Raw genomic sequence first — 72,089 nt, forward strand, 5'->3', positions numbered from 1 at the left:
AGAAAAAGTCTTATTTAGGATATAATATTAATTGTATAAACTAGCACATTTATTATTTAATTATTTAAGAATTAATTTATCTTTATCTGTAATCGAGATTGCGCGAACACGGGGCACCGCGATAAAAGGTTGGGGACCGGGTCCGGTAATGAACGATAAAACTCGCGAATAAAACGACTAAGTCGCTGGTTGACACTTCACCACTATCTGTCAAAGTGACAGTAGGTATGGAGGTAGGTATCTGCCAGTAGGTATCGTGACCTGGGCGAGTACCTCCTCACAAGTCCTGGCGACTTGTATATGAAAAGTGTGAACAAAATTCCGCCGCTGACCTTCGCAGGTTCAGGGTCGTGAATGCGAGCGAAGACTGATATAGAAATTAAAAATAGTGGGTTTATATGCAAATCTGGCCGATTTCATCCCTTAGCTCAACGTTTTTCGGGTGACAAAATTAATTAACGGTTTCCTTACGAGAGTGGCGGAAATTGTACAATGACTAATTACCCGCGACATCTACGTAAGGGCCGACTAAGTAAAATTATGGGCGCGAGTCGACGCTCGCCGGTGGGCGGCGTCGCTCACTCGTCACATACATCCTTCGAGTACCTAGGAGTACCGAGAGTGTGTAATTGGTGTAGCAGTACCGCAGTGTTTCTGGGCCAGCCCCACGAAAAACGCACCTACGAAGGCGTGCGAGGCATCGACGGATTCGTGGTTGAATTACCTATCGATACAGCACACCCCCCGCGTGGTGGCGCTCTTCATGGCTGAGGGAGGGGCGTTCCCGCGGCGGCCGGCTTTACGGGCCCTAGCGGCGCGAAGGTACCTCTCACCCAGAAACAAGAGTACTACAAAGTTAGCCTGGATGGTAAGGCGTCATATGCCAGTGGTTAACTGGGCATATTTGTGGCACCAGGCCTTCGACAGCGCATACCAATCCTTCGGCCAACTACCGTTGGGGGGCTCAACTTTGAGGCGCCCCGACGGCCTGAATACCTACTTGACGTTGGTCTAAGGATATGAACTCGGTAGATTGGTAATTTAACTACAAAATAAAAACTTAATATAAAACAATATTACGCGGGGAAGTTACTTGATTCTAATATATAAATGTATCGGTCGTGCAATCTTTCTCACATTAACAACTAATATAGCTCGGTGTCGCCACAGGCACATACTTACGACTAGTTGACGGATGTCATTCCGTCAACCAAACATATAGGCAGTAATAATTGCTTAGTACATACTCATACCTAGCCGATCAAAGATTTCCCGCACTTTATTCCAGTACGTGGTCTCCTTGATCGACCAAAATCATTGATCCGATTCTCCCGTCGTGCGTGAGCGTGATGCCGTCATACACGCGAGCGAGAGGGGCTCTGTCACTGCAAAGCGAGCAAATTTGTATCGCGAAATCGGTTTCTACACATACGACAGAGACGCCGTCGTATGTGCGAGCAGGAAAGCTGCCAGAATACCGATTCGGAAACGCCGCGCGCGGAATGACCGCGGATATTACTGATCGGAATTGATATGTAAATTAATTACGCGGGATCGTGATTATAATCGGATCGATGATTGCCTAAGTGTTGCTACGCTTTGTGATTGCACATACGTGCAAAAGGGAGCCTTCGCAACAGGCCTATGAGCATATATTAACAATTACTGTGCCGTGTACGTGCGACGCGTAGCGACATCGATCTATATGCCCTTATCACTACGTACATCTTAACTATCTAATTACATACCATCAACGCCCATCCATAAGTCCCCCTTTATTACTATTTAATCCTTTGCCTTACATATGAATATTATATTACAATTTACACTATACATTATCATTACAAACAAATCATATTTAATTTAATTACCCTTTACCATATTATATTCGACAAACAAAACAAAAATTCAATCTTATACTATATTACCTATTACCTATTATTTACATGGTCGGTGGTGACCGACTTAACCATCCACAGTTCACTCTGAGAAGCCGTGGGGCCTGTCAGAGCAAACTGCGGGACTTAACATGTGAAATATTTTGTTCAGCTTTGCCAAGGGTCATCATCATTTCATCGGTGGCGCATTGACTACCAGGGTCAGACCGAGCGGCTGGGTGGCACTACTCCTTATGGGAGCGCCCCCCACAGGGGCGGAAAAACCTGTCGGTGACAGAAGCCATATATGAGTGGCACAACCAAAGACATATTCGTTCACATACAAAGGCAAACGGTTAAAAAAATCGGTAGCCATACGTATATTTTTATAACAATGATTTATTTAAATGAAATAATTACATTTTATAATAATTATTCTTTAAGTAAGTATTTATTAAGTCAAGAAGATTTCCCGAATAAAACTAACGAAAATACCTGTATGTTTTTATTGTTATAATTATATAAGTACAATTTTTACAGAATAAGAATTACATACAATTTTCACGCATTCCTTAAAACTAATAACGTAATGACCTTCCATGCATTTCTTTGGAAAGTTTCTGTATGTTTGGTACCTATGTAACTAGTAGTTTTTGTAGTTATTGTAGCGTGACTCCTAATTCTCATCGGTTATTAATTTGGCTTCTTTAAATGTTATTTATATTGTTCATGTTTGGAAATGATTGTTCACATAGGTACCTACTTACATGTTATGTAAACTCGAATATGAGTTCGGAAAGCTATTCCATGTATTAAAAATCATAGTAAGTACATATAGATCTTTTAGAGCGCTCCACTTGTGTTGTGAAATTAAATTGCATTTTTCTCTCTCTAAATCCTCAATTTTGGTGTCAAGACCTACAAGTTTGGAGCTACACAACTTTACTCTTTTCTTGTTAAAACCACCAATAAAATTGTATTTCAAAAGTGATCGTATCAATTTCAAATGGAGAAAAAGTTAATTTGTCGACTTTTGCAATGGGCGGATTTAAAACAACAACAATCATACTTGTTTTTTTGCATCAACCATCACCGAGGATAAATTATTAGGCTTGCGATAATCTCATTATACAATACTTATAATAAGTACTAATTAATGACAAAAAATAAAAATTGTGTTTTTGTAAAAATTGTGAATTAGGAATTTGGCAAAGAGCCGCACGCCAATATCCAAAGAGCCTTGGTTTGGCGACCCCTGCACTAGGTGAACAGATTTATAAATTTTTATTATGTAGGTAGGTACCTACATAAATCAATCAACAAGCAAAAAACTTGTTTAAAATGTCCAAATCCGAATGAATTTCACTGACTGATGCTCAACTCTCGGTCAATGATCAAATTTAGCATACCTACTTGAGAATATGATCCGCGCGCAAAAAAGCCAACATTACCAAATGTTTTGGTTTGCACATCAGTGGACCAGGAAGATTATAACTGGAAGGTGGCATGTGGAGATGCACCTACCAAAGAAAGTTGTGTTTTGTATTTAATTTTCATTGTGATTGCAAAAGTCGCAACACGGTTAACTATCATTGTCTATGGCGAAATGCTTACGTCACGTCGCACCGGTTGCGTTCTGTGTGCCAATATAAACTCGAGGACCAATAATTGTATGCATAACATGGATATTAAAGGCGAAAGAGAAGACTCCGAACCTGTTGCAGAAGCGGAGAAATGGTTTGAGGTACCTGTGAATCATGATCCAAGCAGCCAGCTGCTTACCTACATAAAGCAAGAGGACACCGACGAGGCAGGATACACTTTTGAGGTTAGTTTTTCATAACGGATTGTTGTACGTCGTAATATTGTTTGTTTTATGATGTGTGTCGTCTGGCGTAATTAACGGTGTAATTATGTATTTTGTTCACTAAAAACTGCGTTCAAATGCGACACAGTTCCGAACGGCCTTCTAACCTAACCTAACATTGTCATTGTTATTGATATCATTGCCCACAAACAAGGCATTTATTTCCATAAAATAAAGTCAGCTGCTGTAAACTCCGGATAAACGAAACTAAACAAAATACATTCCTGTTCTCGACAGTGCAAGAAATGGTAATACAAGCTTTATTATTGGCTACGACGATTTTGAAACTGGATTCATTTGTTTTTCTAGGGTCCGTTGTCACAAACAGTAATAACACAAACGACAAAATAAATCGCGGGATCATTTATTTTACAACGTTTTTCTTAGCTCGTATTCTTATTTGTCCGGTACAAATCTTGCAATCGATTTTTAACTAACTTCCCGACTAGCTTGACATTTGAAACTTTTAGAATATATCGGAACACGATGCCAATGCATTTTTCAATACTTTAAGCCATCTTTAAGTAGAATTGAATTCATTTTCAGTTAATTCTGTTTTGTATGAAAAGTTATTTCGGAAGAAATCCGTAATCCAATCCACTATTATTGGTTGCTAGGGGTCTGGGGCCTAGCAACTAAATTATTATTATATACGTGCGTTACTTTAGAAATCAATATGACATGTCAAAATGACATTTCAGTATTATTTCTATGAAGTACACATTTTTTTGATCGTTTAAACTAGTCAAGTCAAGTTTATATGATTCAAGAGAAAATTTAAAAACTTTGTATAAGTATAAAAGTTCTTTTTATCTTGTATTTTAATTAACATTGAGTATTTTTATTTTAGAGGTTGATAGCGATTTAATTGGCCGACATAATTGAATATCGACAAGTTTTCTCAATTTATATTTATATTATATTTTGTTTTATTTCAAATTAATTTATAGGTGCTAGTTATGAATATGTACGTATTATTGTTTGCAATATGCTTGTTGACATTATATTTTAAAATACTCGTTCTTATTGAAGTTTGTCGTTAGATAACAACAGACACCATATCATACCACATTGCAGAGTGTAAGAGCTGAGACCCCTGAAGTGTGTGGTCGAGCGTCACACGTGTTGTCGGTATTCTTGAAAATATTCTTGATTTTATAACAAAATATATTGTTTTTCAGACTATTGTTTCAGACCCGCTAATTGACACCAAGACTGAGTTTATTGAAGACATACAATACCCAATCAATTATGAAGATCCGCAACAGGATTGTTCTCATTCAGAGCGAGTGAATCGGGTAGGTAGTTTTATTTTAAATAGTGACAGAAATACTGATTTATTGTTTTTTTGGGAGCATTGCGCTGCGGCACACCTAGCATCTCACGGCACACCGGTTGGGGACTGCGTTATAAAACAATCTCCTACCGTCAAACCCCCTAACTTCGCTCGGTTTTTTAACAGAAAGTCGTTTTGCCACCAATATATCCACCAATATGAAGTCTTACAGATCTTATGTAATGCACAATGATAGTGTTTATTTTTATTTATATTGAAGTAATACCCTTTTCACACTAAATAATACAATAAATCACTATTTTTTATATAGACGAAGTTACGGCATGATTCCCTGACATCGCCTAATGTGTTTTAGTACGTCCACTAAAAAATTATTGTCTATGGATACTCACGAAATCTATTAAAAAATGACCTTAAGCAAATTCAGGTCTTATGCTAGAGAAAATTTGACATATTTTAAAGAAATATCTACGTTGGCGAAGATAGGAATCACTTCAATGACTGTTTCATACAACCTACCAATTTACGCTAGGGCTGCCAAAACCCAAAGCATTATAGTATCATTTTTATGTGTTGATTTACATAGTAAATTTTTAATAAAGGAAATATGAGAAAAATTGTTAACTGGTGATTCAAAGTGATGAATAGTTTTTAGTCTAAAAACCATAAAAATAAAAAAAAACACATTTATTTCAAGAAAATCGTTTTTTGTGACAACCCTAAAGCCAGGGGAAGTGTAGGAACAAGTAGTTCACAAAACATAGCCTGACATTGCATACTCAAATAATTGATGTTTTATTATAAATATCGGAAATCGCACGTTACATTTGGCAAGCAGACTATATCACTATATTATATTAAAAATATGAAGAACCTACCTCTACAAGATTCGTAGAAATCAGCAAAAGTTCAGAGGTATTCCGAAAAAATCTCTTCAAACCGGACTCGAAAAAACGGTACTAACATAAACACGGCGAAAATAATGGCGGTTTGAAAATTGTGTGGTGACAGGACGAATATTATCTTTAAAATCGCCTTAGTGGCTTAAAGTGGTGCGATAGTAAAAACATGAGTTTTTAGTGTTTAATTGATTTAGGTGAAGTTAGGGACACTTGGCGATGTTAGGGGGTTTTACGGTACCAGATTTGCCAATACAAATAGTAGACTGCACCCTTGTCAAATAACCGATTTGTTTTATTTAAAAATGTTTTTATAAAATATTGTTTTTTCAGAAGGACACTAAACAATCTGATATTAATTTTCTGGGAGTCGATTTCAAAGTGGAGTATATTGAAGACACAATGAGCCAAAGCATTCATAGGGATCCACAACCCGGTTGCTCTTATACGGAATGCAATCCAGCAAATCAGGTATATAATCTAATCTAAGCTGGGTACACTGGATGTTAATATACTTCAGAGATCTTTATTTCCATGCAACATTCAACATTTCCCCTCAAGCACCTGGTAATATGGAATTTGGTGACTATAGGCATGGGAACAGTCTGTACATGAGTCTGTACACTGCTCGTTTGCTATATCATACATAAACCGATAGTAGGGTATGCCTCAAAAAATATATTATATTGTTTTTTTTTTATTCTAAGCCTATATAAATATAACTCTTTGTTATTCTCACAACCCTTCCACTACTAAATCGCATACTAATTTCCAGGAAGTTGATTTTAACTAAGAGTATCTTCCTGTCACAAAACCCGGAAGCAAATATTAAAGTCCGCAACCCCGATACTCTTATTTATAATGCATACTAGTAAATCAATTACTTATACAATTTTCTATGATTTTTTAACAATATAGTTACTATGACTTGCACTCAGGAAGAAGTACTAGCCTGCTGCTAAAAAAATATGTAGGTCGTCAGCGAATATAAATAGAATTAGGATTATTTGATCAAAATAGATGGGAGAGTTGTGTTTAATTATGAATCCCCATAACGTAAAGTAAACACATTTAGCCAGACTCCGTATAATTTCTATCTTAAGGTCTCACGCATACCCTACGTAGTGTTAAGCGCGACCCAAATTGAGGTGCATTTCGCCTAATGTCACGGGCTGCCGCTACGGGTAAAAAGTGTGTAATGTAGTTCTTGGTGTTGAAAATGTTATCAGACTGATGCTCCTATACCGTAGCACATTTTGAACCTTTAAACGAACATTGTCAGTCGGCAAAATCTTCCTTAATCACTAAAACAACAATGAGGTCTCTTCACACTGAACGGCACTGTATCGTCACCTGCTTGACGTTTTGAACGTTTTTATCATATTCCACAATATGCCTGCACTTTTCGAATGTCAAGTCAAAATCATGTTTTTTTTTGTTTTTAGCGGTTGGCATTATGTAATTGCGATAAAAACGTCGTATATTATCTATGGTCTGCAGGTTGGGTTCTATTATCAATGGATGTCATGCCGCATGTATTTTAACGTACGCGCACATAGAAACTGTTAATATTAATTGAAATTAGCATGAATAATAAATAATAATTCAAATTACTAATGTATTATAGTAGGCACTCTTCATCAGTGTTAACCTTCAGTGAATTTACGAGAGGGTGCACGTTCTAAAAATTATGCAAAATGACGAAACCGTTGACTAAATTTTCGCCGCGACAGCGTGGCAGTAGGCGACATGCACCTCAATGTGGGTTGCGCTTAACATACATTATAATGTAGTGTTGGGAATATAAACAATCGTCTGAAATGATATATTTATGATCCATCCGCATTTACTTGAAATAAAGAGACCGATATAACTTATCAACACACCATTTCTTTCTGTAAATTCTATTCTCCCTGTATGTTAAGATTTTTGCATTAATCTTTATGGTGTGTGATATTTTAATATTTTCTGATAAAACTATCTCATATGCCTATATGTTAATGCGATACTTCACGTTCTTATAGTTAATTCCTGCATCCACTGCCATGGCATATTTCGCTAGTCTCAGATTGCCAGAGAGAATCATAGAAGAACAGAAGCCATACGATGAAATACAGATTGCTTCTCAAGACATTAAAAAAGAATTGAGGCCATATGAAATGATTACTAATATAAACAGTCCCACTGCTAAACGTCAGCATACACAATCGTACGCCATAGACCCCAAATTATTAGTAGCCGTAATAAAGCTAGAAAAAAAAATCGTTTAATAAAGCAAATTTTGCGTGCAGTTTTTGTTTTGATTTTTTTGCATCATTATCTCTATTGAAGCTTCACAACGCGTTTCATAAAAAATCAATAGCGGATAAAATGGAAAATTTTAAAAGCATTCGATCTGATTTCAAGAACCTAAACATAATGAATCATTCTAAGGAAAAGCAATATAAATGTGACCAATGTAATTACTCATGTATAAGGTTTTGTGACATGAATAGGCACAAAATGATTCATTCTGGTAAAAAGCAATATACATGTGACCTATGTAATTACTCATGTATAAGATCTAGTGACATGAAAAGGCACAAAATAACTCATTCTGGTAAAAAGCCATTTAAATGTGACCAATGTGATTACTCTTGTATAGAATTTAGTAATCTGAAACTACACAAAATGACGCATTCTGGGGAAAAGCCATATAAATGTAATCAATGTGATTACGCTTGTATTCAGTTAACTAACATGAAAACACACAAAATGACTCATTCTGGTGAAAAGCCATTTAAATGTGACCAATGTAATTACTCATGCATTTCATCCAGTACTTTGAAAATACACAAAATTACCCATGCTGTTGAAAAGCCATTCAAATGTCTTCATTGTGATTACTCATGTAGGAGATATTATAGTATGAAATTGCATAAAAAGACACGTCATTCAGTTGTAAACCTCTTAAACAGTCAATGCTTTTAGTTTTAGTTTGTTATACCTCCCTTTCGAAACATTGACTATTATGATTTGATTATGCCTTTAACATTTTCGAATTCTTTGTCCTATGTATCACTGGTCTTATGTATTTATTAATCATCTATATCAGTGGTTCTCACGTGAAATTTAACTGTGGCCGCACAATTAAAATTGACAGTTCTGTGGAAACGTCAGATGGGCGCACCAAATTTCACTTTTGTTATGATTGAAAAATTTAAAACTAAATTTTATTAAGATATTGAAAAAATGTATCAATTTATTTAAAGAAAAACCATTTGAAAAAATAAATTCTTTTGAACATTGAATACGTGTATTAATCAAGGTGCTAAGTACCAAAATAATAAAAACTGACATTTTTATAGAAAAATATTCTACATACTAACGCCAATAACTTCAACTATAGTCTAAGTGCCTCAAGCAAGTCAAAAAAATACAGCAAAATAATTAAACCTGTCGACGCTGTAAATCCGTTGGCGTGTTTTATTTATAATGATGTAAGTAGCACTGCAGTAGTCAACAGCATTCAATATAAAATAGCTGACGATGGTGTGTTGACACTTGCGAGTTCTTAATACCTAAAATTATAAAAGCTGCCGTGATTGCTTCACACTGTAAAACTACATTTTTCAAAAGGTCTGCTTCATGAAATTTTACTGCAATGACTCGGTATTTTGTAACTACATGCAATACTACTTTTTGGTACTTAGAGCCTTATTTAATACACGGATTCAATATCTATTTATGTGTTTAAAAATAATGCAAATGGAAATTACTCAATACTCCTTTTTTTCCAATGCGAGCCGCATGGCTGCTTCTAAGTATACATCTGTCAACTGGCTTCGATATTTGTTCATTATGAAGTGCCTTACACTGAATGATCTTTCTCAGAACACAGTAGTAGGAAAAATTGATAATATTATTATAACAATTGTATCTAATTCTCTGAATTGTCTTGATTCTTTGTCAACGTATAACTTCGACCAAAATGTTTCAACTGTGGTATTATTAAAATGATTTTTAAGTACTTGGTCATGACTCATTTCGATGAACGCATATTTAACGTTGTCCCAGTTAATTACATTAATTTCAAAATTAATAAAAATGATAGTCCGTAGTTTCATTTTTGACCGTTCTTTAGATAAGTTTATAGTACTGTACGCGTTTTTATAATGTTGAAAATGTATAGGTTTTGCTTCTCACCAAAAAAACAACAGAGTATTTCAGAAATTCCGAGATCCCTTTTTATCCAGGTACCTTTTCCAACCAAAAACGCTTCCCGAAGAATAAAAAACAAATATTTAAACCGAAATCAAGGGTTTTATTTAGGTAGGTACGTTTTTTGAGCATTTTTTTCCAGGATATCCAAATGTTCTTTAATTGCAAAACTATAGTCGGTAGGTATTTTCCACTAATTTCTTGTACAAAAATATAGAAATTTTAGTACCTACCTACTTTTTGCGTATTTTTTAAAATATAAAGCTTACGTTCGTCCTCCGATTAAAAAATGATGTATGATATTGTGGAGTTTTTGTATAATTATAATATTAGGGCCCAGATTTAAATGATAGTACATGTTTTGTTAGGGTGTATGCACAGCTATGGGAGTTGCACAGAAATCCGTTTCGAAAGACGCAGAATCCAAAAATGAAATTTTATTGTGAAAATAAATTCATATTTGAGACATTAGTGCATATTTCATTAATAAATGCATATTTTTGGGCTTTTGCATTTAAAATTTTATCGAAAAAGCTAAATCAGGTAGATGCACTTGCATTTTTAATGGCATCCTCGAGCATTTCATTAATTTATCGGAAAAAGTGAAGTCAACTCAGGAACGTTATTCAAATTTTACGCTATCATATCTGTGAACGTTGAGAGATCATTCTCCGCATATAAAGAAAATACTTACAGATATGCGGAAAAATTTAATGCCAGAGAATATTAAAAAAAAATATTGTAACTTATTATTTCGGACAGAAAAACAGCAAATAGTATTTGGGAATAATTAAGTGTGTCGTTTTCGTTATTTTAAGTTGTGTTTAGTTTACATTTACATTTTGAATTTCATGTTCAATTATTTGTACCTACATGTAAACAAACTATTTTGAAAATTGTAATTGTAATGAAAATCTTGATATTGATTATTTGTGTTTTTTTGTTATTGTATTATATTGCTTAAGATTATTAATTTGTTATTCGATTTTTTATCGGTAATATTAGGGGAAGTGGGTATTTACAATATTTTTCCATAAAAAGTTCCATTTTTAACTGCATATTGCTTTGGTTTTAGTGCATATTTCAATGATTTTAGTGCATATGTGCATGCATATAATCATGTTTTTTGTTGAATGTATATCCGCTCTCTAATTATAATAAATAAATGTAAATAAATCTGTACCCGAGAAGCATACGGATGCAAGTCCAAAACATCAAATGTTCAGTAGAGCCAAAAAACTATTTTATTATATGTTAAGCTCTTATAACTTTTAGAAATATTTATACAGATTGATGAAAAAAATAAGTTATGAAAATCAATTAATTTTGAATAATAATTGTGTTTTTTTTAAATTTTTTTATACGTAGAAGACATAGATTTTTTTTTCAAATATAGGTATTGACATCAGTGGACTTGAGTCCTTATGTCTGAAAATGAAATTGAAAATTTGACTGAATTGACTGGCAGTCCAGGACTGTTAGTAGTAGTTGTTTAAACTTTTTACGATTTAGTGCGAAGAATTCTTGGGTGCCGATCCAGATACCATAAAGATGAATACATTTAGAGATAGAAAATAAAGGTGCTTTAAAATAAATATGTTTTCGATTACATATTCTACAAAAAAAAAATCTGCTTCTCTGCATCTGCGTTTTCACAAGTATTTTATATTATAGAGAATATTTGATTTTTTCTTCTAACGGAAAAATGCGCCGGGCCAGCAACGTCTCGCGGCACACTAGTGTGCCGCGGTACTACGGTTGCGGAGTACTAATCTACAGGATCAATGTGTGTATAATAAATTTATGTTAAAGAAAAGTTAGAAAGCAATCATTACAGGTTATTAAGAACTCCGATGCAAGTATAAAGCTTTTTTTAATAAAATTTAAAAATCAAAAAAATTACAGTCCTACATAAACAATTATTTCCGACATATTATTTTTGTGACCTAAGATTTTGTAAAAAAAAAGTGGAGTGGTTCTGCGATCCACTGCAATTTTTTTTAGATCTGCAAACTAAGCGGTACTTAAAAGTAATGAATTGTTATTCACTCGGGGTATTACACTTGGAGTAGTCAAAACACCTCTCTTTTTTCTTCTTACGGCAAGTTGTTCGAAACAATTTTGCTGAAGAGTGTTTTTGTATAATAATAATACCCCCGACATATTCGCGTCAGCTCGCAGTTAGACCACTGTGGATAATAGTAAATCCTCATCACCAACATTCTTTTTTCGTAGCACAAAATGTAATTAGGAACCAGCATAAAGTGATGCCATATTCAGTTATCAGACCAGATAGTTATTTCTTTCACATCATCTCCCATGTCATCATATATCCATTTAAGGTTACAAGACGCCACTTCATTGGCCCCCCTGGCACCAACTGTCTAATTCCACATACAGCAATATGCCTTTTCATTTGTGCTGTCAAGAATGGTTTCGTTTAAAAACCATATTTTTTTTTTAAATAAAATGATTGGGCATTTGTCAAAAACGGATAGGGAAGACATTTCTACATATCTACTTGTACACCCTTCTGCTTCTAAAGAGTTATGGTGGTTGCATCCGTATACATCATTGAAAATCCTTTATTCTTTAAGATAGGACATCTCTTTGCCACTGATAAACATGATCATTAACTCATTTCTTCAAATTTTGGACTTGCATCAGTATGCTTCTCGGGTACAGAAATATTCTTCTTCTTCTTCTTCTTTCACCCTGTCACGTCCCAACATTGGGGCATAGGGCAAGCACAAGTTGGCGCCACTTCCCTCGGTCCATCGCCAACTCCTGTGCCTCCCGCCATGTCAGACCTGCAGCACGTAGGTCGCTTTTGTAGCATCGCTGCAGGGTGAGGGAGGGCCGGCCACGGCGACGGAACCCTTGAGGCTGTGCCACAAGGGTACGAAGTGCCGCACTCTTTGGCGGCATCCGGAATACATGTCCCAGCCACGTGAATCGTCTCTTCGTGATAACTTCAATCACCGAAGGCTGTTGTGTCTGCTCACGAACTCGGATATTTGTAACGCGGTCGTACCAATGTACCCCTAAGATTCTGCGGAGACATCGATTCTCAAAGCTCAAAAGCCGTGACTCTTGAAGCTTAGTAAGATGCCATGTCTCACAGCCATACAGGAGCACAGGTAGCACGCACGCGTTAAACAAACGACATTTGGTCCTCACAGAATACAGCCTTGACCTCCATGCGACTCCAAGTTGGTTGAACGCAGAGCCCGCCACACCCATGCGGATTCCAAGCTCACTAGAAATACCACCATCATCGGCAACCGTGGCACCCAAGTACTTGAATCTGGACACCAGCTCGACGGGCAGACCAGAAACCCGCAGAGGAGTGTCGGCGTCGATGCAAGCAGCACTGCACATGGATTTGGTCTTAGCGGCATTCAGATGAAGACCCACACGCATCGAGTTCGTGGCTAGCCTGTTCACGGTCACCTCCAACCTCTCGATCGTCGAGTCAAACACGACTGCGTCGTCTGCATACTCCAAGTCGCACAGTCTTTCTTCGCATAGATCGCTTGTGTCATCATGATGTAGGCGTATCCCACTGTCGGGGCAAACCGTCTTACGCATTATGAAATCCATCATGATGATAAAAAGAAAGGGCGCAAGTACACATCCTTGCTTGACTCCTGACGTGATTTCAAAGAGGTCAGAGGATGTTCCGGCTGCTCTCACGCGACACTCTGTATTGGTGTAGAGAGCACTTATCACGGCGACCAGTTTCCGTGGGACACCATATCCTAGCAGAATTTGCCACAGAGATTCACGATGAGGACTGTCAAATGCCTTTTCATAGTCCACGAAGCAGCAGGCGACAGGTATATTCATCTCTTGGTACTGTTGCAGAAGGCTTCGGAGAGTTGAAATATGCTCTGAGCAGGACTTCCCCGGGACAAATCCACTCTGCTGCGCACGCAAAACGTCCAGCATGGGACTTCTAATCCTGTACAGGAGAATCTGCGCCAACACCTTCCCGGGAACGCTGAGGAGAGTGATTCCTCTGTAATTATTACAGTCTTGTGGGTTACCCTTTTTGTGCAGAGTAACAACGGTACGATCCCTCCAGGCTTTGGGGCACTGCTCCCTTTCCCACACCTCGTGCAGAAGGTCACACAAGGACGGCAATACAGCGCTCAGTCCGCAGAGCAGAAATTCTGCTTGGATGCCGTCATCTCCAGGAGCTTTCCTGCGCTTCAGTCTTTTGACAGCCTCTTTAACTTCAGCAGTTGTCGGAGGATCTTCGCAGAATCCCGATGCAGTAGTGATTCCGAGGGCAGTGATCTCCGACGGAATATCGAAGGGATGCAATGGAGGTGGGCGATTCAGGACATCACTGAAATGTTGGCGCCATAGCTCCTGGACCTTTGCAGGTTCGGTGACTGTCACTCCGTCAGAGTTGCGTAATGCAGTGACCACTGGACGTTTCTTACCGCAAATTGCTCTGGTGATGCGGAAGAGAGCACTTGGATTATTCTTGCAGGCAGCAGATTCCGCATCCCGAATGAGGTCATCCAGGCGTCGGCGCTTATCGCGGCGGGCAGAACGCTTTACCACGCGGTCCATTGTCTGGTATTCCGCGCTGCGCTGTGGGTCGTATGTACCATTGTCTCGCAATTCTTTCAGGAGCTTCCTCTTCTCAATCATCTCCCATGTATGAGGTGACATCCAGTCCGGTCTGTGTGTATGCCGCTCTCCTAATGCAGTAGTTGCGGAGCTCATTATAGCATCCCGGAATAATATCCATTTTCCTTCTAAGGGATCCGAGTCGATGGAAGACGTGAGAGTTCTAGCATCATATAAGCGCTTCTGCAGCTCCAGCTCATAGGTTGCACGCACACGGGTACTTTTCAGTTTTTCCACATCGAGTCTGACCGTCCTTTTGGGTTTTGGGACTCGTTTGAGGTCTATACGGGATTTCCCGACCAAGAGTTCGTGGTCACTGTGGATGTCTGCACCTCTATATGTCCGCACGTCTAGCAGTTCATGCCGGTATTTCGCTTTGACCAAAATGTGGTCGATCTGGTTTCTTGTATTACCGTCTGGCGATGTCCATGTATATTTGTGGATGGTCTTATGAGGGAAAAGACTACCACCAATCACAAGACCATTCATTGAGGCAAAATCTACCAGATGGGAACCATTATCGTTCATTTGGCCAAGGCCATGTTTTCCCAGCACAAAGGGTCCACGCGAGGGGTCAGATCCTACTTTGGCATTAAGATCACCAAGGATAACTGCATGATCACAGCTGGGGATATTTCCAGCGGCTTCCGCCAAACTTTCGTAGAATGTATCCTTATCTGCATCGCTAGCAGCCTCTGTGGGAGCATAGCACTGCAGAAAAGTGATGGAGCCCGACTTGGTCTTGAAAGTAGCGCGGAGTAGACGTTCGGAGATAGGTTCCCAGCTGGTGAGGCACTTGCAAGCTTCCTTGGACATCAGCAATCCGACTCCACTACGTCGCAATGTGGCGTGTCCGGAGTACAATAGACGAAACCCACGAATAAACTTCTCGCCAATGCCAGTGAGTCGACACTCACTGATCCCGAGAACATCTAACTTGTATTGAGAAAGTATTTCTGTTAGATGCTCGGCCTTTCCAGGGACATTTAGAGTACGGATATTGTAGGTTCCAAAACAAAATCGTTTACCGAATTCAGGCGAGGTCGTCAAGATGGAAACGGGGGTCCGAGGCTTCCCTGTGCTTGGATTAATCTGTTGTTTTAGGGTGTGCAGGTGATCATCCCACAGCACCCGAGTTCACTGGTGGGGCTGCCACCTTAGGGCCCGTGAACATGCCCTGGTTTTCTGTAGGGGTTTTCCTTCCCGTAGCCAGAGTGTACCAGTTTTTAGGCGCTGGTGATTCGCCTTGCACCCTCCTCTATCTGCTACAGCATGCTGCATTGCCTAGGGACCCCCACGGAGAGGTTAGAGGTAGGATTTGTTGGCAGAGCTATCATGGATAGTCGACATACTCAGCATTTCAAATGGAAGCACACCTGATCTGGCATCAAGGCATACCCCACTGAATTCATACCAACCTTTGGTCCCAGAAATATAATAAATGTAATTTTGTATTTTCATTATAAAAAGTTCCCGCAATATAAACTTTATAGTGATGAGGGTCACAAAGAATAATGCAAATGGAAGTAACTATTTTATTTTTAATAACAACACAAAAAACAATATTTTGTAAAATTAAACACAAATCATTTAATAGCAAATGGGTTAATCTTGGAATAAAAAATATGGTCTTGTTTTTACATATCGTTCTATATAAAATAACATACGAGTAGTATTATTGCTTTGATAAAACTGTTAAATAAAAAACACAAATAATTACACAGTTAATTACAAACCAAAAAAAAAGTTTACTATATTACCTACATATTTATACATGTGTATTTTGAAAATATTTTATGAAACAAAAATATCACATGGGTTCGTTTTTGGCATATTGTTTATATAAACCTATTATATACAAAATACAGGTATGTATGTTGAAAATTTGATTATATAGTTAATTACAATATTTTGTTTATTTAACATAATATTATCAGAGAAGTCCTGCATATATAATATGAATATATTCATACAAAAAAATCGAATATTGATGGTATTGAGGACTCTTTCAGCCGGATAATGTGTCCACCTCTATGAAATCACTTTCCAAGAAATAATGCTTCCCACGCAGTAAAGAATATTGAGAGTGCACCATCTCTACCACCTAACTGCATCAATCGACAATTTCCGAAGAACTTAATTTTTCGGAAATCTGAAATAATTTAATTTATATAATATTACAAAAATTGCTACATAATATCGTCACCAAAATGCTCGGAACTTGTAACTCCATATTGACCAACTTTACAGGAGGAAGAAAAAACTGTTTTAAAATTTAACGGACAGGTTTAGAAAAATTTTGAAAAAAAACATTATCAGTAGTTTAATCTGGTAATTTTTACCAAATATTTATTAATAAAGAAGATACTATAAAAGTTTTGATAGTAGTGTGTTCCTTTTTCTTTCCCAAGATTTTCTCCTCCTCTGGCGTACGTCCTGTCTCGCCGAAGCACCATAAAACCTGGGAAGCTAATAACTATGTGAGAAATAGTGTCGTTTAACCATGTTTCCACGCCTATAAAAATATCAATTTCATCTAGCATCACTCTAAGCTCCTCTAGTCTATTAAGAATGCTTCTTGTATTCCAGAAAACAATACGTATATCAGATTGAATAAATTGGTTAACTTTGTTGCTGGAATTATGCATTATGTTATTGTTCCTCTTGTCCTTCCAACGAACTAATATCTTCACTGGAAACTTTTAATTGTGGATTACTGAGTCTTTTCTTGATCCTTGTTATGCGAATTTTAATGCTACGTTCTTTTAAATGACTATAGATTTCTGTTAGCATGTTATTAAGAGCTTCTATATCAGTAGTAAATTTATTAGCAATCATTTCGGTATTGGGATTTCCATGTGTTTTCACAAGGAAACTGAGTAATGTTTCATAATCGATGGGAAATCTATGACGATTACTTTCAACATGTTCCTTGGCAGGTAACAAAAGTTCATTTGTATCCTCAGTGGATACTTTTTTCGATTTTTTTGGTGTCTGTTGGAGTGCAGGAATGCGTGTGATTGCATTCCTTTTCACTGTATCTTCAAATTCAAATTCTACACTGCTGATATCAGTTGGACTGGTCAACGGCCTTTTTGAACCGATTGGCGTATCCTTGTTGATAATAGAGTTGTCCGACTCTATATCTGCGGCTAGTTCATCCTCCTGGAGTGTATTTTCTCTCTCTAACGAAAGAGAGGTGAACACCTTTGGTACATTGAGAGATTCAGGCAATTGTACAGTGTGAGGTTCATTATTTCCAGTTGTTTTACAATATTTGGCCAGATGGCCCTCTTCTTTGCAAATAAAGCATGTCAATTTTTCGGTGGAGAAGTAAATCCAGTACAGGGTATTATCAAAATTTATTTGCATTGACTCTGGCAGTTTTATGGTGTCTTCTGGGTTTACATAAACCTGTCTCCGGAAACTTAAAATATGTGCATAACCCGGTTCGTTAATACCAGCTCTGATGCTTGTGATACGTGAGGTAGTTTTTATCTTTAAGTCATTGAGTTTTGATTCCAAAACGCTGTGTGGGATTATAGGACATACGTTTGATATTATTATCCTCTTTGATTTGGTGATCAGCGGCCTGATTTCTAGTATGTGGTTTCCAATTTTAACTGTTTCTCTATTTTCTGTTAATTTGTCTGCTTGTTCTTCACTACTCAAGTATATACATATTCTTCCCTGGGAAATCCTAGATACATATCTTATATTACATGGACCTACCTTATTCCCGATCGATAGCGTGTATTCTCGTATAGAGATGCCATCGATAGCATCTAGAACGATGGCTTGCTCCTTCTTCGGAAACTGCATTTTTTGAGCAACTGATGCATATGACATTGTTTGTTGGGTTTCTTTTTGGTGATCCATTGCTGGCAACGTTGTATTTTTTTGATTTTTAATAAACGCCCCTGTAGTCAGAGACACTTAAATGTAAACAACTTTGTAACAATAATTTATTGTTACGCCGCACGCACAACTGGTTATTATTAATTTGTAAACACTCGCTATCTCGTTATTGGAGACGTCCTACTGTCGTCGATCACACGGAACAACTGGTGTGCATGTGACGTTGATGGCCTCATTGATGTGGACGGCATTACTGGTGTTAATGTCGCAGCCAAACCTGCCATCAGCGTTGTCACAGACGTTGACGGCATAATTGGTGACGTTGCAGCCAAACCTGCAGTCAGCGTTGTCGGTGAGTATGTCGCCGACGTAATCACCTGGAAAGGATACAGATTAGGATCAGAAGACAGCATTATATTTTAATTTCTTATTATTTTGTCCACATTAAAAATGACAAAAAGTCTTTCCTTTTATTCACCAATACCAGGATCTAGTATTCTATTAATATACAGCATGGTCGGATTACCCGCAGCATAATTATTATCCATTATAAAAATAAGATTGAAAATAGATACTTTTCTATAAATTTTAAAATAAATAACGGTATACTATTACCCTTTTCATGAATTATGAAGAGTTTAATTAGCTGTGGTATACCTAATATATATACCTTCATGAAGTAGTATTACCTGAAATAATCACTTAGGTAAGAAAGTAGATTTACCTGAGTTCATTTAAATCATATCAGCAGATTATAATCCATTCCCAACTGTACCAAATTATTTATCCTTGACTTATGTTATGGTACCATTATATATGTATTGCATTTGAATATGCGTAAACTGATTAAAATCAAACAAAAACTAATAAAGAATGAAGTAGCAGTTAGTAGGTTTGAACTCACATTGGTTAATATCGCAGAATTAAAATAATGTGAACTTACAATACTCTCTCTTATTACTTCGTTACTAGGGAGACCTGACGATTCGGTCTCCGTCAACATCTCCGCCACCCTCTGTTGCACTGCGGTTAACTCCACATTACACGGTGGACCGCCCCCAGTTTGCTTTCGCCACAGCAGTATTTTCGACTGCTTATTTTTTACAGCTTGCCGTAAATCATGCCACGTCTGTAAAACAATAATGACATATTAGGAAACTGCCTCATATGATGGTATGGCAGTGGCGAAGGGTGGAGGTAAGCTGCTAAGATCCGACATAAATAGTGTACACTAAACTTTGTCAGTCCAATGTATTTTTGTTTTCATTGACCAAAGACTACAATGTGTGGATGTGTTTGTTACATTTTAAAATTCAATTAAACTCTCCAAGCAATAAATAGTAAATAAGTCAACAAAATATTCGTTGATCTATAAAATATCCAAAAATTATATCATCAAACCATACAACATTTTTGATATTTTATAGATAGAATAAAATCTTGTATCAATTTTGGTTTGATTTGGGCGGAGTTAAATTGAATTTTAAAAACTAACCTGCACCGCCTGTAAATTGTGTTCTTAGTTCAATGAAAATAAATAAGTATGACTGAAAAAGTTGAGTATCCACCCCTTGCGATTGTGGTATGGCTATTAAATATATCTTACAATTGTATTTGAAGGAATTCCCTCATCTCTGAGGGTGTATTCATATATTTGGTGTAACCATATGATTATAATAAAATTAATTAATGTGTATATAAATACCTTCCGCCAGCCGGATCCATCTTTTTTAGCACCCACCCGGGAATTCAATTTATGGCTAATGGCCGTCCATAGCCGCATCGCGTCCGTTGTGGTAAAATATGGCGTGAAACGGCTACTCACAAGCCGTGGATTTTCTGTAAAATATATAATAGAACAGGTTATGTATGCAGATTGAGAAATTCTCAAAAAGAATTCGTATCCATAATGGAAATGTGGTAAATAGTATTTAAGATAATGGACAAAGCCATGATAGTTGAATGTGATGTTTATGATAACAATATGATTCAGACCATTACAAGATAATTGTCAGTATTCAATGAACTTTTGTTGATATCAAATATTTGGCACTATCCACTTACCGATTAATAAATCAATCAGGAGATGCTGTTGTTCCTCGCTGACTTTCATTATTCTAGAAAAATAAAAACTACGATTAGGGTGTATTTCTAAGACAATCACTAGGTACTAATATATGAAAGAAATGAATTGTTAAAGTTATAAATCACTTTAATTTTGTGGTATAAGGTCACTGAATCAGGCCACGAGGGGAATAATTAATAATATAATGAAATGGTATACGATTATTTAGCACGTATACATTACAACGAAGAAGCTAAAGAAATATAAATACATATAACATGCATATTAAATGAAACAAATTTTGAGTTCAAATAAAATAGATATGACTTATTCATACAGTACAGATAAATATTAAATCACTTACTGTTTGTATTCCGGTTGGACTGAGGGTATTAAAAGTTCTTCTGTCTTCACTGGAAGTCAAGAAACGATTGAATATTCGGTTGCATGTACACTTCATAATACTTAATATGTTTATAGCCGCGTTTGACAGTACACAGTCCCATAGACATCAAACTTATCAAAAACTGACCATAAAGAAAAATATTTTTCTGATTTTGGTAGAAAGAATACTTGATCCAAATAAGCGTGCATACCCGAACACTATGATTTGAGTGAAGCATAACGGAACACGAAGCCAAGTCTATATACAGTTCCTCAAGCACTTCCATGAACACTCGACTAGTTAGTAAATGGTTGTAAATGGAAACAGCGTAAGTGTGGAGGGTAATAAACCATTCGGTTTGGCTTATTCCATGGATAGCCTAGTAGTGTCCGTGACACGCTCGATTATGACCGAGTGTGGTTCGGGGCGGGTTTGGTTAGGAGGGTGTGTTTGTGTTGTCACGTGACTATTTAAAAAATAAATTATTTTATTAAAACACATTAGCTGGTAACAATTATATTTAGTACCTACCTATTTATTATTGGAACTAGCGATGCAGCCGCGTTATTTTCCGTCACTTTGTCATTCAGGTTTCTTGTGTACAAACTCTTATTTAATAATACCGATGCTGTTTGTTTAGTGCGCGGGTGCAGGGGAAGGGATACTTTCTCAGAAGGGACGCGTTAAATTTCTTTAAGACAGAATAGATTGTGATGATTGTACCTTATATATTATATTAAAATATGTTTTGCAAAAATTATTTCTATATTTTTGATTGTGAATTATTATACAAATATGGCGTTTTAGTATGATTGAGATAACTATTAAATATGGGTCAGGATTGGTTTGCAGTAGGTAATTATTAGGTTTCCACTTTGTTTGATTGTTTTCTTGTCGACAGTATGCTATTGTGACTTAGACGACAATCGAACTTAGGTACCTATTAAATTATTGATAAAATTCGTTAGGTATTATAAAACCCGATCATTCCGGGTTGATTAAACACAGTTTGTAGTTTAGAATTTCCGTTAGAAAATATAAATAAAATAAAAATGAATTCTTGGTCGGACATGTTAATTATTTTATATAGTACGTAAATATATTAAATTGCACTCTTTGCATAGAAAATAAGGCTAGATTTTGGGATACCTACCTACCTAATAAGACCAAAAGCGGCTTCTTGTTCGCGTATGGTTACTAATGAATAATAGGTATTGATTACTAATCTATAATACTTATACATAATTCAAGTAAACTCCTATGGTGTATTTAACATAATATGAACATCTCACGATATATATATGCCGAATAATGCTTATAACAACACTTTGACAGATTGCCATTAGTCTATGGATTGTCCGAATTGGTTTGACGTTTCATGTCGAACCATTTCTGATGTTCCGAGAATGGTTTGATTTTCAATCATACACTGAACCAAACATCAAATCTCAAACCATTGCCGGTCGACTTTCTACTCATACAATTTGTACGGATATTGTCTATGGTTTAGTTTGATTTGTTTGATTTAGGTTGAAAGATACGAGCCTATCGAAACCTGTTTTGAGCGATTGTGTTACTAAATTAATATTCGTAATAACTGGGGGTTTTTTTTTAGTTTTCAGTATTGCGGCAGCACTTTTTTAAATTACCCCGAATGGATCCGGTTTGTCACGTTGTTCCTAGCATACTTATAATTAAAATGGATGTAAAGCGAGAATGTGATGGAGAACAATCTGATACAGAAGGCAAGCCTTTGTTTGATAAACAGACTAACCATCCAAACAGCCCGGAAGTTCGCACTCATGCAAAGCAAGAGAATGCCGACATTTCAAGTTGTAATTTCGAGGTTAGTTTTTGGAAAATAATTTCGTTTACAATCACTTTACATTGGGAATAACAACGATAAGTATACTATTATAATAATATGTTGATTTTTTTACAAACTGTCTATGGACATGCCATGATATTAAACTTTGTTACAAAAAAGAAATTGTTTACTTATACAATTTGACAGCTACGATACCTACATCTGTGATATTGGTTTGGTTATCTACAATTATTCATGTTAAATATAATTATTACGTATACATTGTTAAATGGATGTTAAGTACATGAACTGAAATTGGTTTTACCGTGATTACAAAATAATATAATAATGCTTCTTTCAGTATCGTATGGTAGACCTGTCTAAAATTAAATCTGAGACAGATGATCAACAAGCCGTCATCAAGCGCGAGATTATTGAAGATGTTTCACACCCATTATATTATGATGAAGAACCTCAACCGGGTTGTTCGTATTCAGATTATAGGCAAACTGTAAGTATATATTATAATGTGTACTCTCATATAGAAGGTTTGAATTTGCAATGCATCTTTGAAACTCATTTCGCCAATATTAATTCGTTCCAACTTGCTTCATTTAGTGGTTTTAGCTCACACTAATATTTTAATAGAATTTGTGTAGGTAAGTATATACATCTTTCGTCACGTAGGTCAAACTGGAGGTTTTATGGTATTTTCAGAGCATAACCCTGGGCATTCCTTAAACGTTGTAGATAATCTATTTATATAATTTTTAAGCCTTATTATCCTTTATATTTATTTTAAACATTTGATGACTGCGTAAAGTATTTTTATTACCTACATAAAATAGTATTCTTTTAAACCTCTTGATGTAATTAAGAATATAGTCATATTTTCAGTACAATCATGTGCAGTGGTGTTAAGATTAATAATTTTTAAACGCATTTATAAAACCATTAGTAAAATAATGTTAACATTATATAGTGAAATATTTACGATAAAAAAAATATTTATAATCCCTTTGATCCCAAATTTGACAAGAATTAGGCATTTCATTATTCGAAAAACGGGCACTTAAACATTTAAAGATAATTAAGATTCTGTTTATAAGCTATGTATTTGACCATTCAAATGTGATAAACATCCCACGAATAATGATTGTTTGAACGGTTTACACTACAAACTATGTTAAATTAATCCGGAATGATCATGTTTTATATTATTATCTAACTAATTTTATTTTAAGTACTACCGGCTATCGATTTTATCAATTTATATTCATGTCACATCATGTCGTCATGAAAACAATCAAAAAAGTGAGAAATCAGGAAAAGCTTTGGGAACAATGAATTTACAATAAAACCGTTGTCATATAAATCAAATAAATGATCTAACTTCATGAGTTATTATTTACAATTTGTATAGTGTGTAGGTAGGCGTAGTAGGTTAGAATTACATAACAAATTTACATTTCAATAAATATGTTGCTGTTAATATTATTTATAGAGACAAATTAATTATTGAATTATTTGTAAGGATTGGCAACACTAATTAGTAGTCAGACATTGCGTTCCAGCATGTCTGCCAAATGGTCCGCGATCCAACTGTCCGGTTTGATTTGTTTTTCGTTCAGTTTGGTTTGTTTTGCTGAAACATAACTTTGATATCAGGAGTTTAACCGTATCTACCTGTATTGTTCTATGATACCGGCAATACAATAATCTCTAGGAGCAATGTGATGTACCCAGGGATAAGTTCTTGGACCCTTCTATGAAATATCCTATTTGATGACCTTCTGTCGATCCCGCTTCCACACGACTACAGTGTTATTGGCAATGTTAATGGCGCACCTATCCTTGAGTCCCAACAGCGTCAATGGTCTCAAGCAAGCTGCTAACGAGGCTTTGCTACCTAATCATAATGATCTGTGGTTTTACTTACAAACGTACTTTTGCACCGAATAAAACAGAATCCACTCTCAAGGATGCAGCCAACCTCAGTTCAAGGTCGCTCACCATCAGTATGTGTAGTACTTTAGTTAAAGTCAAAGATAGGATTACATATCTAGGCATTTTACTGGATGATAAATTATAATTTCTGCACCACGCCAAGACATCGGTGGCTAAAGCCAATGCTGTTTAGCATTGGATCTCCTGGCTCACTGGCAGTAATAATTGGGGTCTTAGGTTCAGATCCCTCAAAATAGCTTATGATGCAAACTGTCTGAGTATCGTTGGATATGCCGCCAGCACGTGGTATCATAGATGTAAGTTATTGTCCATCCGGAAAACTCTTCTCAGCGGTCAACGCTCAGCATTACTTACCCTCACTAAGGCTTATAAGACGACTTCTACTGACGCGTTGCCTGTCCTTGCTTGCATTCAAGTCCATGGTGCCATAACTGCTTTTCTCGGAGGTCTGGAGGCGGAGGTTAGCGCTATCTTAATATCGCCGCCTCCAGGACTTGGATCCATGGGCCGGTGCGCTCGAAAAGTTATTGTACGCGACCTGATGTATGAAACCGAGCCGCGAGCATGGCAGGGGCGATGGACCACCGCTTCCAAAATCAGACAAACGCACTTGTTTTTCCTAATATAAAGTGACGCACGGAGATAACCAGATTGACTCGAGACCATTGCACTTCTAAGTTCTTAACCGGACAAGGTGTTTTGCCTCCAAACTCTATCAGATTGGCCAAATAGAATTTCAGACTTGCTTATGTGACGAATTGCAGGATGCCGATCACATCCTTTCTCAGCCTTTTGCGAGAAGGTCTTTTCTCATCGAGAATTGACCGTAATACATTACATCGAAGTAGGAATCACGCACACTCTAGTGCATGCCAGCTAAGGTCATGGGAAGTTGCTCCTGGGAGTCTTTCGGAACAGATTTGAATAGCGACTAACGTTCATTACGCCACGGTATACGCCTGCATAACGGGTGTGAAAACGTGGTAGAGGGGAAAGCGAGTATCTCCCAGTTCACGCGATTTACTTGAAACCGGAAGTTAAAAACCAATCTGACATGAAACTCATCTCAGTGCCGAATGTACCATAAAAATACCTTTAATTATGCTTCAAATAGATTAATTATCAACACAAATGTTTGCGATAGTGTAATAAAATACTTAAACATTACGAGTAGCTTCAACATTACACTGTAAGTTGCATGCTGGACATCATGCGAGAAGACTTTAAATAAGTTTTTATTCTGAAGGCAGACAAGAGTACGCGATGTGATGCAGCTAAGCTGATGAGATGGAATTGGTCTGGAATATCGTTCGTTGATTTCCCAAATGCAGTCACACATTGGCACCAACTGACAGCAGAAGAAAGAGCTGTTTTAAAAAAACATAATAATATTGATAATGTTGTTATTTTCAGAATCGTGAATCCGAAGTGATTAACATAAAGTCTGAGAATGATAACGAGGGAGTCATCAAAGAAGAATTTATTGACAACGGAATCCGCCGAAACATTAATCAGAATCTTCAACGTTGTTCCTCTGTTCCACAATACAAGTCATTAGATCAGGTACGTTTAATTATAAAGGTCGTTTTTTAAGCCCGATGGCACTTTGGTTGGTGAATAATTTTTTTTTTTTTCATTTTTTCTTGAAAAGATCGGTACTTACTAAAATAGCATTAACATTTTAAAATGATTTGGGGCATATAGATGTGGCCACCGTAGCTAAAGAGCTTTTACCGTTACATAATATTAATAATGTTATTTTCAGAATTGTGAAAACGGTCTTATAAATATAAAGTCTGATAATGTGGGAGTCGTCATCAAAAAAGAATCCTTTGTCAACGCAATCAGCCAAATCAGTAATGAGAATCCTCAACGTGGCTGCCCTGATCCAGTAGAACAGGTACAATCAAAATATTATAAAGGATGTTTTTTAAGCCCGATAGAACCTTTTATTGTAAAAACTTGCACAAGATAATTTTTGATTTTTATTTTAATTCGAAAGAAAGACTTGCATGGCATTAACATTTTTAAATAGTTTAGGGCTAATGGCCACCGCAGCTGTTCTTAACGAAACAAATACTGGACGTCCGATTTAGAGCACTTTTTTCGTGCACTGCTGGTTGTAAATCACGAATAAGAGCGAAGCCACAAGGGCGCTGCGTACGCGCTGCTTTGCGGGACCGCTGTATTCCGACTACGAGTGGTAGTAAGTACGCAACCGCGGTGCGTTCTCACTTCCTCTAGCAGTCGGAATACAGCGGTCTCGCGACGCAGCGCGTACGTAGCGTCCTTGTGGTTTCGCTCTTACACGAACAGTGTTGGCTTCTGGTGCGTCAATTGTCGTGTTTTTATCGGTAATAATCAGAAACCCCACATGAAATGATCCTTAAATAATTCTTAAAACAATTTAGCGTATTGTAAAATCTGATGACTATAAATAGAGGTCAATAAATGACTAGTTCATTCGTGACGACTGATTTTTAAAGTAAATTATGTTAATTTGCTAGCGTTGTTAAAGCGTGATTCTATATATGTTGTTTTATCAGTCTATACTGTTCATAAATGTCAAAAAGTCAGGACAGTGTCATAGATTAGTTTGACACAATATATATTTTATTGATTTTAATATTATTAAATTGAATATGTCAACCCTCTTCTTTTTGTAGATATCTTCTCAGCAATATTTCACACATAATTCACTGGACTTCGTAAGAAAAGATACAGTTGACTATAACTTGACAAATTGACAACAATGAAATCTATAAAATGGAAAATATGATACAGCATTCAGCAATTACTACAGATGAACAAAACATAAAACAAAAAGTAGTAGTAAAAGTAGTTTTTTAAGCACATTTATGTGAATTTTGATAATTTGCTAGCGTTGTTCAATCGTGACTCTATTCACGTTGTTTTATTAGCATAGACTGGAGATTAGTTTGACAGTTTAAGCGTTTCGTAAGTTCTATCTAAGCAAAAAACAACCAACCCTTTTAATATTTACATGACGAAACACTGTATCAATGCTATTTGAGGAATTTTATTGATTTTATTACAATTGAATTGAATATACCAAACCTTTTCTTTTTGTAGATTTCGTCTCAGCAATGTTTCACACATAACCCACTGGATATCGTAAGAAAAGATAGCGTTGACAATAACCTGACCAATATCGACATAACACATGCATCTAATAAAGTGAAAAATACAATACAGCATTCAGAGATAACTATAGATTTACAAAACGTAAAAGAGGAAGTTCTGATATCATACTTGCCAAAAGTGGTTCGAATTGTGTTGAGAAGGGTTACATATTCTCCACGGAATTTTATTTGCAAGTATTGTTATGAAGTCTTTGAATCTGGAAATCATCTTAATAGTCATTACATTTCATGCATAAAGCCTCAGCATCTTGGATCATATAAGACGTGTATTGGTGAAACTCCAAATCAATGCAAACTGTGTTTAAAATTTTTTCTTACAATTAGTGATCTCAAAAATCATCAATTGACACATACTGGTGAAAGAACACATCAATGCGATTTGTGTTTAAAAACATTTTCTAGAAGCCAAATCCTTAAAAATCATAAAATGACACATACTGGTGAAAAACCACTTCAGTGCGATGTGTGTTTTAAAAAAATCATACAAAGTAGTTCTCTCAAATCACATAAAATGACACATACCGGTGAAAAGCCACATCAGTGTGATGTTTGTTTAAAAGATTTTAGGCGAATTAGTGAACTCAAAATACATAAAATGACACATACTGGTGAAAAACCACATCAATGCGATGTGTGTTTTAAAAGATTTCCGCAAATTGGTCTTCTCAACAGACACAAAATAACACATACTGATGAAAAACCACATCAGTGTAATGTTTGTTTAAAGGATTTTAGGCACATTGGTCATCTCAAAATACATAAAATGACACATACTGGTGAAAAACCACATCAATGCGATGTGTGTTTAAAAAAATTCACTCAAATCAGTGCTCTCAAAATACACAAAATGAAACACACTGGTGAAAAACCACTACAATGCGATGTGTGTTTCAAAAAGTTCATTGCAAATAAAGTTCTCAATCGACATAAAATGTTACATACCGATAAAAAACAACATCAGTGCGATGTGTGTTTTAAAAAATTTTTGCATATCAGTTATCTCAAAATCCATAAAATGACACATTCTGGGGAAAAACCACATCAGTGCGATGTGTGTTTAAAAAAATTCACTCAAATCAGTGCTCTCAAAATACACAAAATAAAACACACTGTTGAAAAATCACAACAATGCGATGTGTGTTTTGAAAAGTTCATTGCAAATAAAGTTCTCAATCGACATAAAATGTTACATACCGATGAAAAACAACATCAGTGCGATGTGTGTTTTAAAAAATTTCTGCATATTAGTTATCTCAAAATCCATAAAATGACACATTCTGGAGAAAAACCACATCAGTGCGATATGTGTTTTAAAAAATTCATAGTAAAAAATGATCTCAAAAGACATAAAATGACACATACTGGTGAAAAACCACATCAGTGCGATATGTGTCTTAAAAAATTCGTACAAAGTAGTGCTCTTAAATTACATAAAATGACACATACTGGTGAAAAACCACATCAATGCGATGTGTGTTTTAAAAAGTTCATTACAAATAGTGATCTCAAAAGACATAAAAAGACACATACAGATGAAAAACCACATCGTGGGACTTGTTTCAAATCTAGTACCCATGAGAACAAATGACAACCTAACCATTGCTATCAGGCATAATCCTCAACCTGACTGATGATTCCACATACTAGTCAGAAAGTACCGCAAGAAAACGATGACGTAATATTTCATACGAAATAATCTGACACGTTTAAATATTATGATTATTTGCAGAGTTTTCATCGTTAAAAATCTCACAGAAAACGACGAGATGCTGTGCCCATCCAAATAATCTAAGAGCGCGATACAGAAAGATATTTAGGCGCGTACGTCCTTTAAATACGCGCCTAACTTTATGGGTCTGATTTCGACGACCTAAGTTCTGTGAGAAAAACATTATTTATTGTTATTAGAATTTCCAAGTGGAATAGTGAAAGGAAATGTGACCGGTTTTTCTTTTTAGAACGGTTGCTTTACGTATATGGTTCTGCATCGCGCTCTAAGATCATAACTACTGGATTATCATAACTCTTTTTATAAACTTAGCATTATAAAACATAGTTAGAGAGAATATTTATATTTTATATTCGTTTGGCAGATTGTTGCCTTTAAATTCACTCATTAACCCAGCGTCATACTATTAAAAGTTGAAATAAATGTAGCAGTAAAATAACATTTAATTTTCACTGGTAGGGACAATCACCAGATGTTTTACATGCAGATGTTTTGAAGTACATATTATACATATATTTATATAGTGTATAACATGAACATTATTCATGATTTTTATTTATATCAAATATAATTACAGTAGGTAACGATGGTCACAACATTGTAGATAAAATAAGAATTGAGATGCACAAGAAAAAAATGATAATAGTGTTTTAAATAAAAATCCACGGAAGAGATTAAAAAATAGTATTCCGATACGCTACATTTTTATGCAGAGTTTTGAATGTGAGTGTCCTACGAAAATGGTCCACACATTATAGACGCCCAATAGTGTGTGTAGCAACCTTCAACAAAAACACTAATATTGAATGAGCGTCAGTGAATTAACCGAGAATAGTCAGAACGAAGGACAAGCGTATTCTCGACACGTGTTTAAGCTTATCCCATATTCTTTCACACTCAAGATCCTCCAAGAAACTCCATACCAGTTAGGTGTTTCAGTTTCCACTATTTGAGGTATCTGTGAAAAACATAACCATAAAATAAATTTTAATAAGAGATGGTATCATTTAACAAATTCACATTTTATAAAAATAAAAAAATTGTGGTTTTATCTCCGACTTAAATAATATATATGTAAGTAGGTAATAATTATTATTCTTTCTAATGATTTTAAGATAGGTATTGATTAGTTAAAACACAAAGTGAATATTTGATTTGATTTGAAGTATAATAATATGCATGATATATGTTCAATATAATATTTAATGTAACATTCTCAAATCTTATGTCTTATTTGTTGAATAAAATAAAAATAGTTCATTATCCATTATTTTTGACACAATTCAGTTCCCATTAAGTCTGTGTTCCCTGATTAACCCTTGTCGACTTATAAAGTTGGCTAGGTATTATATCGGTTTTGATAAGTACTTATAACATTTATTCTGAAGCTTGGAAAGTCATAATTTGACAGATCGATCACTCCACGCAATATCTGGTGAAAATAGGGGCCGGACTGTCTTTTGGATCTATTACGATAATACTGATAAAACTACGAGAAAATTTAATAATAGAATTTCAGAGCACTTGGCAACCCAAAGACTTGGAAAGGATACGTCAACATTATTTGTGAACGATAATTATTATTAAATACATTTAACATTTAAAAGGGTGCAAAAAATATTTTACAGACATACGCATGATAATAAAATATTTCTACCAAGAAATATTTGAAATATTAAAATTATAGAGCACAGTTACAAAGTCTACCTATCCCTAATGATAAGATTAATAATTCTTATTAGAACGCCCAAGTGGAAGAGGGAAAGAACACGTAACATGTTTTTCTTGTTAGAAAGGCTGCTTCACGTCAACGTCTCTGGATCGCGCTCTAAGATTACAACCACTGGTTTATAATAACTATTGTTATAAACTTAGCATTATAAAACGTAGTCAGAAAGAATATTAATTTGTGTTTTATATCCGTTTGGTAGACTGTTGCCTTTAAATTCACTCATTACCTAACGCCATACTAGTTATTAAAAGTTGAAATAAATGTAAGTAGTAGTAAAATACAACTACTAACTACAACTAGATACTAATATTAAATTTTCACTAGTAGGCACGACCTATCAGATATTTTACATGTAGGTGTTTTGCAGTACACACACATATATATATATATAAAGTGTATATATAAATCCAGCTATCATTATTGCGTCCTTTTACAGAACCCACAGTATAGCGTCCACCTGAAAGACTTGATTTTTCGTAAATTTAAACAAAGTAAATTCTTTTTGTCATTCATCTGACGACCGTGAGGTATTTAAATTTTTGAAAAACGTTTATATAAAAATATACAAAAATAAAAAAACTATCTTTCAATGACCCGCTTATCGGAACTCCTTTCATATTAATACATTGGGTATACAATACTATTTCTCTACGTTTTTGTTTAATAGATTTAATAGGTATGTAGATAGGTTGTTATTGAATGTTAAAGCGTTCTGGGAAGAGCGCTATGATCATGTCGCGTTATTATGAGTTTTCTGAGACTATTATTTAGAATAGAAAAATTGGAATGGTACTCTTTATTATGGTTAGTGATACGAGATATATTATGTATAGTTGGGTAGGTACTTTCCAACCTTTTTCAGTTCATTCTCTTGCCTCAATTTTTTTCCGTCTTTGCTGGAATACTTATTTTTAGGTCTCGTAGATCTTGATATTTTCTATATAGCATGTGGCAGTATCGAAAGATGGAGGTAGGCTGTAAGTTTCGACATAAATTGTGTGCACTTAACTTTGTCAGTAATACGTATTTGTTTTCATTGAAATAAGACTAGAGGTCGGTTGGTTTGTTTTTAAAATTCAAATAAACCCTGCGAAAACCAAGCCATAATAAATAATAGTTGATAAATACTAGTAAGTATATCTATAAAATATCTAAAATTATGCAATTAAGTCATACATAACTTTGGACATTTTATAGATATAATAATATTTTTTTATCTATTATAATTTGGTTAAGGAAGGGCTTCATTAATTTTATATAACATTAATTTTAACAATTAACCAACGGTATGTGTAATATGTATTCTGAATCCAACGAAAACAAATAAGTATGAATGAAAAAGTGTACACAGTTTTGTCGTATCGTCCAAAATATACCAAAACTATTATGGTTTGGTTAGGGCAGGGCTTAATTATTTTTTTAAACTAAACAACACCATCTGTAAATTGTAGTCTTAGTTCAATAAAAACAAATACGTGTGACTAACAAAGTTTAATGTGCATTATTTATGGCAGGTCTTAACAGCGTACCTCCACACTTCGCTGCTGGAAGGTGGTAATTAAGTTCCATAATTCTCTGATTCCCTTTACTGTGATAGGTAAAACTATACTTTGCGGATCCATAAAATTGTATAAGCAAAGAGAAAGGGGCGTATTTAATATAAAATTGATAGCATAACATTCTTATAAGTACATCTGAATAAACACAAAAAAACTAGATATTTATTTATTTTATATAATGTCATTGGATCTCTTCGGTACTGGGTGAAAGAAAAATAGTCATAAGCAACAAAATTATTTTTAATAAATTCATATTATAATAACTGTTATAGTATTATAGTTACTACTTTAAATAATAACTATACATAAATGAAGTTAGTTTGGTAGTTAATAGAAACATTAGTTGATAAAAATAATAGGCACCCAATATGTCCTTCAAAATAGTTACACAATTTAATAATTAAAAAAACAAGAACAATGTCTAAATAAAGTTAGGTTTTTGGACGAAACACAATTATGACATTGTATAAGAAAAAAGTAACCCTATATATAATGGAAAATAGGTTAACAAAAACAAAAACCAAGAATTACCTATAAGTAACAAAATAAAGTTAAGATGGCTGACAAAAACATACGAGAATCAATAAAATAGCTGGTAATAAACTTTTGCAAAAAATTGCTAAACTCAATAAAGCATCTTTCCCTACCAACAATAAAAATAAAGATATTATATAATACTGAACAAAAACCTAATACTAAGTAGGTAGGTAGGTTACCAAAATTCCAAAACAGTAAGTATCCGAAACAATAACGGGAATGCAATAAAATAATAATACTTACCTACCTAATTTACCATACATCGCGTCTGTCCCGAAGGTCACATCATAGGAATGAGTAATGAATAAATTTAATAATACCTAATTATTATTATTGCATCACCCGTGTTGCCGCAATACGCTATTATTAAATTATTATGTAAGGCCGAAGTACTGAAAAGTCTATTCCGTGGAAGCGATCAAACAATAAACTGTGTTTTATTGGATTTAAGTTTTGCACTATTCTATTTGAGTATTTTTTTTCCACTCGGGTTTTGCCATTCGATATTTTCAAGCACAACGCGTATTCACCAATGGCAAATACACACTAACAACGAATAGGTACCTACATTGTTATTTTTCGACGTTTTTCTTAGCTCGTATTCTTGTTTGTCCGGTGGTTGTTTATCCAGTACAAATCTTGCAATCGATTTTTAACTAACTACCCGACCAGCTAGACATTTGAAACTTTTAGAATATGTCAGAACACGATGCCAATGCATTCTTTTAATTACGTTTAGCCATCTTTAATGGCACCCAACTTGAGCAACTCAGCAGCTACGTCTATTTTAGTCAGCAGGTGCCCATAGACGGAAGCATGCACGATGAAATTGCTCGAAGAACAAAGCTGGGATGGAGTGCTTTCGGACGTCTGAATAGTATCTTCAAGAGTGACCTACCTACCAATAAGTCTTAAGCGTGGGGTGTTCAACCAATGTGTGCTACTCGTGCTCACGTATGGCTGCTAGATGTGGACCCTCAACACGAGAGATGTCCAAAGGCTAAGAGTCGCACAGCGAGGCATGGATAGGTGTATGTTGGGCATCACGCGAAAGAACCGTAAGAGAAACGAATGGGCGAAAACTAAACAGCTAAAATGGAGATGGGCGGGGCACATTATTCGCCGAAAGGACGGCCGCTGGACAAATACCGTCATCCTGTGGTACCCAAGGGGCACGAAACGGTGACAGGGTCGCCTAAAAAGCCGCTGGATTGATGAACTGGTGAAGTTCGGCGGAAATACGTGGCAGCGAACGACACAAGACCGAGAGAGTTGGAAGAAGCTTGAGGAGGCCTTCATCCAGTAGTGGATTGACCGCGGCTGATGCTGATGATGATAGTGAATATAAGAAGTGTCGAAAAGAAGATAAAATGTACATTGAATCTTTGGTAAAAAACAATTATTAATTAATTATCATTTTTAACTATCTTCTAGGTCGAGAACCCCGATTAAATATAATTGGTATATCTAATATTAATACTTTCGACCGAAGGTACCTACTTGATGGAATTTGAACTTATATCCTAATGAATTCAAGCTCTGTACTATTCCATTTAAGTCGTTCTTTGCAACCCGGGTTTCGCCTTTCGGCATCTTCAGGGGTCGTGTACACTCACCAAAGGCAAACACACATCAATGTGCAAAAAACGACATAAATGGAATAGTACAGAGCTTGAATCCATTAAAAAATATAATTATATCTTATTAATCTCGTCGGTCTCTTCTTCTCTTGAAACACTTTTGCTTGTTAGCGCGAGGGATGGTTTCCAATCCTGGAGTCCTAATAAGTTTGAATTTACATGCGCCTGCCAATTACCTATGTGGTCGCAGCCATGATTTATTCTGGATCGGAACCGTTTCCTCGTGTCAAGCCTATCAGGCACCATTGGCGACTGGTTCAAGATTAGTAAATGTGCTCCCTAAAGAAATACCTAGACATTTTCAGTGATTTACTTTGCATTTAGTTTTTGAAACTTTATTTTTCTGTGTAAAATTGTACTTAAGTATGTTTTGATTTAATTTGTTTTTCTGTCATTATTATTGTTATATTCCATATTGTAATATTTGTTATAATGTAAATCTCATGTTGTGTACCTACGTCTTGAATTTAGATTCGTGATGTCCACAATGTTTTGTATTCTTCAATAAATAAATTCAAAGCAAAACTATGGCAATAGTGTTCATAAATTTACTATTGTCTATGACGAATAGTCTGGTAAATTATCATCACCTTGACACACTCTCATTAGTCTATGTATCGTGAGGAGTGGTTTGACGTTTCATTCCAAAACATTTCTGATGTTCCGGGACGGTTTGCTTTTCAATGGAACACTGAACCAAACGTCAAATAATCTCAGTTTCTGACTTACTTTCTACCCATACAATTTGAACGTATATTGTCTACGGTTTAGTTTGATTTATTTCGTTCAGTTCCAATGGAATAAACCTATAATAATCTTTGTGTAGGTAGCTGTCACGTTTCTTCTTCCTAAACATGGATGTAAAACGAGAATTTGAAGATCAACCTGACACAGACGAGCAGCCATGGTTTGATGTACCATTAATTAATCATCCAGATACATCGGAAGCCCGCGCTTATGTAAAACAAGAGTATACCGGCGATTCCACTTGCAATTTTGAGGTTAGTTGTCCAAATTCATTCCCAGCGACTCCGTCGGTTTGCCAATAGTACCTACTGTAATGTATATCGTGGACGTACAGGCAAAAGTCACTAACTCCAAATACACAGTTCTGAGATAATCGATGTTTTGTGTTTTTGGTGTTCTTAAAATGGTTGTAAAATCTTTATTTTTTGAGTTACTATTCATTAATTACTTTTATTTTTTATATATTCAATAATCTTAAATCGAGACTTCTGCCAATCAAGCAGCTTTATTTTTTCTATATATTGACATTAAAATCTCAATTTCGTCAAACTGGAGTTAGGTAGTGACTTCTGCCTGTACGAGCACGATATGTGCTATTAACAATGAGCTCTGCTTTTGTGTTATTTGAGAGCATACCTACACGAACATTGGATTTCGAAAGATGTCAGATGTAAATGTCTTAGATCGTTTGATAACCGATTTCTGACGAGTTGACCATCCGTATAAAGTAGGTACACCAGCTTTGTTTTGAGATTTGACGTTTCTGCGTGTCTATTCATACCAATGACATTAATATGGACGAAGCATCTGGAAAAACAAATGACAATCACTTTTTTGTCGGGTCTGCCGAATGGCATAATCTGTTCTAACGCCATTAAAATAAAGGTGATATTGCTATAAATTCCCGATGCGTCATATCGCATAATGGAAATTACGTGACGTCCACGTATACATGTGCGAATGTCGTTATGCGCGAATATACTTGCTAGTTACTGTAGTGAGTGCGTTGTCCATTAATAATGTCATTGATTCATACACAAGGCTGTTTTTGAAAAAAAAGCCGTCAAAACAGTCTATCTCGTTATAAAAGTTAACACAGCCAAGACAGATGCTGTTAAAACATAGGTAGGTAGGTAGCACTTTTTGTCAGTTCAGCTCAACTTAATGTCACTAACTGCCTTAATACATAAATATGATAAATTACCCTCAATAGAAGCCTTGTGTATCGAATAAATGCGCTGTATCTGTTACATCAAAAGTCTAGTGAGTTCTGATGCCCAGATGTCGTTTGAATTAAAATATCAAACTAGGTACTTTTCTCTTACTATTCTGAGCACAGAACAACTGATAATAAATATACTTTCGATAGGCAATATTCAATACACTACACTTTGATGCAGGGTTTTGAATGTATGAGTGTCCTACAAAAATGAAACACGCATTATGCACCTGCAATAGTGTGTGTAATATAGCTACCAATATTAAACGAGCGTCAGTGCATAAACCGAGAGCACTTGTCAGTTTTCGATGTGTGACGTATTCTTGACACGTATTTAAGTTTATCCCGGGCCATTCCTTACTCGAAATTAGTAACCTGCTACTCCTTACCCGTTAGGTATTTTAGTTGTCATAATATCTGAAGTCCCTGAATATGACTAAGGACAACCTGTCAAGACAAGACCTCTCCTAACATCAAATCGATATTCATTTATGTTGGTATCGTTTTCGTGTCTGTTATTTTCATATTGGGCGTGAACTACACATGATAAATACAATATTCTTCGGCATTTACACATCGTGACATCTTCATATTGGTGGATTTTAGATATTATAACATAGTAATCATTACCTACTATTCATAAGTAATCATATGGGAACAAGAAAGAGCTTTAAGCTCGTATGTAATATTAATTCCTACCTCTTCATGAAGCAGTATTATTATACATTTAACATAAATAAATACATTATATTATATTGTGTATCTATAATATAATATATATATATATATTATGTGTTCAATGAATGTGTTCTTTTTGAGTACCTACCTATACGACAAGGTATAGCAGGTTGAATTTTCAAGACCGTGTGTTTGGTTGCCAAGTTAACAGTTGAGTAAATTTGTTGCTCTTTAAGAGTCAAATATAATATATTATTTAATTCATTTTAAGTAATAGATAGACGCGCACACATGAGAATGGTTTGGGGTGGGGTTCATTTTGAAAAAAATGTTTTAATATAAATATTCTTAGGCGATGAGATGAGGCGGGGTGCCACTGACTTCCACAGTTACCACGCCTTCTCCTTATAGATTCTCGTCGCTTCAACCCAATGACAATATTAATGGACAACGCACTCAATACAGTAGCTAGCATGTAAATTCGCTCATAGCGACATTCGCACATGTATACGACAGACGCAGTGACCTCCCTAGACAAAATGCCGCCCCTAGGCAGCGCCAATACAGTATTTTTTATCATCCTTTCATGACTGAGATATCTAAGAAATGTGTTGTATAGATACAATACTGACAAAATTTATGCCACTAAATCTAATTTAAATGCCAACTCTGCATTTATCAATATACCTGACAACTTCCAAAACTCGCGAGCAACGGGCAAACATATTTGGATACATTTTAAATTAGGTTTGTATGTACCTACTTATAATTCGAAAATCTGCACATGCCATTGCTGGTCATAGAGTACGTGACCTCCAAGGAAAATGGAAGTAAACTAGATATCGCAAACCCGATAAAAAAAAACAGTCCGGTAAAACCTTGTATGTTATTTAATAAATTTTGTTTCCAACCGTTATTACTAAGTTTATGTAGCTATTTCTATATTATATACCTAATGATTCTCCTCGATTTGCCGCCCTTCGGGTTACTTGCCGCCCCCAAGCGACGCTCAATCTGCCTACCCCCACGGGACGTCACTGGTTAGACGTCACGAAATTTCCATTATGATAAATCGCATCGGGAATTTATAGCAATATCACTTTTATTGTATTGCGTTAGAACAGTGTTTCTAGTGTCAATGTTCAACCCGTTCGAACCGTACCATTTTGCAGACCCGACAAAAAGCATCGTAAATTTATAGCAATATCACCTTTATTGTAATGGCGTTAGAACTGATAATGCCATTCGGCAGACCCGACAAAAAAGTGACTGTCATTCTTTTTCCAGATGCTTTGTCCATATTGATGCCATTGCTTCAACCAGAGATTATTGCACTTGTATATGTATATTCTTTATACCCAGACACTCTTTAAATCTAGCGATAAATACCTGGCCTGCAGGTATAACTACAAGTGTTCACCTGCGATTGCATATAACTAACAGTCATAATTTTTAGTTTAGAGCCCATTTTGTTTCATCTGCGTTGTTTTGGTTTTTAGACATGCCGAATCGCAAAATTAAAGAAAACATTGGATACCTAAGGTAGTTGCACGAGGGTTTTCTAATAGTCACGGGCATTGCGTGTCGTAGAATGAGTGGCGAGAATTTGACATCATCCGGGTCACGATTCTCAATAATGAAGACTTGAAGAAAAAGAACTAATTTTTCATTTACTATTTTGTGTTTTTGGACTGGAAAGCCCTCCTCCCCCCCTTGTATGCCTGCGCTGTGGAAATAAACAATGTTAAGTTATAATCCATTATCGGTTAACTGAATACATTAACCGCGTCAGGTTTTAAGAAGGTACTGTGATACCCATGATTATTGGGCCTCTCCCGATAGATTAAATTGATTATTAGGTATAACCATGTCACCTGACCTCCTAGTCAACAATGGGCGTACGTACGTCCAAAATTCCCTGATTAACTGTCAAAATATTCAACATGTACTTAGAACGTAAGAATTGTATATAATTATAATAATAGTATTTCAGAAAAATGTAATTTGCCGAATAAAAGAGACGAAAGCCAAAGGAATTTAATAATAAGAAGTATGTACGGGAAGGATGGCAACACTGTTCGATAGAAAAAAAGTCAGTTGAAGGTCGCCATTTTAAAGAGGCAACACGGCCCTCAACCCCGCCCGGCCCTGGCCCGCTGGCCAAAATATAAAAATCACGTTCTCTGAACGAAACAATCAAGACCTTTTCATTTAACTGCTACCTATTTCTATTAAATATTTAACTTTTGTGAAACCCGGGTCCTACCAACATCCCGAGCTAGCCACAGGACCTCGGATATCTCAGTAGCTATAACAGATTACTTACTATTATATTTCATTTAGAGCCCTGCTACTTGCATCACTGATATCAAACCTGAGATTGACCTTCAGCTGGTTCACATAAAGCGCGAGGTTGATGAAGACTCTCCGAAACCATCATGTGATGAAGACGCTCAACCTGGCTGCTCGTATTCTGATGGAAGACCAGTCCACCAGGTACGTTTAACTGGTTGCAGTGGTGAGGGATGAAGATGGATGTTGAGATTCTACATAAATAGTGGACACTAAACTTTGTCAGTCATACTTATTTGTTTTCGTTGGACTACGAATACAATTTGTAGATGGTGCTTGTATATTATGGACGATCCGACAAAAATAGTGCTCACTTTTTAATTGTAGTCCTCGAATTATGTATACATATTATTACAAATGGTTTTGGTTAGTTTTTTTTTTAAATTCATTGAGTCCTATCAAACCAAACTATAATCGACAAAAAATACTTATGTACTATGAAATATATAATATGACATATGGTGTAATGGCATGCTTTTTCATGTTTTATAGATAATCGATTTTTTTTTATTTATATTATTATACTATGGCTATTATACTATGTGACGAGCTAACACTCACAATCTTTTGCCGTGAGCAAATAAATGACTATATCATTAAAATTATTAATCTTACCATATTTTTTTCAGACGTCTACCCTGGAATTCTCCAAGGCACGTGACAATATGACATATCGTTGTGACAAACCATTAGATCTTGATATTTGCACAAATGAAGAAATAATAGAGAATTCAGAAATAAATATTGACGAACAAAATGTCAAAGAAGAAGTGCTTAATTTCAAAATAGATGGAATTACAGATAATGATAAGAAAACACACCACTGTGACGTTTGTTCATTTAAATGCACGCGTCTCGATCACCTTCAAACACATAAAATGACACATACCGGTGAAAAACCTTATCAGTGCGATATTTGCTCATTTAAATGCTCTCATATTGGTAATCTTAAAAAACATAAAATGATACACACGGGAATAAAACCATACCAATGCGACGTTTGCTCATATAAATGTTTGGAGCTATGTGTACTCAAAAGACACCAAAGGACACATACCGGTGAAAAACCTTTTAAATGCGACGTTTGCTCATTTAAAAGTGCGCATTGCAATGTTCTCAAAAGACATAAAATGACACATACTGGTGAGAAACCATACGCTTGCGATGATTGTTTATATAAATGCGCTGACCCTGGAGATCTCAAAATACACAAAAGAACACATACTGGCGAAAAACCACATCATTGCGATGAATGTACATTAAAATTCACGCAGCTCGGTGATCTCAATAGACATAAAATGTCACATACTGGTGAAAAACCATATGCATGCGACATGTGCCCATTTAAATGTTCACACATTGGAAATCTCAAAAAACATAAAATGACACATACAGGTGAAAAACCCTTTCAATGCGACGTATGTTCGTTTAAGTGCTCGCAAAGTAATAGTTTAAAAAACCATAAAATGATACATACTGGTGAAAAACCATATCAATGCGATGTTTGCTTATATCAATGCTCGCATCAAAGTCATCTCAAAACTCATAAAATGACACATTCTGGGGAAAAACCCTATCAGTGCGAAGTGTGCTCATTTAAGTGTTTGCGTTCTAGTGGTCTCAAAAGACATAAAATGACACATACTGGTTAGAGACCGTATCTCTGTCAGGAAACATATTCCAGTACATCCAACGTAATTCGTTTATTAATTATGATATTGCGCTTTCTGGGGATCACAGGTTTATAGAAAAAATAACTATGGCAGACGTGGATTCAAACCTGCACCCACAGCTTTCAAGTAACTTTTAAAATTTTGTTAACTGTGTTCTTCATTTTCATTTTTTTTATTCGAGGTTTTGGTTCCTACGACATATTTATTAGACAAAAATGTTCTGAGACACCTTTTTTCAAAGCTTTGATTATATCAATTTTTGTCTAGTAATGATAGTGCAATACGTTTTCTTTATGATGGCATATTGATAATATTAAAAATAAATATTTAAATTGTGAAAATAAAAGTTTCAGATTATAGCAGCATGACTTCGAAAAAAGACACATAGATAGCGCGGTCTATTAACGACACCGCAAGCGCTATGTATACAGATTAGAATTTTACTATATTTAGCGGCGTAACTTTGAAAAGATATCCATACATGGCGCTTCCCATTGACTGGAAGTCGCGAACACTATGTAGACGAATTAGGATTTAACTCTATGTTGACTCCGTAAATGATATCTCTCACAGTCTTACAGTCAGTCAGCTTAGTCTGATTAGCCCTGACTCTTTTGATCTTCTAGATCCTCAATTTTGAGACTAATTTTACACTATCGAAATCCATTTCTAGTAATACATAGGCGCGCACACATGAGAATTGTCAAATGTGATACCTACCTGAACTGAACTAATCGTTGGCACTTCCATACGGTTATTTGGTCGAGCGAGTCTCCTTATCTTGTTAACCTGTTTTCGTTTACCGTTTGAAGTATTTTCTGTGAACCCTGATTAAATGCTAAACCGGAAGTGTTTCTATTTATAACTAAAACATACTATAACTGGCGACCAACGTTGGTCCAAAGTGTTTCTTTGTTATAAATAAAAACCATCCTGTAACTTGTGTTTGTTTTGAGTAATCCGGATAATCGAGGTTCCAATGTATGTAATATAAAATAGATGAATAGGTACACTGAATCGATGACATTTCAAAAGCTCAATTGGTTTGTTAAGATAAGTTTATAAAAAATAAGCAATTAGTTTGAATTATATATTTTCCTCAACATTTATAAACGTAACATACGCACAAAATATATTACCTACCTATCATCTTTGAAAATATCCGTTTTGTATATTATTATGCCCCATAACAATTTATAATTTAACCCATAAAACTAGACATTTTAAAATACTTCTATTTTTAAAACACAGACTTAGGTAGGTACAATATCAGATCTCAACTGACTTAACTAACTGAATAAATTGTCTTATGAGTGAACTAACATATAAATAAAAATCACTAGATAAATTAATTTATATTTTTAATAACACTCAATATTTATATGTGATTGAATCCCATATAAATTATTTATTTAAATTATCTTCATATTTTTTATTTTGAATAAATGTACTATAGCATATGAAGGCGCTAACTAAAAAACTTGCAGATTGGTATGCTCATCGATAGACATCTTGAAATTATGAAAAAAAAACTTCATATAAAAAAAACCAGACGATCTATGCAAACATATTCTCATACAGTATGTGAAGCAAGTCGCGATGTCTTTATTTTCTCATTTCTAATAATGCAAACTTTCTCCGAAATAGCTAATTTGAAAGCTAGGTATTAATTAATAAATTCTATCATATAATTACTTTTGCATATTACATTTTGTTCAATTATTACTTACGTACTTCTACAAGATCTATTTTACGCTCGTTTATCTATAGTTTTAGTTTGACCCGTTGCCCTAATAACAAAGGTTCATACGCGAAGCTCTAAGTAAACACGTAATACATTAATCCCGATCTACTAAATAATTATTTACGTTAGTAAATTATCACCTATATGAATTTCACGCAGTTTTCTCTTCAAGAAAGAGATGGACGAAGTAATGTCGCTTTTCCTGCTGACATTATCACCAAAAAGCCGTGCGATTGACTATAAAAGCACCAGCTTGTTCATATAAAGTTTAGTTGCGTCGATATTCTCCGTACCCGTGAAAGATATCTACAGATATTAGCAATTGCTTCCGAAGCAATTTGCATAGAAAGCCCTCCATGTGCCTTCAAGCCAGGGGCGCTTACTTACGTATTACCCCGTGTTTGTTGATGAATCACCCCATAGCGGTGACATCACCTCATAATAGTAATTGCTCGCAAGTACGTCTCCGGACGCAAGTACCTTCACCAGCAGCTCCACAGGGAGTACCTAGTAACATACGCGTGGTTTCCAACCTTTTTTTAAGTGACGCATGCCTACGTGGATTCACGAAATATAAATAAAAATATAGTAAATATTTCATGATTATTTTAATGTGTCAATTATTAAGTCAATTTTAAAATTAAGTTATATATAAATACATTACTTTCATGAAATTTTACTAAAAACCAAGTTTTACAAAATAAAAGATAATTAGATTTTATATAAATAATACCAGACTTTTATAAACTATTGTTACAAAATAGGTGAAAATTAGAAATTATATAGATAGGTACATAAATAATTTTTCATTAAGTATATAAAATAAAATATAAGTTTTATTAAGTATAACTTTATATAAATGTATGAAATAAAATATAGAATATACTATAACCCTTTATAAGTTAATAAAATAAAACAAAACCAGTTTCCAAAAATAAATTTACACTTTTATTTATTATTACTGAACAATATTTAATAAAGTTCTACAAACTTAAATACCTATTGACTATATAGAACTTATACTTACTAAAAACTATATATAGTAAACTCCGGTGACCTTGAAATGCTGTGATCTTGATCATGGAATGCTGTGATATTAAGCAACAATAAATATTGTTCAACGTAAAAGTGACTTTTATTTGATTAATATATAGTAGAGTGCTACCACATAGTGCTGCCACCAATCAATCTGAGATCCTCTAATTAGTTTGACCTCTAGCTAAACACTACCCCTGAGCTGGCTGGAGCCGGATCACAATAGTTTTTTTTGTCTGTGTTCTACACTCTACATCCTACCTCTTATATTAGTATTAAATAAATGGGTCATGTTGAATGATTATTCATTAATAATAAAGAAACTTCAACTCAGGCGGTCGTATATATGCATTAGTTATTTATTTTTTCTTATTCCTGATCAAAACAGGCTCAATATGGGGTCCTGATTCAATAGAATGAGTAATTGTATGTGATTTCATGTTGGAGGATTGTCTGCATGAGAAATTACATTCCTCACATTTAAAAGGTTTTTCACCAGTGTGAGTCATTTTATGTCTTTTCATTTCATTCGACCGTTTGCACGAGTAACTACACTCATCACATTTAATTGGCTTTTCGCCAGAATGACTCATTTTATGCGATTTCAAATCTGTAGATCGTGTACATGAGTAATTACATTCACCGCAAATATACGGCTTTTCGCCGGAATGGATAATTTTATGTGATTTCATGTAGGAGGATTGTCTGCATGAGAAATCACATTCCTCACATTTAAAAGGTTTTTCACCAGTGTGAGTCATTTTATGTCTTTTCATTTGTTGCGACCGTTTGCATGAGTAACTACACTGATCACATTTAATTGGCTTTTCGCCAGAATGACTCATTTTATGCGATTTCAAGTCTGAAGATCGTATACACGAGTAATTACATTCACGACAGTTGTACGGCTTTTCGCCGGAATGAATCATTTTGTGTGATTTCATGTGAGAGAATTGTATACTTGAGTAATCACATTCATTACATATATATCTTTTTTCTCCTGAATGAATCATCTTGTGTGATATCATGGAACTTGACTGTATACAAGAGTAACTACAGTCATCACATTTTAATGGCTTTTCTCCAGAATGACTAATTTTGTGTAATTTAAGATGATAGGATGTTCTACATGAGAAATTGCACTCATTACATTTAAAAGTCTTTTCATCAGAGTGTATCAATATATGTGATTTCATGTTACTCGATATTATACAGGAGTAATTACATTTATCGCATTTGAATCGCTTCTCACCCGAATGAGTCATTTTGTGTAATCGCAAGGACGACCATTTTATGCAGGAATATTCACAATTATCACATTTAAAGGGTTTTTCACCAGAATGAATCATTTTGTGTGATTTCATGTTGCTAGATTGAATACAAGAGTAATTACATTCATCACATTTAAACTGCTTCTCACCGGAATGTCTCATTTTATGTCTTTTCATACTTCCAGACCCTTTACAAGTGAAATTGCACTCATCACATTTAAACTGTTTCTCACTAGAATGGCACATTTTATGTCTTTTCATACTTCTAGACCCAGTACAAGTGAAATTGCAGTCGTCGCATTTAAATGTCTTTTTACCAGAACGAGACATTTTAAACCTTTCCAAATAACACGATTTTATACATGAGTTGTTACAATCATCACATTTAAAGGTTTTCATTGAGTTTTTAGTGACCTTTTTCATTGGTCTGTTTACCAACTTTACATTAATCTCGGGGTTCAATTGAATTACATCACATTTTCCAGAGCCACGTATATTTATAAACTTATGATTGTAATCCTTGAGTTCTTTTTTGAAGTCCTGTTCATCTATTTTTATGTCGTCATGAAATTCTTCCGTTACTCTAGTTTCCAACACTTCCACAGCGCTAGTTGCTACGGTGCTTGCAGCGACAACCTAAAATGTATTGAATGGTATTTTTTATTCAGCCCTTTCGATACGTGCGTTCTAACGGTATTGCTTTACGGTGATACAACATGATACCTTACAAGGTTCAGAGAAACCGTATACTGAGCTTCGACAAACGATATTAGCGGAAGATTACTGGGTGTGCGATGGTTTATCTTTAGGAATCGACCTGCTACCCAGGCTTCCAGGTCCCAGGTCAACAAAATAAGGTCACTCTAAACACTCGACAGTGGTCAACAGGCTAAGATCCAACATAAAAAGTGCATACTAAACTTTGTCAGTCATACTTTTGTTTTCATTGAACTAAGAATATTAATTATTTGTGTCAGTTCTCCGAGGCGTACTTCAACAATGATGGTTTGGTAGGCAGCGTTTAATTGAATTTTAAAAACTAATTGACACTTTCTACAAATTGTGGTCTCATTTCAACGAAAACACATATGTAAAACTGAAAGAGTTTAGTGTGAACTATTTATGTGGGATCTCAACAGCTTACTTCCACCCTTCGCTACTGGTACTTGTAGAGGTTTTATACAACCCTACAACTGGACAACTGACATGTTATTGTCTGTGCTCATTTATAGAGCATATTAAAGAACGCAACGGAAATGACACAATTGTCATAGAGCGTTCCTAAAATGCTGTCGACACCAGCAGCTCTTCCGTTAGAAATGACCAATTCGTAGGTATTTGTATGAGACTTCGACTCTTCGACTCGGAGCCCGAGAAGTATGCAACTTGTCGATTGCAACAGCCAGATGTTTTTTTCAAACGAAACAGTCGCATTCGATCAATGTTCGGAGCTCAATTTGGCAACGTGTGTTTTGTGAATAACTATGACGTCACATCGACGTGTTCGAAACGTTTAAGGTGAGACGAGTTTTGATGTGAGAGCCGGTTTACATGTAAGGATCGTAGCTACGTCCATACGACAAATTTGGATGCGGCATTATAACGTGGATGTAATAACTCATAGGTGGGCACGTGTAGTTAAAATTGCAGGTTAAGTATTCATCGCTAGATTGAAAGTGCGAGAGTGTATGAGGTATGGGTAATTGTGAATGTACATGGAAAAGAGCGGGACTCCGCGGTTGAAGTCACGAGAAACTATAAATAGAAGGCGGGGTGAATGCGAACTTCGGTGCCACGTACTAATTTGGTCAACCCCGCGTACTTGCGTTTTTATGGCACCAACGTTCTCATCGCCACAACCACCAAGGCCACGCCACAAGTTAAAGGTGCTTGCATTGTAAACCTACCTGGGCAACCTGTGTAGACACTGAATAAGAGCACCCGGGTTGAGGATCCTCATTTTTTATTGGGAGTATTGTGTCTTCATCAAACTCCTGCTTGATGTCAGTTGTGTGAACATCAGTCTCAGGTTTTATTATGGTCAAGTCAGTGGCTGGATCCTGGAAAACAACAAACTATTATTTTACAAACTGAATTCATTTCACGTTCAGCACATGCAGAGAACTTCAAAAGTCGTTTTCTGACTGTGGTCGATTTTCACGTCGCCTGCACCAACGCTGATCAAGTGGATATAAATATCAGGGTTCGGTTCATGCCAACAGACTACTTAATTATAAAATTATGCTAGAAACACATTACCATCATCTCACGTGAGCGCACGAGCTATAACAATTAGAACATTCAATAATAAAAACTGCTAAATTACAAAAACAATGTGTCAATTACCTGTATATTTTGTAATCCCTCCGCTAAAACCAAACATACGCAAGAACATGTAACTAGAAAATGTGTACAATTTGAGATAATAAAAAACTGGTGTGAATGCGTAAACTGGTGTGAGAGGTTTGGTCCATTTTGGGAGATTTTACAAAGTTAAAAACATGCTACAGGATAAATCAACATTGCACACTTTTTACCTGTGTTATTACAAGCTCACCCGCTCACACGTGATATGATCGTAATGTGGTTCTAAAATTAATGTCTTTAGATGAATCGAAATTTACGTAGTCAGGAAGTGATAATAGGTAATATTCTGTCGACATTGTTAGCTAATCACCAGTAAACGAAATCTCTGCCTGTGCAGTTAACAAATTCGTAATTATTGTTAAATTTCTCACATCCAAGAATGTAATTGGCCGTATCATAGTTCACCTTGAGGTGTTGTATCGGAAACCGGTCGCCGTATCGCGCTGAAATTAAATACGCAATAAAAACCATTGAACACAAGGGAAAGATAATATAATAATTACAAGATAAAAAGAACTTTTTATATACAACGTTTTTAAATTTTTTGTTGTATCATATAAACTCTACTTGACTAGCTTAAACGTTCAAAAATTTTGTACTTGATAGAAATAATACTGAAATGTCATTTTGACATGTCATATTGATTTCCATTATAACGCACGTATATATTAATAATTTAGTTGCTAGGACCCCAGACGACTAGCAACCAATAATGGTGTCGAAATAACTTTTCATACAAAACAGAATTAACTGAAAATGTATTCAATTCTCCTTAAAGATGGCTAAAAGTATTAAAAGAATGCATTGGCATCGTGTTCTGATATATTCTAAAAGTTTCAAATGTCTAGCTAGTCGGGAAGTTAGTAAAAAATCGATGCAAGATTTGTACCGGACAAAAAACCACCGGACAAATAAAACGAGCTAAGAAAAACGTAATAAAAAAAAAAAAAACAGCTATTGAAGTTATTTATAAATATAGGTAATCATATCGTAAACATGTATCTGCTTAAATAAATGAGATATTTTTATTGAGTCTTAGAATTAATTTGGAACATTGCTGTCCGCAATGCTCCATGAACGCGTTATTTAATTACTATCATTACTAAATAGTAAATAGTCTTCAAAAGTGACCTTCCACTCTGCCTAAAGCGCAGTGTTCAATCAGTGTGTGTTTCCCGTGATCACATAATATGCGTGTGAAACATGGACCCTAAGTAAAAGAGAGATCCAGAAACTAAGGGTCGCACAACGTGGTATGGAGAGGTGCATGCTGGGCATAATGCGAATGAACAAAAAGAGGAATAAGAAAAGCCTTAAATGGAGATGGGATGGACACATATAGCTCGAAGAAGAGACAATCGTTTTCCAAATCTAGTCATCTAGTGGTATCCAAGAAGTGCAAAACGTCTGCAAGGTACACCTAGAGGCTGCTGGATCTATGAAATGATAACGTTCTGCGGAAGTACGTGGCAACGCAATTCACGGGACCGAGAGAAGTGTAAACAGCTTGAAGAGGCCTTCATCCAGCAGTGGATAGATTCAGGCTGATGATGACTAAATAATAGCAATGTGTTTTCGGTACGACAGCTCACGGCGAACTGTCATACGTACAAGTTATAAGTACTCGTAATAATATGTAATAGCGCCTGTTGTACACGTCCATGGATTTACTTGCACCAATTAATAGTGTGTATTTTAAACTATCGCGATACTAACTGTTTACACATAAAAGTGCTGGCTGTCTCGCCAATCTCATTCTTTAAGAGTCAGCGAGACGGGATGTTGACATTTTATGTTACTATTTGAAAGGTCGTGTTGACAAATCTGGTAACCTCGAAATGAGTCTACGCGGTGTAGTTAGATTTTTTCCGGCAGTTTCGCCACTTTCATTCCGCTGCGCATTCGCACCTCCATGTAAGTACCAATTATTATTATTGCGTGAAAATTCAGAAGCTTTACACGTGAATTTATTTGTTATGGCCGCGATAATACGTACCTACTGTCAGCAGTAAATCCACGTACGTGTAAACGGGGCATAACCGTTGAATTTCCCAATAGAAAAGAAATTTGTTTAAAACTAACCATAATATCACAATTGACATTTTCTTGCTTTATATCGCAACAGTCAGTACCGACTATTGGCACATCAAACCAACTCTGTTTTTCTGCGCCAGTTAAACATTCATCAGATTCGCGTTTCACGTCCATTGTACGATTTTAAGCCGTAAATCAAAGTGTAAGGTTAATAATTTTATTGTGACTGACCACTTTGACTGACACAACGACAATAAAAAATCACTGTAGCGCAGTGTTGCCATATTTGCTGATTATAGCTGATAGATATGTATATATTATGCTGATTATAGTACAAATGCGTAAAAAGTATAGTATTTCTGAAAAATATATAGTACATGAACATTTTTCGTCTTGAATCCTTTAAAATTATAGTATTTTGGTATATTTAGCGTAAATTTATAGTATTTTACATTTTTCGCGAAATCAAAATTGTAGTATTGTACTGTAATTATAGTACGGTTGGCATCACTGCTTTCGTTTCTTTCAACATGAACGAAACAAATCAAATTAAACCATAGACAATATACATACAAATTGTAGTTGACCGGAAATGGTTTGAGATTTGAGGTTTGGTTCAGTGTATCATTGAAAATCAAACCGTTCTCGGACCATCAGAAATGGTTTGACATGAAACGTCAAACCAATTCGGACGATCCATAGACTAATGGCAATCTGTCAAAGTGTTGATAAGCATTATTTGGCATTTATATATCGTGAGGTGTTCATATTAATATGTTAGATATTTACACCATAGGAGTTCACTTGAATTATATGTATTATAGATTAATAATCAATACCTATTATTCATAAGTAACCATACGCGAACAAGACGCCGCTTTTGGTGTTATTAACTCAAAATCCAGCACTATTTTCTATGCAAGTTCGATTTAATATCATTACTATAATTATTATGTCAGACAAAGAATTTATTTTAATTTTATTTATATTTTGTAACGGAGATTCTAAACTACAAACTGTGTTAAATCAACCCGGAATGATCTTTATATTACCTAACTAATTTAATGTGTTCGATTGTCGTCTAAGTCACAATATCTTACTGTCGACATGAACAAGTGGTCAATAATTATGAAAAGCTCTAATCAAAAGTAATTTTTAAAAACTTGTCATACCTATAAATCTTATAAATTAACTAAATGGCTACCTATTTATGAAGCATTCTTTATATTTTGTATATTTAAATGAATGAATACGACAGTTTGTCAAATTTGTATTATTGTAGACCACGATAGGAGGTTAGAATTTCATAACAAGTTGACGTTTCAAATATGTTTCTGTTTTAGAGACTAATATATTATGAATTAATTTTAAGTACTGGCAACACTAATTAGTTGTCAGAAAAGCGTTTCCGTGGACATTCTACCAAACGGTTACAAATCAAATAAATCCAACGTGCCATTTGATTCGTTCAGTTCAGGTTCAATGATACGAACTTTTGGCCTGTGCTGCCATATCAAAACAGATATGGCAATACACAAAAAATAAACTCCCAATAACAAAACATACTCAGTTTGTACCACTTTCAAATATAATAATTAAGGTATCGATAACGTCTCTATGCCCCCACGTAGTCCCTATCAGCGGCGCACTCAGGATTTAATATTGGGGAGGGGCGGGCAAGGAGGAGAATATAAATTAGTCACATAGACTCTTTCTTCTTCTTATAATTTTATTATTTTAACATATTTTCACAATTATACACGGCGATATATTTTTACAGTTTCACCTAGATTTTTTTTAATTGGAGGCATAGTGGTGGTAACCGTTGAGCTGTCATCAGCGACAAACTTAACCTCTAATGCCAGCGCTCCATTGGCGAGCCAAAAGTCCGACGACAATAAGTCTTCAGATTTTTCTACGTTCTGCTACTGGCCAACAGACGTTCAACGAAACGAGTATATAATTAATTTGACGAGTAAAACAGTCGACTTTGACAGCATAGATAATATACGTATATCTGACAGTTAAATCGTGATGGCGTTAAATGATACCGACGTTTTATGTTTTTTGGGTTATTGGGTGGCAGATAATGTAATAACGAAGCAAAGGGTACACAAATACTGGGTGAAACATTGGATAAGGAAACGAACGACATTATCCCACACAAATTTAATACGAGAATTGCGTTTGCAACCGAGCGATTTCCGCAATTATTTGCGAATGTCGGAGGATGTATACACAGAACTGTATAATTTGGTCTACCCATTTATTAAAAAAAAAATACTATGATGAGGGAAGCTATTTCTCCTCATGATAGATTATGTGCAACCCTGCGATTTTTGGCTGCTGGCGGAACATTCACTGACTTGCATTATAGAACTGCGATTGGAAGACAAACTCTGGGCAAGATAATTCCCGAAACTTGCCAAGTCATCATTGACGTTTTGAAAGGAGAATATTTCAAGGTGTGTATTATATTATACGTCATCTAATAAAGTTGGGCAAATTTACAAATATATCATTAACAAGTAGACATTGGTTGGTCTTATAAAGTGAACGTTTAGTGGATTGTTTTACCTATATAAATCATAGACGGCAACATCATAAGAATGGCAGACAAGATGCATTTGAGATAGGTATATATATAGTCACAAATAAGGCCATCGTTGACATGCTAAATATTCAATAGACCATTAGAATGCTGTACCTAGCCAGGACTCTCCATATAGGCTGTAAGCAAGCTGCTTAATTATTCCTGTTGAATGTATTGTAATACTAGTCATATTCTTCGAAAAGCAAGCATGGAATTTGATTTCTAAATGAGGCCACATAATAATATAGGTTTGCTAACATAGCTCAAATACTTACCATTTGTTGTATCGCTTAAGCTAAGGTTTATAGGCATAAAAACAAACAAAAAAACAAATATTTTTACAAGATATTTATTCACACAAAAAACATTAATTTATTATACCGGCTTTTGTACATTTTTGCTTAATATACGATAAACTGGTTGAGTATGAACAGTAGTTGCTGGCATTATTTTGTCACTTTGTCCCATAAAGGCAACTTCATGCATCAGCTTCTCGGCCAGCAATCTTTGTCCCTGTGACATCGATTGTAGTTTCATGGCCATCATTTTGCCAAAAACATCAAATTCATCTTCAGTCTTGCTTAGTTTGTCAGTGATTAATTCTAACACTTTGTTGGCGCTATCATTCGATTTTTTTCGTTTGAACGATGGGGGTTCTGGTACTCTATTGAGATTCGACCTTGGAGTAGTCGACAACGTGGATGTTGAAGGCGAATATTCTATCTGTAAATAAAATGTTGATTATTTTTTGTTGCAGTTCCCTGATACGCACGAAGAAATGGAGACGATTGCAGAAGAATTTAATAGTAAATGGCAATTTCCAAATTGCCTGGGCGCAGTTGATGGGAAACACATTGCAATCGTGCCACCTGCAGGCGCCGGCTCCCACTTTTATAATTACAAACATTTCCACAGCATTGTTTTGATGGCGATTGCAAATGCTAATTATGAATTTATTTATGTTGATGTTGGAACAAATGGACGTATTTCTGATGGAGGCGTACTGAGAAAATCTGATTTTTTCAAACGTTTAGACGAAGGCAGATTAAAAATACCTGCACCAAAAAAACCTACTGCTAATTCTGATGCACTGCCATTTGTTTATATTGGCGATGAAGCCTTTGCATTACGTAACGATTTCATAAAGCCGTATTCACAAAGGCAATTAAATCACAGTAAAAGAATATATAATTATCGGACATGCAGAGCCAGGCGAATTATAGAAAATGTTTTTGGCATTTTAGCTGCTAGATTCCGCATTTTTCAAGCTCCAATAAACATGAAAATTGAAAATATCAATACAGTTGTATTAACTTGCTGTGTGCTGCACAACTTTCTTCGTCGCAAATCAACACATACTTATACTCCTTCTCATGACCTTGATAGGGAAAATCCTGAGACAGGTTTAATAGAGCTCGGACTGAGGTCACAGGACACCTTAGCGCCTTTGGAAGCAACGACTAATCGGAACTCGACTGCCAATGCTAAGAAAGCGCGAGGAGATTTCGAAAAATATTTTAATACTACCGGGGCTGTCACATGGCAAGAAAGTATGATAAGCAATAGATAAATTAAACCAATGTAACAATTTAGTTAAAATGTTTTACCTCAATACAATCTTCGTTGTTTAACGAGTTGGAGTAACTCTCATCAGGAGACATGTTTTCCAAATCGTCCACCATGCTGGATATTGAGCTCGATTCTGTAAAACAAAATGTAAATTGTTAAAATACAACATAATACTCAAACTTGTTTTTTATTATCTCTCCCCTAAGTACCCATTCCTTCATACGGTTAATATTGATATTGGTATAATTGGTGTAATCCAGTATATCGGGTATTTTCAAAATGTGTTTTCCGCTGTATTCCTCATAACCAAACTGTACCATTAATTTTGATTGATGATTGACGATTTATTGATTGTCTCTGAAGGAACCTAACTCGAGCGATTTTTGATTTTATGATCATTTCTTTTCTTCTTCTTTCGACCTTGTCCGATCATAATATGGACCTCCACGGAGTGGAGGTTTGTATTGACAGATTTTGTTTTTACGAGAAATGGATGTCAGCCACTTGCTCAACATATTAGGTCCATACTCTGACTCATACACAAATTGAAATTCAATGTGTACTTGTCAGACCCAGGATTTGAACCTGGGACCCGACCACGACTCAATAAGCCGCGCTTCCACCGCCATGATCGTACCTATATATTATTATTTCTTACCTACCTCAGCAAAGAATTAATAATTTTATTGTGACTAGAAATGATTCATAGCTGTATGTTTTAATTGCTTAATAGTAGCTAATCTAATGCGATGTCACTTTCAGAGATACGACAATGTCATAGTCTGCACGTGTATAATAAATAGCTTTAAAGAATTCCCTCGTACCTATATATTATTATTATTTATTACCTACCTCGGCAAAGAATAAGAAATTTTATTGTGACTAGAAATGATTCATAGCTGTATGTTTTAATTGCTTAATAGTAGCTAATCTAATGCGATGTCACTTTCAGAGCTAGGTACGACAATTTCATAATCTGCACGTGTATAATAAATAGCTTTAAAGCATTCCTACGTACCTTCCATTTGGTCGTTCAAGAACTCCAAATTTTTATAGTACCACAGTTTGGGTAGATAAACTGCGTCTGTGCCGGCTCCGCTTCGATATGATGTCCTTACTTTATTTCTCTCCTTTCTGTAACCCGACCTCAATGTCTGTATTTTCTTTTTAACATCGTCGACCCTTGCCTGCGGCTCCACCTTGATTAAAATCTCCAAAAGTTCCGCATACGCCAAGGACTTGGCATCACGATTCTTGTATAGTGGGCTGGTCGTCTTCCACAACGATGGGTTGTCTTTAAAACAACTAATAAAATCTTCCAAGAAACTTTTCGAATGCCTACCATTGTTGTTATCGATGTGAGATGTCCGAACACTTTGAATGACAGTAAAATAATGATGGCGCTGTCGTCCGTCGGCATAGATATAAATAGTGTGACGGTAAAGCGTGGTGAACGTACGAATTTCAGCGGCTCGGCGAGTAAAATATCAAACATGTTTGAAATCCAACGAGCCTGGTCTGCGGATTAAAAAGTCCGCAGACCTGGGGTGCTCCACGCGAAAAAAAAGTCCGAAGACTGTAAATCGTCTGACTTGCGTGCCAATGGAGCGCCGGCATAAGTGCAAGAACGTAGTGATCGCGCGGGGGCGGTGCGGCGGCGTCTTGCAAAACTCAAACGTATAACCGTGTGTAAAGTATTCGTAGACAGTGTCTTTTTTGGGGCATAATACACACGGTTATACGTTTGAGTTTTGCAAGACGCCGCCGCACCGCGCCCGCCAAATGACTACGGCCGAGCACTAAAAATGGAAAACCGCTCAATGACGGAGAATAAAATATTATAAAGAAGAGTGGTTTAAAGGCTCACTTTGAGTAATTTGAAAACAAGGAAAAAATATTCAATGAGTAAATATATGCCTTCAGCGAGAAATACGGTGAAAGATAGGATAGCAATAACTCAAATGTAATTGATTTTTAAACCTTTTTAATAGAAGTATTAACTATTTTTTTTATAAAATTAAAAAAAATATTGTCGCTATAAAAAAACTGCCTGGCACGTCGGACAGTTGAAAAATATTAATTGGGAAATTTTGGCACGCGTACCTTAAAAGGTTCACGATCCCTGAATCATATAGGTACCTATTTATCTTTCTTTTACGGAATTCAACAAATATTGGGTTTTATGATTTTAAATGAGAAAAATCCACATTTAGAGAAAAAACAAACATTTTATTAAAAAATCACAGTAAACAACAATAATTGAAAAAACACTAACCGAACGTTACCGAAAACATTTTATTCAAAAACATAATAAGCGTCAATTGAAAAAACACTAACCTAACATTATCAAAAACATTTTATTAAAAAAACACTCACCTAACCCAAGGGTTTAGTTAGTGAAACCCGACGGATATCTCAGATTAGAATTTTTTCCATCCTCAGCGCTTGGCCGTAGTCATGGGGCGTCTTCGACGCGGAATTGGCGCGGGGACGGGCACGGGTAGAGTGTCCGTAGTAGCCCGCGCGCGCCCAGTCGTGTTCAGCGTCAAATCAGGGATAGGAAACCATAAACACAGAAAAGTTTTTACTGGAAAACTCCTATTTGAAATGGCAAAACTTTGCACCAAAATATGGGGCCAATGAAATCAATATGGAAAGCACTAATTTAGCAGAAGAATTTTATAACTTATACTTACAAGAAACTGCGGGAACAACCAGACAAGTTTTTCGAAAAAGAGTAACATGAGAAAATATTTGATTAGGTATATTCTAATTGATCTAAGTTTTTATCTATTCTTTTTGAGTAATTTTTTGCGATCCGACTATCGCCTTTTGGCATCTTCAAACACCACCAATGGTGAATATACACTGTCATCTGATACAGTTAATTCCTGTTTATTTGGTAAATTTATATTTATGAATTTAAATTCAAATTCCATCAAGTACCCTTGGTCGATTTTATAATTTGATTATATATTGGATAATATGTAAGTTAAAGTTTAAAAAAGACTTTTCGGTTCATATGGTGTAAATGTAGGTGTAGAATGTACGCTTCATAACTTTGCACCCCGGCTCTAGGATGGAAATGATGTACCTACTTAATATATTTTATTTTTATTATGTTTATATTTTTTTATTAAGGAAAACAAACAGTTACAAAGACTACAAATATGTATAAAATAGACTAGAAAAAGATATTGCAACAAGCAAAGTTTCCATATAAATTATAATAATTATAGTTAATCATATTAAAATTTAAATACAGAGAAATTAGATAAAGAGATAAATGAGAAAGAATATTGAATAATTATAGACAAAAAAAAACATTTTTTTATGTACCTACCTTTATAACTATAAGTAAAATAAGTATACAATATTATATGTGCGTTAAGAATTATTGAAATTTAAAGATATTATTTTTACATAATATATATTTATTTAGTACTACATATTATATTAATACAAGTGAATATATAATTTTTATATATATTTGATATAATTTTATGCGACGTAATAAGGCAAAGAGGCGTATCAGTGTAGTGAAAAGTGCAACGTTATAAAACGTATACCTACTTTACATCACTTCGTACTATCTATGCTTTGTGAAAATAATACCATAAATACACCAGACGCACGCGGTAAGCTCATGATGGTTTGAGACACCCGCAACTCGCTCGTTTCCCGCGTCGGTGCCCGTCCATTCAGTGCGGACACCTCTATGCGCGCAGTATGGGAAGAGCCCGCCGCATGTACGATCTTGCCTGCGTTGAGCTAGACGCGCCAAAACAACACGCGCGAACACCCGTCCCCGCGCATTGTCTACGGACACGTCGAGACGTGTTCATACGTTTGAGTTGCCCGCCCCGCCGCCGCCCCGCGCCCGCCTAACCACCACGGACGAGCACTCAGATTTAGCAGTCGTAGGAAATAAATATTCCTGCGTAGGCCTCCAATTATTGAACGATTTATAATTGAAAACATTAAGAAATGGCCCCAGGTTAACCTCGCGTTTGTCAGAATGGTAGGTTATTCTGACGGTGCACAAATATTTTTTTTCCAATAGTTTGATTAGATGCAAGAATGCATTGAATCCACGGGCATATACGTGTGCCCTGGCAATAAATAATTTAACATGATGTTTTCTATATTTTTACTTATGTTATATTGCGTACTTTCGTGAATAGTACCTACAACATGAATTCCCCGTGTGGGGTATTGAGGACCTAATTGGAGGTCGAAGGAAACATAAAAATGATACATGTATCCTATTTACCCCGAGTTTTGTCTTTGTCAAATGCCAGCTTCATCAATTCTTTTTCTTTTAAATGTGTCATAAATTCTTCATCGTATACCGTACGGTCACAATCCTTTATACTTTTCACACTTTACACACTTGTCTTTTTTTGGAGTTTGAATTCTTATATTAAACTTATTTCTAAATAATTATGTCTTTAAAAACGTTTTCCTTCACTGAAAATCAACCTTCAGATTGCTCATGCGATTTATACATTCGATAAACGTTTGATAAATTCTTGCACTCTGATGTCAAGTATTTTTTTTTTTGGGAATTAGCGCGATTGTAGTGGGATGGAACTGCTGGCAACATTTGTATAAATTTTACCACATGTGACGTTAGAGCCACAGGTGTTTTGTTTGCTGAGCTTTTCATCACAGGTTTATCGTCCTGCGGTCCATTAATTTCACTTTTATGTAAATCGGTATATTTAAAAAAAAATTGGCTGATATTAAATATCTTTAGAATAAATTGTTGACAAACTTGAAACCGGGTGTCATCCTTAGGTAAAAATAATGGAATGACGCACTGCGTCGTTTTTCGACAGCACCAGTTGTACTATAGGTACCTCCGTTTTATGTGGCTCTGTTCCATGGTGTTAATTAAAAATGAACGCTTTTGTGGGTCGTCAAGTTCCCAAAATGAATCAAACAGCTGTTGCCGTTGAACTTCACTGAAATTATGGCTGCGTTTCTGTTCTGGCACTTCATGTTTTGGCATGCAACTGGTTGTACAGATTTACCCGCCACGAGTCTATCAGAGTTATTGTATGCAGTGTAATTTAATCCCTTTGATCTTCGGTCTTTCCTGACCCTCTTGGCGTTTTCTTTTTTTGGCTTCATGAAACCTTCCTTTCCAACAACATCTATGGATTCACTTCGATCTGTAACAATTGAAACAGGATACAATATAAATACAAACATTCAAAATTTCAAGTATCAAACAGAACAAAAATTATATTATTATAATTAAACCACGTAGGCGTGAGGTTTGAAAGTCTAGGTAGGAAATAGGACGGGCAAAGAGCGAGAGACCGAGATACACTATGCTTTATGTAAGTAATCATAAGGCCCTACGCATATGCGCATGTTTTTGCTTAAACGGTTTCACTATGGGTGCTGTATAGTATGTAAATTATATTAGTAATTGTATAATTACGAAACACTTATTAGCAAATAATTACTTCTTACAAATAAAGCTAGTAGTTTCTGCATCTAGAAATAATAAAATATCATGGATTATCTATCATAATAAAGAATCAGTAACGTCCCTAGACAAAATGCCGCCCCCAGGCAGCTTTTTTATCATTCTTACATCACCCCAATGTTTAAAAAATGTGTTATATGGATAAATTACTAATAAAATAAATACCACTAAATCATAGGCGGCCAACCCGCGGCCCGCTGGGTGTCAACTTGTGGCCCGTGGAGCAGTTATAAAATAAAAATAATATTAAATGCTGCCGTTTCTTCTTCGATGGCGCTACAGCTCAAGTCGAGCCCTGGCCTCCTCCACCGATGTCCTCCAGCCGGAACGGTCCTCCGCACGTCTTTTCCAGTTCCTGATTTTAGTATCTGGTTGGCATCTTTTGTAACATTATCACCCCATCGTGTGCGTGGCTTTCCCACTGGCTCTTTCCCCCCTGGGTTTCCTTCGAGGATCTTCTTCGGTATCCGTGACTCAGGCATGCGCTGGACATGGCCTGCCCAGTTTAGCCTCTGGAGTTTTATGAAGTTGGAGAGTTTTGAATCTTGGTATAAGCGGTATAGTTCCGTGTTGTACCTAATTCTCCACTCCCCATCATCATTCATGGGTCCATATCGAACCTTAATCGGCAGAACTACGTAAGCGACACTTTTTGGTAAATTGCGTTTTAAATGGAGAACTGTTCAATATCACCTAGCGCATAAGTGACAAAAATATTAGAGCCCAATCTCAATCGCGTGACATTTTTTTAGGGTCTGTGCCTTTTAGCGTTTTAACTTGTATCGCATTATAAAGTAGAGCAAAACAACGTAACCGACGTTATTTGATAGTGTAAGCTACGGTACGGTTTATTTGGTTCGTGCGAAATCCGATTTGGGAGCAAAGTTCGCGCCATCCAGTAAAACTGGCTGAGATAAAATAAACCTGGTAATAGAGTTTATTAAACAATAATTACCCGCCATTCCATCTCACTACTGTCGGAATAATCTACGAAGAATAGTATCTTCCTGTAGATTTTTGAAATGTTGAAAATGTATATAAAATTTATACTGAAAATTTGGATTCTTTGAATGAATCCAATAATGTCGTGATTCGGAATGTTTTCAGAAACGTATTTAATAGACAGTAAGTTCAACTTGGGTTTTCATCTACCAAAAAAGATAATAGTGTTCTTTTTGCGAGAAAGTAACAAATATGTCTGGTGACGAGAGACTTCGGCTAATTGAAACGGATACTTACAAATGTCCCCTTACCGTAAAGGATAAATGCAAGGAGATGTTCTTTAATGATCTGGCCAAAAGTAAAAATCACAATGACATTTTGTGCGCAAGTTTTGACCTCGAGAAGGTGCTAAACACTCCCTAGTCGAAATACGCATACTATAATGAAAGTATCTACGAAAGTGGAACAAATAATGGATACTGCTCTTTATGGGGTGAAACTGATGGTAAACATGGTAGTAATGAGATCTCAGCAATCATGCACAAATCTTTGGACAGGACTGACAAAGCGGGAAAAAATCAAGGAATTATTATACTGTGATTGGTCAGAATAAGAATCGGGCAACACTGGGTATGCTATCTTATTTTATGAAAAATTCAACTTTCATTCAATTGATAGAAATACATTTTCTATTACCAGTGGGTCTATTCTGTATTTATCGACCGCTAAAGTGATAAATATTATCAAACTTAGGGTAGGTTTGTATTCTAGAATTAGCACTTATTGTAACAATTACAATACGTTGATTGTAATTGTTGCAATTAGTACTAACACTTTTATATAAACCTACCCTAAGTTTGATAATATCTATCACTTTAGCGGTCGATAAGTATAGAATAGACCCACTGGTCGTACTACGATGCCGGTCGATTCCATTCATGCGACAATTGAGTCATTTATATTCAGAGTAGTTTGGGCACTATCAGAATGACCCACCATCATTTCCAACGCTAGGTCATCATGTCATATGCAGAATTCCGTGACTGGAAATCTTTCGCTGCTACTTGCATTCCTTCAAAGTTCAAAATTAAATTTGGTGAAGTACGAAAGGCATAATTTAAAAAACTTACCAAATATTGTACCTACTCTGGTGACAGTAGGACTAAACTGTTAGACCTAGAAAATGTCATCAGATCCCGATCAAGTGCTGTGATGCTTTAAGCGCAGCCACCCTTGCTGTATAGTGCTAAATCACCAATATCGGAGATCGAGTATAACGATCTTAAAAGTCTGTGTTAAATGTAATATCCCTCAGAGATGACGCATGAGTTTATGAAACTGCCACATGGATTATCAGTGGATGATACTTTACCGGAATCCGATCAGGAAGATGTGAATGAGGATAATACAGCGATTACTGCTTAAAAAATGTGGGACAATAATTTTTTTTTAAAACTGAATAGTTGATTACAATTTTATTTTATCATAATTAGTAGGTCTCCATATTTAGTTATGTACAAGTAGATACGTACCTATTTCATTTCGAAAAATAGCAATACCTGATAATATTAATAATATAAGTGAAACCTCATTTATTTTTATTTTACCTATATGTGATTAAGTATCTACAAGCAAAAATATTAATTTAAAAAGTATTTTTAATTTATTTAACAACGTCCCCTTTCGTAAAATAAATGGGTGCTTATGTTATTTATTTTAATACTTAATTAGTAATGCCCTGTGATGATAATTAGCATGAAATTTATAAATAAAAACGACTACGCCAAATAGCGTAAGCGACATGCCTGGAAAAAATATCGAGTCATAGACATAAGCAAAACAGCGTTACGGCCACTATCTCGAAAACTAAAAGCACTAATGCAATCGTTTTATAATTTCCGTATAGGCAGTAACCAATTATTATTAACCACATTAACAGAATTCATTTTTGGAACTAATTACGGAAATAATTTAAAAAAAACCTTCTCTAAAATTTATGAATTGTCGCTTACGTTGTTCTGCCGATTAAGGTTCGATATATCCGCCTAAGGATCTTTCTCTCAAAGCAATCCACCATTTCAGCTGCTTTTACATTTAGCGTCCATGACTCGCACCCGTATGCAACGACTTTGCGTATGACGGTTTCATAGAGCCGCGTCTTAGTTTTTCTGTGGACATTTCTGGATTTGAATATGGACAGCAAAGAGAAGCACGATTTTTTGCAGCGGTTACTCGCGCTTTTATTTCTTATATTGTATACATTAGTAAAAGTAATATTACGTTGGACAACCTTAAAAGGCTTTTCGCCAGAATGCGACATTTCAGGAATTATCAGGTTAAGATAAGATAAGTATACACGAGTAATCTCATAAATTAAATTGTAATTGCTTTTCACCAGAATGAGTCATTTTATGCGATCTAAGTGTATCAGGTTGTGCTCATCGGTAATTGGATTGATCACATTAAGATGGCTTTTTAGCAGAATGCGACATCTTGTGTCTTTTTAGGCCGTTAGAAGATATACAAGAGTAATCACACTGGTCACATTTAAATGGCTTTTCACCGGAATGAGTCATGTTGTGTAGTTTTATTGCACCAGATTGTTTACACGAGTAATCACATTGGTCGCATTTAAATGGCTTTTCACCAGAATGGATCATTTTGTGCCTTTTCATAGGATTGGATTGAATAGAGGAGTAATCACATTCATCACATTTATATTTTTTTTCACCAGAATGAGTCATTTTGTGTAATTTCAAATTACTTGGATTCATACAAGAGACATTACATTGGTCACATTTAAATGGCTTTTCGCCGACATGAGTCATTTTGTGCGATTTAAGATGATCAGATCGTTTACTTGAGTAATTACATTGATCACATTTAAATGGCTTTTCATCAGAATGAGCCATTTTGTGTAATTTCAAGTTACCAGATGTTTTAGATGAGTAATTACATTGGTCACATTTGAAAGGCTTTTCACCAGAATGGGTTATTTTGTGTCTTTTCATAGCATTAGAGAATATGCATGAGTAATCACATTGATCACATTTAAAAGGATTTTCACGAGAATGAGTCGTTTTGTGTATTTTCAGTTGATAATATTGTTTACACGAGTAATCACATTGATCACATTTAAACGGTTTTTCTTCATAATGCACCATGTTATGTATTTTCTTGGAATTAGGTCTAACGCCGGAGTTATTGGTAGGTTTTAATAGTCCAACACCCGTATCCTTCTTTTTTGTTGCTGTTTTATAAACTGCTTTGTGAAGGTTTAATAAATATAAAGATGCAAAAAAATCAAAGCAAACACTGCATACAAAATTTTCCTTATGAAACGATTTCCTCTCAATCTTTACAACAGCTACTAATAATTCTGGATCCGTGAACGTAGATTGCAATTGATTACATTTAGCAGAGTGACTGCCGGCGTCCGTATTAGTAATCGTTTGATAAAATATCCCAAGTTCTTTCTTAATGCCATGTTCGTCAATCTGTATTTCATCGTATGGCTCTTTTAATTCAGAGATTTTCTTTGACAATGTGAGACTAGCTATGTCGGTCAATGCAGAAGTTGCAGGAATCAACTAAAAGAACATGGAATAATACATTAAAGTGAATAGTGAAACATTTAAAAAAAACTTATATAATAACATATTCACATTATACGCATGGAACTTAAATATATTATTTCAGACAATTGCTGATCGTTCTCTACTAGATCTACTTATGATGCATTATAAACGCACGGGGCCTACATATGACAAGAATGCGGAAATCAGCTACAGATATACACATAACACTATGAGGATAGGTACCTAATAAGCTAGTCGAGAATTCATTTTTGTCACAATCTTCATCTGAGTCAACCATATTCGTTGACGACCACTATATCTTTGAACAGCAGGTAAGTAGGTGACCCTTCCTGAGATACCATACATATATGAAATTTCCCGTTGACAATATAAACTTCAAGTGAAGTAAGTATACTCATTAATATTTACACACATTTATTTCCTGGAGAAATTATATAATTATTAAAGAGTGACATTCCAAACCGGCCCAAGTCTAAAAATGTGATTTTGTACTTTAATTATTTACCTCTGATTTTTTCGGTACTAAAATATGTTTGGCAATTTCATATAAAATTCAAAGACTCAAATGAAATATAAATAATAATAAAAAGCATGCATAGTTAAATTTCAAAAGAAATCATTTTTTTTTTCAAAATGGACCTAAGTCTGTACTAAGCACAATAAAATAAATTAAAAAATCTTTTGTATTTACAATAATTATGATTATGTAATGGAATGTGGTCATGGACAGGTTTGTTCGAATGACTTATGAATAAAAATAATTACAAGATAAAAAGAACTTTTTATGTACAACGTCTTTAAATTTTCTGTTGAATCATATAAACTTGACTTGACTAGCTTAAACAATCAAAAAAATTTGTACCTACCTACTTGATAGAAATTATACTGAAATGTCATTTTGACAAGTCATATTGATTTCCATAGTAACGCACGTATATATTAATAATTTAGTTGCTAGGACCCCAGACCCCTAGCAACCAATAATGGTGTCGAAATAACTTTTCATACAAAACAGAATTAACTAAAAATGAATTCAATTCTACTTAAAGATGGCTAAAAGAATTTAAAAAATGCATGGGCACCGTGTTCTGATATACCTATTCTAAAAGTTTAAACGTCTAGGTGGTCGGGAAGTTATAATATTGATTGCAAGATTTGTACCGGACAAATAATAACACGAGCTAAGAAAAACGTTGTATTAATATTAAATATCTTTCACCTTATTGCATTTTTTGATAAAAAAGTACACAATGCAACTTTTATAACATAATCAATAATACTACCATTTAGGGATCATCTTCAATAAGAAAATATTTTACCCACGATGGCCGCGGGGCTCAAGCGCCGATCTATAGTGTCGAGGGTACTAGGTTCGAATCCTGGGTCTGGCAAGTACACGTATTGTTTATCAATATGTGTATGAGTCAGAGTATGGACCTAATAGATTGAGCAAGTGGCTGACATCCATTTCTCGTAAAAATAAAATCTGTTAATACAAACCTCCACTCTGTGGAGGTCCATATCGACCGTGTTTAGGAAAAAGGACGTAACCCTCACTGAACAAGTTTTACAGGAGAGGCAAAAAACGTTTTTTGAGACTTTTTAGGTTAATATTTTTTTTAAAATAGGCACATATATTGGGTGCATGATGGTAGATGATTTGGTGTAATATATTTTCGATTTAACAATAATTAAAGAAGTTATTACAGAAAAATCATTAAAATTGAGGATAAATGCTTTTTCCATAAATTAAAAATTAATTAATCTCAATTAAAACCTGAATTTAGATAATAATTCGGCATTTGCGGCTTACTTCTTTTTTATAGAACGTGTATTTAGTTGTATACATTGTTAATATCTAATAAAAGCACGTTTCAAAAAATCGAGGGTTACGCCCTAGGATCGGACATGGTCGAAACAAAGAAAAGAATTACAATATATTATGGTGGCCTGGTTGGCGTCTGTACACAATATTATCTATGGGTGCAATATCGCAAGTTATTTTAACGTACCCACACGTAGACACTGTTGATTAATTATTGAATATACAGTGAACAATAAATAATAATTCAAAATACTAATACAGTAGAGCAGCTGTTGGCACTCTTTATAATTAAATTTATACAGTTAGTGACCATTCAAAATATTTGCGGAATGACGAAACCATAAACTAAATTTGTCTCCATGACAGCACATAAAGTGATGATAATGTATTTGAACCATAATAAGTACAGCGTTATCAAATTAGTAATTTAGATTTTAAAAACGTCATAACTGCCATTTTTTCTGATTTTCACAAAAATTGACGATTATATTATTCAGTGCTGTTTGGAAAATTAACATAGAAAGATTCAAAGTTGTACAGCGTAAACCAATTGTTAAAATCATTGTCAATAGTTAAATTGTACCTTATGTTTATGATATTAAGAATCCAACCCGTAAAAAACGTTAACGTGCTGCTGAAAGTATCCATGTGAATCAAAATGTGGATGAAAATCCATAATAATCAATTACACGTCATTCTTAATAACTCATTCATTGCTGACTAATTAACTAGGTATCTACCACAACTCGGTCGCTGCTAAAACCACGCCTGGCGTGAAGCAATTAGCATAATAATTAAATGTGGTAATTAACTAGTCAGCAGTGAAAACACTTTACGCCTGACGCGTCTTTAGCGGTAGAAGACTTAAGAAGCTCATTTAAATAAGCACAATTGTCAAATCTGTGGCAATGAAAATCCACATGTTTTTCTTGAAACATATTTACATCTACAAACATTTGGTGTGGTTTATGATCTGGAGGTGTAATAGGATAGTATGTTTTGAAAAATAAATGCAGTCACCTACTGTCAATGGAGAACGCTACGGAATCATGCTTATTAATTTTTTCTTGCATTAATTAGTTGATTTTTATCTGGAAAACAAACTGATCCAACAAGATAGTGCAACATGTCATACAGCTAATGAAATACTCAACATATTGAGAGAAAGGTGCAGTATATACATCTATTATTTGATAACCCTACCATTATGTCTTAAGCGTAAGGTGTTCAACCAATTTGTGCTACCCATGCTGACGTATTGCTGCAAAACGTGGACCCTCAACACGAGAGATGTCCAAAAGCACAGCGAGGCATGCAGAGGCGTATGTTGGGCATCACGCGAAAGGACCGTAAGAGAAACGAATGGGTTAGGAAGCAGACCGGAGTACGCGATGTAATATACGTTGCCAAACAGCTGAAATGGAGATGGTCGGGCATATTGCTCGCCGAAAGGACGGCCGCTGGACAAATGCCATCATCGAGTGGTACCCAAGGGGCACGAAACGGCCACAGTGTCGCCCTAAAAGCCGCTGGATTGACCGAACTGGTAAAGTTCGGCGGTAATACGTGGCAGCGAAAGACATAGGACCGAGAGTTGGAAGAAACTTGGGGAGGCCTTCATCCAGCAGTGGATTGTTCCCAGTTGATGATGATGATTCGATAAGCCTACAACGCAAACGACATTAGTACAATTATTAATTAAATTGTACGACGGTCTTTCATGCTTATTGATAAATACTAAATTTGATGAGAAATAATGCATAACTAAACATTCCGATACTATATAAAAAGAAACTACATACCCACGCATGGACGTGAAAAATTAGTTAGAGAAACGGATATAGAGAATTAAGTTTAAAGTTAAAGCGAATTAAAGATTAAGAAGAATTAAGTGACGGAAATGTGTAAGAATAATATTGTGAATTGATGGTGTGTCGATATAGCCAAAATATAAAAATCACGTTTTCTGAACGAAACAATCAAGACTTTTTCATTTAACTGCCACCTATTTCTATTTATTATTTAATTTTTGTGAATCCCTGGTACTATCAACATCCCGAGCTAGCCACAGGACCCGGGATATCTCAGTACTTATCTATGTTTCGCAAGTGTAATTAATTAAATATTCATGGCCAATAACACTAATAATAACCAAGCAAGGGCTGTAAATCTATTATGATGTATGTACTTAATATGATATCTAAATTCATAGAATACGAGGTTTAACCTGATTGCTTGGGTTGCATTCTGATTCCGAATATGAGCAACTGGGTTGAGGATCTTCATAGTCGAATTGACGTATTGTATTTTCAACATACACATTGTTGCAGTCAATTACTCGCTGATAATCAGTCTCACATTTTACTGTGGATAGGTCTGTTGAAGGAATCTGAAAAAAAAACAATACAAATATCAAAATTATTAGGTTACAAAATATACATTTTATGAGTACCTACATATCGTGTTATTTCGAAGACGTTTTGCGACATATTGTATTGTCTTATTTTATCGTCAGCAATGTTTTCATTCGCTTTTAACCACGTCGTCGTGTTGTGTAGAATCTTCGAATTTAAGGCCTTCCGCTCACGAGAATACTCAAAAAAGACGAGACTGAAACTAAAAATCCAGTCAGTATCCAGCTAGGTAATATATTTCAATGGCGGCTCGCTCACGGCAAGATTGGAATCTCTAAGTTTCAAAACGTTCGCTACTAACTTGAATAGACGCGACATGCTAGTCTCCCAGTCTCTCAGTTTCCAGTCGCCCATAAAACAGTGGTGCCAATATCAATAAATTCGATGCAAAACCATATTTTCTTACCAAAATTGAAGATCTTGGCATAAAAACAGCAAATGTCACAAAACACTTTTTTTTCAGGAGAGGGTAAAAACATAATATTTTGGTTGTCAAGAAAATATATTAAATTTATTTCGGTTAAATATATATTTAAAAAAGAATGAGTGTGACATTTGCTGTTTTTACACAATTTTTGGACATTTGTTGTTTTTATTGCAAAATTGAAAAGATCAAAATGTAAATAGTATGACTAAAACTATAATTTTATTAAATAAAATAAAGAATATATACCTATTTCTGTTATTTTTTAACCATAATAAACTTTTAATAAGGTTTGGACATATTATTTAACTATTAACAAACGACTTCAATATATGTAAAAAATCAAGAAATAAATATTTAAAAAAATGTTTTAATTATCTACATATTCCACTTTAAATAAATAAATCTGGACCGGTTTCGTCCGCCTCTGTTTTTCTGCCAACTGTTTTCAACAGTTGAAAATGTCCCTCTAAGGCGGACGAAACCTGTCCGGATTTATAATAGTGGAATAAGTACTAAAAAATGTGTTTTATTAAATTAAATCATTAACACAATGAATTTTCACCATGAATTGATAGTTAACACGAAAAAAGAAAACCGATTAGCTTCGTCTGACATCTTCACTATCAGCAAATTAAACGATGCATTTATTGGGTTTTGTAAATATTAACTAATTTTAAAATATATTTTTTTTAGCTCCTTTCAATGGATTTAATCCACCATTTTGTTGTTTTAAATGCAATCGTGACTCGCATTTGATTTTTTTTCACTACATTAAATCTATCCCACAGCCCAGAGAGAAACTGAAATGTTCGCAAAGCACTTCTCCCTTACTAGACTGGTTTATTCTGTACATTATAACTAGCCTACGAATTTTTACCGAAAAATGCCAAAGTTTTAACCTATATTTGATATTAAAGTTTTCTTTTTTTTCGGTCTCTTTAAAGAAGGGCCTAGAATTTTCCTTAATGCATCCAATACCACCCTATTCAACTGAACTGAACTACGAGTATCAACTGAACAATAATGAAAGTCACCGTTTTAGTAAAAACGTTGCTTGGTTTTGTTAATTTTTCTCTTTCGAGACGTTTCAGATGTGCTAGTAATATTCATGATAAAATATTTAAAAAATCATAAGAAAACGTTATAAAAAGCAATAATTAAACGAATCAAGGATAATTTGACAGCTCAGACACTAAATTGTATGGAATGTATACTAACATTACTAACGCCGCCTGGTGATAAAAGTGTAGAACTACTGGACCTTTGCTGTTTTCATACAAAAATGCCTGGACTATTGCGGTTTTTAGAAAAGTGGCATATTTTTGAGAGCAGATTTGAGGGTCTTATGATTTTTTTTTTTAAATATACCTTTGCACAGTTGTATGTAATCATACACAGGTAATATAGAAATGCAATAAAATGAAAATGGAAAAAAGTGGACATTTGATGTTTTTATGCAGAGATCTTCAATTGCTACCACTGAACTGAAAACCAATAACAAGTCAAGACGTCAAAAGTTAAGATGGGCGAAACGATTTTTAATTAAAATTTAGGTAATAGTTGAGAAATACTCCTGCCTGTATAATTACAGGCTGCCAGAATATTCCCGTATTACCTACGGAAAAATCTTAAAAAGAAATACCTAGGGAAGATAATGGGTTTGACAGTTTGAGGTTAGGTACCTATGAGATGTTTAAATTATTGCAAGTGGGCTTCAGTAGCGCCATGTGCGAAGCAACAGTCATTGACGTGTTTATGAGTTCAATCAGCAAGCAGTTCGTTGGATTTTAGTTTCATCATGAGCGAACATTGATTTAAACCTGGGAACCACGGCGTGATAGTCCAACGCTCAAGCCACGCGGCCGCCGCGGGCGTACCTATAAATAAAATATAACCTACAAAAATTTTATTTTCAACAAACTCACATCAGAAATGGAAACGACAACTTCAGAATTCTCTTGCTTTATACGAGTGTAGGCATTCAGGTTGTTTGAATTAATAATAATAGGCACATCGAACCAATCATCTCCTTCTGCGTCGAATGCGAATTCAGCTGGTTCACGTTTTACGTCCATTTTGCTCAGGTATATTTTCGGTTTTGTCAAAACTCAAAGGCAACATTGTGTTGCCACTTTATAAGACGTGCTGTAAAAATATTACGATGTATTAGGTATACAATATTGGTAAAAATAATGATAATAATAAAATTGATAGTTTAATGTCAGCTTTAATGCGAAGTTTCTTTTGCAACAATATTGCGGCAATAATAAAATAATAGATACCTAGGTAGGTATTGCTAAATTACCCACTATTTGAATAATATGAGATTATTAAGATTTCTTAATAAAATTACTTATTATTAATTAGAAGTTGATTAATTATTCTTGTAAGTATAATTTTGGGTAGTCATGGTAATTTTATTCTCAGCTGTTGTTATTCAAATAGGTTTATTGATAAAATTATTGTAATACCTACCTACGGCATAATGAAAGGAGTTTTACCTACCAATAAAACTCTTATTATTCATGTTGACTTTGAAGTCCTTGAGATAGGGTTTGCTCTTTCTTCTTCGCGTGAGGATATATTCTACTAATTTATTTTCCCTTTTCTTGTCGTTGGTCGTTCCTGTTTTTATTTACTGGTCATACCCGCGCGTAAATTTTTTATGTATGTAATTTGGGATTCTTTTGTCTTCATTATGATATGACTCAAGGAACCAGGTAGAAGTTACCTGGACTTCAAAGTCAACATGAATAATAAGAGTTTTATTGGTAGGTAAAACTCCTTTCATTATTCGAATTTGACTTTGAAGTCCTTGAGATATCTGTTTGTTATCACCTGGTGTTGGGTATGCCAAATTCCTGTATGTGAC

The 72,089-nt window shown here is 35.2% G+C and overlaps 5 protein-coding genes and 2 long non-coding RNA genes across 7 annotated transcripts; 3 read left to right on the plus strand and 4 right to left on the minus strand.

The window, feature by feature from the left end:
- The first annotated feature begins 3,483 nt into the window (after positions 1 to 3,483).
- On the plus strand, positions 3,484 to 10,347 carry LOC147076022 (uncharacterized). Its single transcript, XM_085941747.1, has 4 exons — positions 3,484 to 3,705; positions 4,926 to 5,042; positions 6,274 to 6,411; positions 7,965 to 10,347. Exons 1-4 carry the CDS (start codon positions 3,484 to 3,486, stop codon positions 8,208 to 8,210), a joined length of 723 nt encoding a protein of 240 aa, XP_085797873.1. The 3' UTR covers positions 8,211 to 10,347.
- On the minus strand, positions 8,448 to 15,600 carry LOC147076023 (uncharacterized). Its single transcript, XM_085941748.1, has 2 exons — positions 14,217 to 15,600; positions 8,448 to 8,452 (listed from the first exon to the last, which is right to left on the minus strand). Exons 1-2 carry the CDS (start codon positions 15,598 to 15,600, stop codon positions 8,448 to 8,450), a joined length of 1,389 nt encoding a protein of 462 aa, XP_085797874.1.
- Positions 15,601 to 17,773: 2,173 nt separating this feature from the next.
- LOC147076024 (uncharacterized) lies at positions 17,774 to 21,220 on the minus strand. The gene is made up of 5 exons (XM_085941754.1): positions 21,072 to 21,220; positions 20,707 to 20,759; positions 20,348 to 20,481; positions 19,586 to 19,771; positions 17,774 to 19,019 (listed from the first exon to the last, which is right to left on the minus strand). The coding sequence occupies exons 2-5, from the start codon at positions 20,753 to 20,755 to the stop codon at positions 18,801 to 18,803; spliced, it is 588 nt and encodes a 195-aa protein (XP_085797880.1). The 5' UTR covers positions 20,756 to 20,759; positions 21,072 to 21,220; the 3' UTR covers positions 17,774 to 18,800.
- A 1,388-nt stretch (positions 21,221 to 22,608) lies between these two features.
- On the plus strand, positions 22,609 to 27,814 carry LOC147076025 (uncharacterized). Its single transcript, XM_085941757.1, has 5 exons — positions 22,609 to 22,938; positions 23,261 to 23,410; positions 26,281 to 26,430; positions 26,633 to 26,767; positions 27,534 to 27,814. The coding sequence occupies exons 1-5, from the start codon at positions 22,747 to 22,749 to the stop codon at positions 27,612 to 27,614; spliced, it is 708 nt and encodes a 235-aa protein (XP_085797883.1). The 5' UTR covers positions 22,609 to 22,746; the 3' UTR covers positions 27,615 to 27,814.
- Positions 27,815 to 35,849: 8,035 nt separating this feature from the next.
- LOC147076026 (uncharacterized) lies at positions 35,850 to 41,958 on the plus strand. Its single transcript, XM_085941761.1, has 3 exons — positions 35,850 to 36,229; positions 40,216 to 40,368; positions 40,854 to 41,958. The coding sequence occupies exons 1-3, from the start codon at positions 36,083 to 36,085 to the stop codon at positions 41,874 to 41,876; spliced, it is 1,323 nt and encodes a 440-aa protein (XP_085797887.1). The 5' UTR covers positions 35,850 to 36,082; the 3' UTR covers positions 41,877 to 41,958.
- Positions 41,959 to 44,569: 2,611 nt separating this feature from the next.
- Positions 44,570 to 50,619, minus strand: LOC147076027 (uncharacterized). The gene is made up of 3 exons (XR_015069920.1): positions 50,397 to 50,619; positions 47,855 to 48,007; positions 44,570 to 46,583 (listed from the first exon to the last, which is right to left on the minus strand). It is a non-coding gene; the product is annotated as an uncharacterized LOC147076027 (long non-coding RNA).
- Positions 50,620 to 63,173: 12,554 nt separating this feature from the next.
- On the minus strand, positions 63,174 to 71,362 carry LOC147076028 (uncharacterized). Its single transcript, XR_015069910.1, has 3 exons — positions 71,143 to 71,362; positions 68,604 to 68,765; positions 63,174 to 64,542 (listed from the first exon to the last, which is right to left on the minus strand). It is a non-coding gene; the product is annotated as an uncharacterized LOC147076028 (long non-coding RNA).
- Positions 71,363 to 72,089: the final 727 nt, after the last annotated feature.

Source organism: Rhyacophila brunnea, unplaced genomic scaffold (genome assembly GCF_057557595.1).
Source record: "Rhyacophila brunnea isolate RB1 unplaced genomic scaffold, BYU_Rbru_1.0 scaffold_136, whole genome shotgun sequence".
In the NCBI taxonomy this organism is placed as follows: Eukaryota; Metazoa; Arthropoda; class Insecta; order Trichoptera; family Rhyacophilidae; genus Rhyacophila; species Rhyacophila brunnea.

Bases quoted from the DNA above. Each gene is read 5' to 3' on its own strand.
- LOC147076022 (XM_085941747.1), top strand. From the start codon at position 3,484: ATGCTTACGTCACGTCGCACCGGTTGCGTTCTGTGTGCCAATATAAAC. The intron at 3,706-4,925 runs GTTAGTTTTTCA...ATTGTTTTTCAG, and splicing joins AGGCAGGATACACTTTTGAG to ACTATTGTTTCAGACCCGCT. The intron at 6,412-7,964 runs GTATATAATCTA...ACGTTCTTATAG, and splicing joins AATGCAATCCAGCAAATCAG to TTAATTCCTGCATCCACTGC.
- LOC147076023 (XM_085941748.1), bottom strand. From the start codon at position 15,600: ATGTCCAAGGAAGCTTGCAAGTGCCTCACCAGCTGGGAACCTATCTCC.
- LOC147076024 (XM_085941754.1), bottom strand. From the start codon at position 20,755: ATGAAAGTCAGCGAGGAACAACAGCATCTCCTGATTGATTTATTAATC. The intron at 20,482-20,706 runs GTAAGTGGATAG...TATATTTTACAG, and splicing joins CCTGATTGATTTATTAATCG to AAAATCCACGGCTTGTGAGT. The intron at 19,772-20,347 runs GTATTTATATAC...ATTGTTTTACAG, and splicing joins ATGGATCCGGCTGGCGGAAG to ACGTGGCATGATTTACGGCA.
- LOC147076025 (XM_085941757.1), top strand. From the start codon at position 22,747: ATGGATCCGGTTTGTCACGTTGTTCCTAGCATACTTATAATTAAAATG. The intron at 23,411-26,280 runs GTAAGTATATAT...TGTTATTTTCAG, and splicing joins ATTCAGATTATAGGCAAACT to AATCGTGAATCCGAAGTGAT. The intron at 26,768-27,533 runs GTACAATCAAAA...TTCTTTTTGTAG, and splicing joins GCCCTGATCCAGTAGAACAG to ATATCTTCTCAGCAATATTT.
- LOC147076026 (XM_085941761.1), top strand. From the start codon at position 36,083: ATGGATGTAAAACGAGAATTTGAAGATCAACCTGACACAGACGAGCAG. The intron at 36,230-40,215 runs GTTAGTTGTCCA...TATTTCATTTAG, and splicing joins ATTCCACTTGCAATTTTGAG to AGCCCTGCTACTTGCATCAC. The intron at 40,369-40,853 runs GTACGTTTAACT...TATTTTTTTCAG, and splicing joins ATGGAAGACCAGTCCACCAG to ACGTCTACCCTGGAATTCTC.